Raw genomic sequence first — 72,089 nt, forward strand, 5'->3', positions numbered from 1 at the left:
TTCCTGCATGTGGTATTCGGAAGCTGAAATCGGACCGAGCGATTTAGAGTAAGGAATTCAAACGGTCTGATTAGTAAAACTCGGAGGGTCCGATTTGATTTAAAAAAAAAAAACTAAAAACGGAGGGTCCGTTTTCATTTAAAGGAAAAAAAAAACAAAAATGGTAAACGCATGGTCCGTTTTCAGTTTTATAAAAAAATAAAAAATAAAAAACATAAACAGAGGGTCCGATTTCATTTAAAATTAAAAAAACAAAAGCAAAAACTAATTGGACGGTCCGTTTTGTGGTCAACAAATTTTTTAACAAAGAACTCGGATGGTCCGATTTTTCTCTGTCCCACACCTGTATCTAACACCTGTATACACCATAACCAAACACAACTCACACACTCTTCCAATATAAAAAAATTAGCCTCAAAACATCAATGCCGTTTTCTTATTTCCAATTTTAAAAAAATTACTCCATGCAAAACGATTCTATCGTTTTGTAAAAAATATATTTTTTATATTTTAAATGGAAACGGCATTACCGTTTTATATTTAACAAATTTAAAAATGATTTTTACATTCAAAATATAGGTGACGTTTTGTGTCTTTTAAAAGGTAAAAAATTATTCCATACAAAAATAAAATTCACATACACTAAAATATTAGGACACATTATATAATTTGTTCTAATATAAAAAAAATCAGTCTTGGATGTTGCGTTTTTTACTGACTGAAACACGTCAATAATTTTGTCGCTTTTTTTGTTGGAGAGAAATTATAGAATACGCGCCGCGTGTGCCTCTAGTCTTCTTGTTCACAATTGATGCATGTTTCTCCTCTCTCATGTGCATGTTTGACGTCTCTGCTCTAGTAAAAATTTGGCCGGAAAAAAAAATTCAAATATTAAATTGAAATTCTCTGAAAAACAATAGAAAATTTCAAAAAATAAATAACGGGCTAATGAAAAATTGGCTGAAGAAGTCAGTATGTAAAGACGGAGTAGCAAAGGAAGGGTTGGAGCATAAGAATAGGGAGTTTGTTTTGAGAAGAAGAAATACGGAGTGTGAGAGAGTTTTTTTTAATTAAATTTAAATAATATCCCGTCGACCATGTAATAAATGCGATATAATGATTGAAGTAGAACAACATATTATTATAGGTTTTTTAACATTATTATTAGCATTATTCTAAATATAATTTAGAATTATTATTGAATTTTTTATGTAATTATCGTAATATGTAAAGAAATCAAACAATAAATAATAACAACAAATAAAATATGTTAGATAGTTTTTAAATATTTTATAATAATAATAAAAAACAACAATGCTTTATGCTTAAAAAGTTGTTATTCAATTTTTTAAAAAAATTATTATTTCATTTAAATGTGCAACTTACATATGATACAAATAGGTTGATTGATATATTAACTTTGTTTGAGTCCGTTGCTCTCGTTTTTTTAAAAAATTATTTATATGGATTAACATCTGACAAGTTTGTTTCATATATGTATTGGGAAGATATAGTGCTTGTTATTGATTAACACCAATTTTTATACCAATTTTCGTTGTGTATTTTCACTTTTATACTATTTATCTGAAAAGAACATTTTGTATTTAAATATATTTGCTATATATTAAATATATTATTAATATATATTTAACATATTAAATATTTCAAATATATTAATATTAAATATTCTAAATAGGTATTTAATATATTAAACATTATAAATATATTAACTATATATATTTAATAAATTGGCAAGAGAATTATTTTTATATAAGTGACACCACTACAAGAAATTATCCGAATAGCAACCAATTTCGGTCGCTAAACTTTAGCAACCGATTCGTTAACAAGGCCATCAAATCCTCTCTAAAGAGTATTGATCGCTAAATCGATCGCTAAAAAAATGGTCGCTAAATAGCGACCAACCTTTTAGTTGCTAAATCGGTCGCTAATTTGCGACCAATCTTTCGGTCTCTAATTAGCGACCGTTATTTCGGTCGCTAAGTGGGGACCTGTATTTTAGCAACTAATATTTTATTTGCTAAATCGGTTGCTAATTAGCAACCAATCATTTTAGTCTATCATAATTTTTTAATTATCATTTTTACATTCATGCTATCAAATATTGAAAAACCATCAACAAAAAACCTGCACTTAAACACATAAAAGTAAACAACGCTTAAACAATAACCAAAATATCATAACACACTTAAACAATAATCAAAATAACTCATCAATTTAATATTATAGACAACAATAATAAGTAACACTCTTATATTACTAATTACATCATTTAAAGTCTATTAACTAACTAGTATCACAACTACTAATCACTCTTCAAACGTACATTTACCATCTTCATTCTCTCCTATATTTGTTTCTTTACCTTCTAGTTGAGGAATCGAAATTTTAAAATTAAACTTTTTCATCATTTCTATATTGTTTCAAAAAAAAATAATTAATTCTGTTACAAACTTCTTTGCAAGTCTCCAATTCAAGAAATTTCAAGATAGTAACTGATTACCCGACGACAGGCCAATCGAACACCAGCATCTTCATCATGAAGATGCAAAACCAAACGAGGGAGAGCAGCATGTACCTTGAAAAGACCATCAATGGCAATGAATAAGCGGTCTGACATATTGGAAAGATAATTATATGACATCATTTCAGGGGGAAATTACACAACCAAAATCTTCAAATGACGAGGCATATAAAGTCAAAATATGTGAAACTTTCTTTCTTCTTATTTTATCCCAAAAAGATTTGACACATGGTGACGTTATATTTGTAAGAGACGCTTGTACTTATTAAAGAATGTCCAAAACCATAAGGAGTCAAATACTGTCATAAAGGTCTTGAAGGCCAAAAATCCAAAAGGAGTCAAATACTGTCATAGATTTGAGCAAACCTTCTAATAGAAGTAGAAAGTAAACGACGGTTTATTTGTCAAGATGAAGGAGAAAAGTGTTGCCATTGCTAGGGCTTCAATGTGTGTAAGAAAAGGATTGTTGTTTGACAATGGTATGGCCACTTGGTAAACTTTTTACCTATAATTTAAGTGAACAAACTGCAGTTATCTCTATGCTATAAGTTCCTTTTTTATTTTCTCTCTTTTCTTTTCCCTTTTTTTTTTTTTTGGGTTAATATCACTATGCTAAGTTAATCACAGATCATGGAGAGTGCAATATCCTAGTTGTCACCAAATACTTCGTGGAAATAAAGAAACATAACAGAATGGGAAATCACATCAAAGCCAGAAAAACCAGACAGAACAAGATCTTATTATGAAAGGTAAATGCCATTTGCTGTTCCACACCTACAATACCCATTCCTGAAACTATAGATATACTAATTCTCTATTGAACATGTGGAACTAGATTTAACTGAGTCAGGGAAAGAAAAGAATAAAACACAATACAACAAGAGTTAGAAATATACCTGCTCAACAAAGGCATCCTTTAGTGTCCCAATTCCATAGCTGCTAAGAGCTCCAAATGCCGCAAAAGAATTTGCTCGCATCTTGACGTTCATGCTTGCCTATTTTTAATAATTTCTTAACCAAGTTAGTTAAAGCTGTCTAGAAGTGGCTATTATTTCCTAAACATGAATTAATTAACAGTGTTATAAGTTTTTCCTTTTATAGAAGAAGAATTAGATTAAAGGATAACAAAAAATACTGGAGAAGATATTGAAAAGTATCTCTTGTGGAAATGAATGAAATTCTGTTATGTTCTCAACAACTTTATATGTAACTCTAAGTATCTCAACAACACTTAGAAACCGATTTAGCGACCAACTTCTTAGCGACCAACCACCATTAAGCTTGTTTTTATATTGGTCGCAAAATTGGTCACAAAATCGGTCGCTAAATTAAAAAAAGCAACCGATTTAACCACCAACATATCCTAAAAGCTTTTTTTTATTTTGGTTGCTAATTTGGTCGCTAAATTAAAAAAAATAGCAACCAGTTTTAGCAACCGACTAAATTGGCTTTGTCATTAATAGCTAAATCGGTTACTAATTTTTATTTTAGCAACTAATTTAGTGACCAATAATGGGTGATCACTAAATCGGTCGCTAATTAAAATTTAGCAACCAATTTTTTTTAAATCCTAGAAAAGTTTGATTGGTCGCAAAATCGGTTGCTATTTTAAAACTTTCTTGTAGTGCACGTTTAAAATATTCAAAGTGTTTTTAATATTTATAATTATATTAGTTTTAGAATAGTTATAAATTTGTAAAGTTATAAAATCCTTACAATACTCTTATTCCTCTTTTTTCCAAACCAAATTCTAACACTAATTTCCTAAATTACCAACACACATACTTCCAATCAGAGGAGAGAATAAAAGAAAAAAAAGGATCGAGAAATAGATAAAAAAAAGAAGAGAAGAGGAAGAAAGGGAAGGAAGTGCTGGCGGAGGGAGGACCGCCACTGCCATTGCAGAAAAGAAAGCCAGAGGGGGGAGAGAGAGTGGCACGAGAAGAAGAGAGAGAGAGACGAATAATGAGCGCATCCGACGACTAAAAGAGAAGAGGAAGAGGAAAGAGTCGACGTCGATGATGATGTTTCCTTCCATCATCATCGCTATCTCCTTTATTTGGTATTTCGTTCAACCCCCACAATCGGTCGTCAACCCCTCCATAACCACTGTATTTCAACTATCAACTTGGCACTTCAAGTTTGGTTTCTTCGGTTATATGGGACTAATTTGTGAGTAGGCTTTACGTCTATAATTATTTGACTTTACATCTATAACTATCTTGATATATGTTGCTTTGAATTTATGACTATACTTATAAAGTTACTAGCAAAGGATTTTAATTTGACCTTAATAATCGATTTATTAAAACTAAATATTTATTCTTTTGAAATTTAGATTTTCAATTTGCGCATGAGACTATATGTTTTTACGAGACTACTTATTTTTGAAACAAATTATTGATACTTACTATCCCGAAATTGTGAAATATGTTGGCATTCTTTATGATTTAAAAAGTATGATTGAAAATGATTTGTACGAAAAAGTATTGTTTGATTTGATTTGAGATTTTGTATATTTAAAAGATTAATTAGTTTGTTATATTTTCAATAATATGTTTTGAATTGGTTTAAGAGACTCGTATTAGAAATCGTAGTTAACGGCGGTTATGACGTTAACTTAGATACATCTGACTCAGATCTCAGCTAGCAGGGCATTGCTAACCTAACGTGTAGGTCACACGTTAGATCTGTTATTCTGTTAGAACACACAAGAGGAAAGGGCTACTCATAGAGGTGGAGCCGCCTAAGTGTGGACTTTTGATTTCATTTCTGTATGAGAACTCCCTTATTGATTTACTTATTCATATAAATTATTATTTTCTAACTAAAATTATTTTTCTGATAATGTTTATATGGTCTTATATAGATTATAGATGTATTGTTTAGTCACTGAGTTGCAAAACTAATTCCGTTTTTCTAAATATTTTCCAGGAACAGATATGTGAACCTTTTTATTCAAGAGTAAATATTTTTTATTTCTGTAGATTTAGCCATAGTTGGCAAAGGAGAAAAATCTACACCATGCCCCTTGTATGGCTCTAAAAGAACATACTCAAGTATATTTTCTTTTTGCTAAAAAATTATAAAAGGAGAATACTTTGGAATATTTTGACAATTTGGCCAAGGAGAACAACTAGGAACCTACTGCATTTTAGGGTTATAACAAGAATAAATTGGCTTTGAAAGAATAGGTATATTTTTTGGAATATATACACTACCTCCATCTTGTGCATGATTTATGTTCCATAACTAGGACTCATAGTACGTGAGCTTAAAAGGTCTAGGCCTCATCCACTTATTTTTTTACTTGAGAAAGCAGTAGGCTGATTCTGCATATTTTTTACATTATGGACTCATTGTTTGAAATTTTGGGTGGGAAGAATCCTTGTCTTTTGGAAAAATCTATCAAGTTTTTCATCAATTATGACTACAGTTTTCATCTTCTAGTTGATGGGTTGTATCCCAACATTGTTGACACACTTGTTCAAAGAAGTCTGACCGCCCAATTTTTATTTTTCCTCAGCTATCTTTTGTTTTAGCTCATTAGTTTTATTCTCTTTTTCAACAAACTTCTTTTTCAACTTTGTCTTTTTTTTCTCTTCAACTTTGTACTTTTCAAATTCTTTTGTAGTTTTCTTGTCAAAAACAGCACTGCACTTTGGACACATAGTGATGGTGCTGTCAAATTCTTTAATTCTTAGTAAAAAATCTAACAGATCCTTACCAGGACGAGGATAAACTGGCTTCTTGTCTTGCTAAAAAATTCTCAGGTCTTTGTTTTCATCTTGAGCACTGGTGCACGAAATTGTGATCATCAACAATAGCGCCAATAGACTTGGTGCTCTCAAACGTGAATCACACTTTATCACAACTCCGCACAACTAACCAGCAAGTGCACTAGGTCGTCCAAGTAATACCTTACGTGAGTAAGGGTCGATCCCACAGAGATTGTCGGCTTGAAGCAAGCTATGGTCACCTTGTAAATCTCAGTCAGGCGGATTCAAATGGGTTATGGAGTTTTCATAATTAAAAGATAAATAAAACATAAAGTAAAGATAGAGATACTTATGTAATTCATTGGTGAGAATTTCATATAAGCGTATGAAGTTGCTTCATTCTTCTTGAATCTCTACTTTCCTACTATCTTCATCCAATCCTTCATACCCCTTTTCCATGGCAAGTTGTATGTTCGGGTTTCACCGGCATCAATGGCTACCTCCCGTCCTCAGTGAAAATGGTCCAAATGCGCTGTCATCGCATGGCTAATCATCTGTAGGTTCTCGATCATGTTAGAATAGAATCCAGTGATTCTTTTGCGTCTGTCACTACGCCCAACACTCGCGAGTTTGAAGCTCGTCATAGTCATCCCATCTCAGATCCTACTCGGAATACCACAGACCAGGTTTAGACTTTCCGGATCTTAGGAATGGCCGCCAATAATTCTAGCTTATACCACGAAAACTCCGATCTTTCGGAATGGAGGCTAAGAGATACGCGCTCGATCTAAGGTAGAACGGAAGTGGTTGTCAGGCACGCGTTCATAGGTGAGAATGATGATGAGTGTCACAGATCATCACATTCATCATGTTGAAGTGCAGCGAATATCTTAGAATAAGAATAAGCTAAATTGAATAGAAGAATAATAGTAATTACATTAATACTCGAGGAACAGCAGAGCTCCACACCTTAATCTATGGTGTGTAGAAACTCCACCGTTGAAAATACATAAGAACAAGGTTCAGGCATGGCTGTGAGGCCAGCTTCCCCAAAACGTGATCAAGAGATCAAAAGATGAAAATACAAGGTCCTATTTATAATGAAACTAGCTACTAGGGTTTCCAGAAATAGGTGAATGATGCAGAAATCCACTTCCGGGCCCACTTGGTGTGTACTTGGGCTGAGCATTGAGCTTTACACGTGTAGAGGCTTCTCTTGGAGTTAAACGCCAGCTTTGGTGCTAGTTTAGGCGTTTTAACTCCAGCTTTTATGCCAGTTCTGGCGTTTTGACTTCAGAATAGGGTAGAGAATGGGTGTTTGAACGTCAGTTTGCGTCGTCAAAACTCGAGCAAAGTATGGACTATTATATATTGTTGGAAAGCTATGGATGTCTACTTTCCAACGCAATTGAGAGCGCGCCATTTAAAGTTTTGTAGCTCCAGAAAATCCACTTTGAATGCAGGGAGATCAGAATCCAACAGTATCAGCATTCTTTTGTCAGCCTCTGAATCAGATTTTTGCTCAGATCCCTCAATTTCAGCCAGAAAATACCTGAAATCACAGAAAAACACACAAACTCATAGTAAAATCTAGAAATGTGAATTTTGCATAAAACCATGGTTCTGAAAACCGAACCGGACCGGCCGGTTCAACCGGAATAACCGGGAACCGGTCACCTAGCCGGTCCGGGTAAGGCCAGAAACCGTTTGGCAAAAAACCGGTAAAAAACCGATCGAACCGGCGGTTAACCGGTAAACCGACTGAACCGTCCGTTTTTTTACGGTTTTTCGGTTTGAAACCCCTTTCAAAATAGCGCCGTTTTTGGCCTTAAAAAAAAAAAGCCTAAATCATCTACCCGAAGCCCAGATCCCCTCCCCTCCCACCAAAAGTCCAACACTCCCACTCATCTCCTCTCATCTCTTTCTCAAAGAATCAAAATTGAAAGAACAGATGGAAACCCTAATAGACTAGCCGCCGCACCCACCGCAACCACCCAGCCCCACAACCCCGCGGAACCCACAGACACTGGATCTCCTCTGCTCGAGCGTGCTTTCTCTCTGTTCGCCGGTGTCGCACCGTGGAAGCTCCGTCGCCGTCGCAGGAGCTGTGTCGCCATCGTAGGAAGCTCCGTCACCGTCCTAGGAAGCTGTGTCGCCGTTGTAGGAAGTTCCCTCGCCGTCGCGTGGAAGCTCTGTGGCCGTCACCGTCTCCCTTGTTCAAGCGCTCTCTCTCTGTGTGTGTTCGCCGGTGTGGCCGTCTCCTTTGTCGTCGCCGTCACTCCCCTTCCTCCTCGCTGCCGGGAAGCAGTAAGCACTCTGACTCTCTGAGTGTTGATGCAGGTCCCAATCTTCATATTTGCAAATCCTTCACTCGAAAGCTTTTATGAAAATTTTAAGACAAATATGATTACATTTGGCATCAAAATTTTCATTATTTCTAAAATTGTGAATGAGTACATAGTCTCTTATTTTATGAAACTGGAATAATCCTGTTAATTGTTGATTTATGATTCTAGAATGATTTTCTAAAATGATGATGATGTTGTTACTGATATGTTGTTGGCTTCTTGTTGATTTTTCGATGATTACTGATTAGTGATGATTAGTGGCTTTGTTTAATTCTGAATTGGAGTTGGATTTAGTTGAGTTACTGGATTTAATTCTGAGTTGCTGAGTTGATAATATTGATTTTGTTGATGTTTTCTTATTCTGAAATGTTGATTTTCTGAAATGAGGATGATGATGTTGCTGATTTTTTGATGATTACTAATTAGTGATAATTAGTTCCTGTGGGTAGTTGAATTTTGTTAATATTTTTTTGGTGTAGAACATTAGGTGCAATTTTGAATTTTATTAGGTTAGAAAAGATCAAATTTAAATATTTGAAACTATATATTAAATTTTTAATTAATATTTAATTAAATCGGTTGGACCCCGGTCGAACCAGTGAACCAGTGAACCAGTTATTTTACCGGTTCATTGACCGGTTCGGTTCTCGCAACCTTGATAAAAACTAATAAAAATATCCCAAAAAGTAGCTAAATCCTACTAAAAATTACTAAAAATAATACCAAAAAGCGTATAAATTATCCGCTCATCAAGCACCAGCTATTGTGACATCAATTTCTACCATGTTGACTAATAAATTGAATGACTCAACATAATTTGAATCAGCAGCAAATGGTTCAGTGTCCACCTTCATAGTAGCTTTATCCTCAAACTTCAACCTTCCCTCCTCAATGGCTTTTTGTATCAAATCCCTGAAAAGGACGCAATTATTAGTGGTGTATGAAAATACTTGATGAAACTTATAAAATTTTTTATTTTTTATTTCATCAGATGAAGGCATCTTTTTTTCTTCGGGTAAAATAAGCTTCTTATCTTTTAATAAAACCTCAAATATTTTATCTGCTTTAGAAATATCAAAAGAGTAGGTCTTATTTTCAACTTTGAAATATGAAAAAAAAAATCTTTTTCTTTAACAGGTTTTAAAGATTTACACACATAAGGAGGACCTTCACGTAATTCAACAATATAAGCCTCTCTCTCATCTGAATCACTACTATTGGAAAAATAATCAACATATGCAACTTTTTTAGTAGCTTTTTTTTAAATTTTCTTTTTCTTTCTTAATTTGTTCTATTTATCTTACTCTCTCAACTAACTGAAAAAGATCTAAAGTATGTTGATTAACAAGTTTTTGTCTAACTCCAAATTCTAGCCCATTAGTAGCTATTTTGATAATTTCAATTTCTGTGATCGGAGTAAAACACTTATTTCTCATGTTTCTAAACCGTGTCAAATAAGTGTCAATGGATTCTCTCTCTGCATGTCTGACAGAGAATAAATCCGTAAGATTAACTTTCAATTCACCTCGAAAAAATTGATCATGAAAATTTCTTTCTAACTGCGTCCAAGAATGAATAGAATTTGGTCTCAAGTTGGAGAACCATGTAAATACATTTTTTGTTAAAGAAGAAGGAAAATATCTCATCTTGAGATATTTATTAGAAGTTGCTTCGCAAATTTCAACAATATATCGAGCAATATGCTCTACTGTAGACTCATTTTTTTCTCCAGAAAATTTGTTAGGGATTTTAAAATTTTTCAACCTATTGGAAGCTCTACTTGTTAGACACATTCAGGAAAAGCAGACACGAAATATGGCCTATTTAAACAACCAACATTAAATCCCAAACGGTTTAAAACTTGTTCAACGTTCCTAGCTAGATTATAATGCCCCTAAGTTGTTTTGCCTAAGTTTTTCTAACATATATCATAATCATTTTGACCATATCTCGGCATATGAACGTCATAATTAGGAATTGCTCTACCGTTTTGGTTGACATTATCAAATCCTATTAACTTTCCTATTTAATTGTTTAATTCTAGTATTTGTGTTTTCTAAAAGAGGATTTAAAACTGTCACCATTTAATGAGTTAACATGTTTACCAGATTATGGTGGCTTTCATACATCTATTGCCTAATATTTATTAAAGATCCAACAGTTTGACTAGGTTGATTAATAGGCATTGCTATTGACATGTCAGAAAATACAGGTCTAAAATTTTATACCCTAGTGACAGTGGATGTAGTAGAATTAAATGCACTGTTATTTCTTGTACTAATAGCATGTGAAAAATTTTGTTGTGATATTTGTGAACCTGACGTCCCAGAAATAGGTACATTTGACATACCATATGGATTCTGGTAAAGAAGATTTTGAAAAGTTGAGTAGAAAAGCACCAGCAATCCTTATGTCACCATGAGGGGACATACTCTGGTGGCAAGCCATAGGGCAGTCACCTCATAGTATTTATGTGAGTTGCATTGAACCCTGGATGGGCACGGCCAAGGCCAACGCTATCATGCCTCACTGACAGTAAGGTAAACTCTGCATTTAAAATCACAAGAGAATTCTCGTACTCATTTCCTCTAGTCTCATCGTTAGAAGTAGAAGAAGATGCTGCAGATGTATTTGACATGTCAAGTGACGCTGATTTCTTAGTCTCTGGACACACGATCTTACCACTACGCAACCACATACAAATTCAAAATTCCTTATTTTTTCTTTTGACAAACTACAATCTATTAACAAAGTTCCACCGAGCGTGTCTATTTATTTTTACTCAAATTTTGTTAATATTTTAAAGAAAATGTGAGTATCTCAATGTCACAATTGTAACGTCAATAAAAATTAAAATGAATGAAAATAACAAATAAATAAAGAAACATAAGGTGCCAGAGGCAAAAGTAAATTGCAAAAATTAAAGCAAATAAAAAATTAAAGAGAAAATGAAAAAAAAACATAAGCATATAAAAGAGGAACATGAAAAAGTAAAGGAATTTTATTAATAAAAACTGGAAGAAAGTAAATTTCAAGTGTTTAAATTCAGAGAAATTACTTAAAACTTTTAATTTTACTCTGTAATATCAAGGGGATGAAAGCGTTTTGGGTTTTTAAGTATTTTTTAAAAGAACTAAACTTCCTACAATGTGTTCCTAAAACTCTATTTATAGACTAACCTAATGTCAACTGACAGTTACTTTTTGTACATTACTTTCGAAAAATTTGAATTGGATATGTAACTAGGGATGGCAAAGCGGGCCGGCCCGACCCAACATGTTCCGTCTTAGCCCGCCCCATAAATGGGGCGGGTCGGCCCGCCCCACCAACTAAGATGGGTTCAAAATGCTAGCCCGTCCCACTTTATGGCGGATTGGCGGGTAGGCGGGCTAGCCCGCTTGACTTTAAAAAGAAAAATTAATTAAAATTAACTAAAAAATAATAATTAAAAAATTAAATACAAATAAGAAATAGTCAAATTATAATATAATTTTTTTCACAATCTTTTTTTTAACTTCAATAAAATTGTTCAAAATAATATTTGTCAATAGAACCATCTTTATTTTAAAAAATGAGTCACATAATTTGAATAAATATACGAAATTGTAAAATAAAATGAATAAAGTTAATAACTAAAAAAAGAATAAAACCAATACAAACAAAAAAAAGTGTTTGAAAATTTTATAATTGTTAATTTTATAATAGCAATAACTCTTTTATTTAATAAAAAAATAAAAATTTTGGCCCGACAGACCGGCCTGCTTCGTCCCGCTAAAATCCGCCAATTTGAGGATGCGGGTTTGACGAATTTCTTTATTTTGGTGGGTTTCAAATCCTAGCCCGACCCGTCTTTTTAGCGGGTCTCGACAAGTTTAACCCGTTTTGCCACCCCTATTTAAAACTGTTCCTGCATTTCTTTAGAAATTTGATGTCATTCAAAATTCAAAATAAATATCCAAACTATTAAATAACCTAATTTAAAATATAAGTGTTATATATAAAAAATCTTCATGTAACTAATTATTTTTTTAATTTTCTTAAAAATAATATTTTTGTCTAATCATTATAAAAAATTAATAAAAATTTAGGGCAAGTTACTTAAATAAATAGATTTGAGAAAACCTTTACTCAAATGTGCAAAACTGGATCTGGTTACCCGTATGTGCAAAAACTCATTTCTATGTAAACCGTGGCAACCCACCACGGTTTCAAATTGTGCATAAACCGTGGTGAGTCAGGGCGGATATGAGTGAGAAAGCTTACACATAAACCTTAGTAATATTAATTATCTAAAATATAGTTGGTACGAGTATATATTTATCAAAAATAATTTTAGATGAAATTATTTGGTAGTATAATGTATAATGAGACTCGGAAGTGATTTAACTATTTAAGCAAGTATAAATCAGCTACTTCTTAGTTCTCACCATAGCTACTTTTGGCAGGGTGTTTTTTTTTCAATTTTTAACATACTAACAAAAACACTTCTCACAATTATAAATACCAAAAAAACTTCTTGCAGATAACAAAAAAAAAAATTAAAATATAAATAAATTTTTTCATAAATTGCAAAAAGCCTAAATTTCATATTTTCTAATTTTAAAAGATTATACCAAATTTAAATTCATATCTATAAATTTGTAGTCTCATATTTTATCCTATAAATATATATTATTTTTGAAGTTATTTATATGTACTATTGTATTTCTTTGTTTCATTTATCAAACCTTAGGGCACAATAAAATTGAAGATATAAGATATCCTATTTGTTAGATTTTATTGTATACTCCTTTACAGACACAATTTTTTTGTATTATATTCATTAGATTCTGTTTACTATAAATCCACACTGAATTCTTATAAAAATTTATTGCTAAAAAACACCTTCTTATCATCAATTGGCAAATCCAATTGGTAAGTTATTCTTTGCACACAGTACTATAACAGTACTGTACTCACTACATAACATATAAAAGGTATATTTTTCCGTTATCACCTTTTAATAAATATGCTAAGAGGTTCATTCAATTTAAACTAATATTATTTAAATTAGCTAAATGGTATAAATTGGTGACTTTTATATACAAAATAATACTATAATGCAAAGATATATTCTATCTATTATCTCCTAATACTAGTAATACAGTGAGCGGATTACATCACAAAAGAAAAGAGTTAATGCATTTAATGTGTAATGCCATTTCTTCATAAACCGTGGTGACTCACCACGGTTTATGCACGCCAGCCCTCCTTAGTAAACCGTGGTGACCTACCACGATTTACACTCAAGCTTTCTCACTCATAATCCGCCCTGACTCACCACGGTTTATGCACATTTTGAAACCGTGGTGGGTTGTCACGGTTTACATAGAAATGAGATTTTGCACATACGGGTAACAAGATCCAGTTTTGCACATTTGAGTAAAAATTTTCTCAAATTTATTTATTTAAGTAACTTACCCAAAAATTTATATAATTATTTAATTATAACTAAATTAACGAATGGTTGGGTTCTAATAAAGTAATAACTGTATCGTTAATTATCAAGTAGGTGTATTTATGATATGCCTGACATAGGGTGAAATCACGCAAGGCCGATGACCCCACATTTTGACCATAATCCACGTGACTTTGACGCTCTGATCCGTTCTATGCGCTTCTCGCTCTCTCTCGCTTTCTCTCTATTGGTTCATTCTCCAGTTCCCTCTTTCTCTCTCTAATTTGCAAACCCTGAGAAAGCGAAGTGTGCATTCTGATGTGATGCTACGCAGCGACTACGGAGCACAAAAAACCGCAATGGTGGTGGGATCGGTGCTATGCGGTGTGGCCGTGACCATTCTCCGATTCGTGTGCCTTTGATCACCGCCTTTGGTTTCCGTTTTGATTTTCTCGAGATTCCAATGGCCCCGTTTCATTTTGCGGATTGAGAATTTGTTTTCTTTTTTTTTTTTTTGCTCCGAATTGGGATTGAAGTGTGTTTGGAGATTGTGATTGTGATTATGTCTGAATTGGTGGCCCGCACGGGGCGGCATCAACAGCGGTACGAGAACGGTTATCGCCTTGTTGCTGGGTACATTATGTTTCTCTATCACTCCTCAATTACATTATTTTATTTCTGTATTTTTTTTTCTTTTACTACTGTTATGTTTTGGATTTTATTTTATTTATTCTTTTGGTGATTGTTGCTGAGGGTGACAAAAGAAATGTCATTTTCAACCAGAACTATGAGTATGCATATAAATAGTGCCTTTTCTTTTGGTGATTGTGGTGGTTATGGTTGAAGATTTTTTTTTTTTTATTCAAATTATGATTAGTCATTCCAAATCATGGAATTGGGTTTCAAATAGAAATGAATTCTTTTCTTAAAGGAAATAGAATTCTTTTCTCATTTAAATGGTTTCCAAACAAGCTCTAAAAGTTGAAATTATGGCTTGGTGGTTGTTCTTCCAATTTGTTGATGGAGAAGCTATAAAAGGTGTTCTTTGGTGCATTGACATCCTGTTGCATGTACTTTAAGTTGATTCATAATCTCATTATGAGAGGTTTATGATATATGACTTCTTGTGGGTGCAAAATCTCGTTTATATCAAAATAACAGTTGCTCAATATAAAATCATTATCAGATTGTTGATGAAAACCTATACGAACTATTAGAATGAATCTGAAACTTGTAAAACTCTATTACTATGGGGATGTCTGTAGACTAAATTATTAGCCTCTAAACTGAAGCAGCTTTTATTACGTCAGCCATCTCAGATATGAATTGCTTGACATTTGATACTTCTTCTCACTTTCTATTCTATATATATATAGTTAGTATATTCTTAATGATCTGATCCAGAGATGTAATTTGGGTTGCAGATGTGTCCCCTTTAGGTACAAAAGTTCTGATGATTGTGGGAACTCTAACTCTGGGAGGAATGTTGAAGTTCTTCTGATTAATTCACCAAGTGGACCAGGTCTTTTGTTTCCAAAGGTATAATGTTTAAGTAAAATTGTTACTTTTTTGTATATACCGTTTTTCAAATTTTTTTGTCAGGCATTTACTCTTATGGCATTCATAGTGACACATTTGATGTTATTGGGAATTTTCTAAACTTATTTTATAATGATTTGAATATAAGAAATCATAAATGATTGCAATTTTCTGGATTTTATTGTATCTATCTAAGTATCTTAGTTGTTTTCATGATATTAAGTTATTCTTTAAGTAAGAAAAATCCATTTTCTTATTAGTCAAAACCAGAAAATCATAGTGCCCTAGACGTCCTTAGTGTAGATGGGTCAGCTTTTGCTTCATCTATTTATTTCTGTTCTTACTGCAACAACTTTTAGGCATTGAGATGGTTGGTACAATTACTTTCTGCAGTAACAAATCCGCAATAAGTCATTAAATATTCATACTGAAACTATTAATGTTCTGCAAGATCAATGCAGCTGGTCTCCCAATTTTATTCAGGTATTTGTTGTGTTGCAATATTTTTATTGGCTGTTCTTGTGCCTCGAGTACTAATCTTGGTAGCTTTTGGGGAAAAAGACGAAACAAACTCTTATGTTACATCTCGATATTTTCCCGTACTTTTTTATGTGTTAATACAGCTCTCTAATGAGCGTGAAGGGTCTACGTTGATCTTATGATGTAGGACATTATAATTTAATGAAAGTTGATAAGTTGAATTGGAGCGTGTTTATATTTATATGCATGATGGTACCCTCTACCCTGTGCCATAGTGAAACTAAATTCCAAAATACTATTTGTTAATTGTCCATATTGACTTCTGGAATGGTAAAACTCACAAGACCAGTTTCTATTCCAATTTTTACCCATCATTTATTTATAGTTTGCTTTAAATTTAGCAAATTTTCTTTGTTTTTAACAAGATGGTAAATCAGTGGCTATTTCAATACCACCGTTGTGGATGCAGTATCGAATAGCTTTACACCTTTAAAGCTATGCCAGAAATTCGTTATCATTCTAGGCCAGTGTAAAGCTTTTGAGTTACCTTACTGATGAGACACTTATTTTACCTCACAGAATTGACTGTTATGTCTATGGTTGATTTAAAATTATTTCTTCTTGTCAGTTCTGCTTTGTTTATGTTATCATGATTGAGACGTCTATCAATTCTTTTTTGAATTGGTCCTGACTAGATATGTCATTTTCTAATTAGTGTGATCTTGCTTTGTCCATTAAAGGGAGGTTGGGAGAATGACGAAACTGTTGAAGAGGCGGCAACAAGAGAAGCTATTGAGGAAGCGGGTGTTCGTGGAGACATAATGGTGAAAATCTTTTCCACATATGAATCTATATGAATTTATTTAAGTTTAGTTTCTTCTATAGAATGATTTTAATTTTATTTAGTTTATATCTTGATGTTTTGATGGTTCTACAATGGGAGTTTAAGTCGCTCATGTGAGAATATACTGTAATCTTCTAGTAGTATTTAGATTTTGTTGACAATGGCTCTAAAAGTAAAATCTGGTGAATTTGGCCCTTAAACAGTTTGAAGTATTATGACACAACTGTTTCAATATGCCTGTACTTAATTATGATTTGAGCATAATTTAGTGGTATTAATTGATTTTGATATATTTTGCAGATATCGGTAGCTTCTATTTGTTTTGACATGCTCTTGATTCTTTGATACCTTTATTGTTTTTCTATGTTTCTTGTAATTATGTCCCTTGAAAATCCTTAGTCTTTCGAAGTTGCTTATTTAAACTATTAAACAACGTCTATTGATACTTTTACTTTGTATTTTTATCTTGCCATTTGGGTGAATACCTGAAAAACAATGGTTGAAATATTTGGCTACTGGGTTTCAGGATTTTCTTGGGTACTATGAGTTTAGGAGTAAAACCCACCAAGACGAGTTCAGTCCAGAGGGTTTATGTAAAGCAGCAATGTTTGCATTGCTTGTCAAGGAGGAACTTGAGCTATGGCCTGAGCAAAGTACGAGAAACCGGAGTTGGCTGGCTGTATCGGAGGCACTCGGAAGCCTCCGGCATGCATGGATGAGGGATGCTCTTGATTGCTTCTGTAAATGGCATGAGGATAAGTTGGTGAATGGAACAGGATTTATCTGATCTAGACCGATTTGCTGAGGGGTAACATTACTTTAGGAAAGATATATCTCATCAGAATTACATAGTTATTGTTTCTAAGTTTGGGAATTGGTCTCTGATTTTTTTCAATTCAGAGTAATTCATTAACATTGAATTTTAGCTGAGGCACTCGTTCAAGTTGTTCTAATTCTTTATATGTTCATGTTCTCCATCATAGAATCACAGTTGTTAAAAATCCTAACTCTACTCTAAAAGTTTAAGATCCGTACCGTATAAAAATGATTTAAATTGCATATATAAACTCACTCTGTAAAAACCGCAGGTAACTAATATTATAGAATCTGGTTCTGCCAAAGTTATATTGTCACTTTAGAAGAAAAAAATACATTACTCACCCTTAAATTAAGATAGTGGGTTCACAAATAATAAATATTACAAATTTAAAGGTAATTAAAGTATCATTTACTACTTTACTAGCATTGTCTCGTCAGAGAATTTTTTTCCAATATTATATAGGTATGCTTTTGTGTGTTTACCGAGTTTATAATTTTGCACATGAACTTGACCTCCGCCCCAATGCATACATGTTTGAGTTTCTGGTTGAGATGTAACTTTTAGTTAGTCATGCAGAAATCTTTGTTATAAGATTAGCTATTTTTAAACCAATGATATTATAACATCAACAGTACACATAAAGTTGAAAGCATAGTATGATGTGGTCGTTTTTATTTTTTAATCATTTTAGAGCATACGCCCAAGAAATGAAGTTGAAAAACAGACATTTGACTAAAATATATTTCCAGTTATAATGAAGCAAATAAAAGATAAAATATGAAATTAAAGAACTGAATAAATTTGGACATAAAAAAGTTTAAAGATAAAAATAAATTCAATAAAGAAATTTGAGAAACCAATTTCAAATTAAAAAAGTAAACTCATGATTTTACAACGACTACAAAATTCAATAAAGAAATTTGAGAAACCAATTACAAATTAACCAAGTTTGTGCCAAATTAGTTTTTTTCTTGAGTTTACTCATATCCAAGGCTACAAAATTCTAGTTTTCTATCTTTAAGTTACAAGTAGTTGGTATTACAAACACTTTGCAAACAGTGATCGACCAGAAAGTTTTTGTGAAGGGGTAAAATTGTAAAAATATACACAAATAAATTAGAATCTATTGTACCAAAAACAATTATATATAATTATATGTATCAAATCTCTATCAAATTCTTGACTTGGCAAAAAAAAAAAAATTAACTGAATTTGTATAAATAGTGGTTAGTTATCTATCTTTTTAGAGGCGTATGCAAAAATTTTAAACAAGCTTTAGTTTGATCATTGTCCTATCCTGGTGCATTGTAAAGATCGTACTCATCCTAAAGGGAATTGACCTTTTTGATTTGTTGCTTGGGCTACTCATCCCGAATATAAGGATACTGTAAATCAGTCATGGTGGTCTGGTAATAGAGGGATTCATGGCAAGTTTTCGGAAGTGTAGAAGAATTTTTTAGAGTTTAATTCGAAAGTGTTTGGTAACATTTTTGTTAGGAAATGTGAATTAGAGCACCAGATTAATTATTTGTAGAAGCGTTTGGAAGTGGTGGATATCATTTATTTGCGTTAGAAAATGTAACAGTTGATTGATAATTATAATAATACTTTAGTGCAAGAAGAGCTCGTATGGTTCCAAAAATCTAGAGAATAGTGGGTAAGGTTCGGAGATAGGAATACAAGATTCTTTTATGTTCAAACTCTTGTGCGAATAAGGCATAATAAGATTCATGGCATTTTTCTCAAGGATGGGGTGTGGAAGACTGATCCGGAGGTTTTGAGTCAGGAAGCAGAGTCTTTCTACAAAAGCTTATTGTGTCATCTGGATGATGTTGATTTGGGTTGTCTTGGTAATTTGCTTTTTCCTTCTCTGCATGAGGAAGCTTACGATGATCTTACAGCACTAGTTACTATGGAGGAAATAAGGACAACTGTTTTTCACATGAATTCTTTTAAAGCTTTGGGTCTTGATGGGTTCCAAACTTTCTTCTTCAACGAATATTGGGGAGATCATTGGTCTTAATGTTTGGGATATGGTTAAGTAGGCATTCTCTGATGTTGCTCTTGATCCAAGGATAATGGAGACTTTATTGGTTCTTATCCAAAGATTGAAACGTCGGTATCCATGAAAGACTTCAGGCTAATTAGTCTCTACAACGTGGTTTAAAAAATTATCATGAAGGTCCATATTAATAGGCTACGTCTTCATCTTGTGGAGATTGTTGGCCCGCTTCAAAGTGGGTTTATTCTGAGACGAGGATGTAATAACCCAACTTCTAGCATGCCATGACCAATGCTAGCCATCAGGCGCTACTTCACGACTTTTCTTAGAAACTCTAGATCTTATATTAAATATATGCATATGACTCATATGAGCCTATAGCGCTAGTCGAGATCGCGTGTCATATATATATATAATGGAATAGGTAATAATTAGACAGATAATATCTACATGAAGCATAGAAAACACATAAAACGTAGTATTATCATACATATATGTCCAAAGGATCATTTACTACATCATAGTTCACATGGGGTTACGTCGTTGCTTATTCATAAAAATATTTACAGACTCCATATTTATACTAACAGCCCTCGACTTTCAAGAGTCACTCTAATCTAGGACCCGTTCTAACTTGTTTTCATAGATATTTACAAAAGTATCTAACCCTCTAAAAAGTCTATACAGAGCGAGGGCAAAGACTACTATAACTACTGCTGGTCACCGATCTCTGGTAGCTGAAGAAACACGGAAGTGCTATGTGGAAGTAAAAGAAGTCACTTTGACCCACCGATAATGCTACTGCTACTTGTCCATCTTAAGGTTGAAAACTCAAAGAAGATTTTGCCAGTTTGTATCTGCATAACGAAAAAAATAAGGGATGAGAACCTAAGGTTCCCAGTAGGGTACTACTCGAAAAAACCTAATAGGTTCCGCAGCCTAAGTCTAAGACTTCGCGCAGTTATGTAGGTACGTCACACAAACAGGTATAAGCACGAGTGTATAGCAGAATAGTAACCAAGTACGAAATACAAGAAGCAGAGACAAAACATAATCACAGGAACAAGTATGCAATCACAAACATAGAGAATGCAGCAACCAAATATGATGCATGTCTGGTCCTATGTAGGCCATGAGCTCATGCGTCGGTTGACTACCCGCAACCCGATGTTACCTAGGAACTAGTCCTAGATATCGTTACCCGATTGCGTCCGTCCGTGCATACGCGCCGATGTGGTTAAGAATACCACCAGTCCGTAGCACAGGCAATCGTCGCAAAGCTTGACACCATAATATGTGCACAAAAAGGGAAACAAAATTTTAACCGTCAGTGGATAATACCTGCCTATAAACAACCTCTAGCACCTTAGGGTTTATAGTTCTTTTTCCACGGCACATCTCAAATAAAATTTATCTCTAAGGGACTTATCTGCCCTTCCTTTATAAAAACTTGTTTCCGGTCTTTTTCTTAAAATATCTCAGCCTTGTCATATTTTACCATTCTACCAACTTTAATTAAATTCTCTTTTTATCATTTTCTTTAGCTTTTTAATGGCGCATTTACCACTAATGTTATTACTTTACCATTATACTCACATATTTTTACTACAAGACCTTTTTACTTTCGTTAAGTTAATTAATCATCTTTTATTTTGTGTTTTTATGCCTAAAAATTTTATTTTTACAGCTAAATACTCTAGTTTTATCGTTTGACCTTGTTTAGCATCAAAATTTTACCAGGTTAATCCTAATAGCTTTCTAGGGCCAAATTACTCTTAATATTTTTATTAAATGCCAATTTTTATGACGAGGGACCAAGAAGAGCCTTAACGCTGCCGTTCGTTGCGCTCAGAGGCCACCGTTTCTTCTTCCGTGGTGCCTTATGCCCCCAGCCCCTTCGCCAATCTCCTTCCTTCAGAAAGCAGAACTGCCTTCAACCCTAGCCCCCACCACCGCCGCAAGGAGTGGGCCACAGCCGCTTCCCATCACACTCAAGGGCTTCTCTCTTCGTCTTTTCGGCGTTGTCTCAGTCTCTAAACCTTGTTCTCTCTCACCAATCGTAGGTGCGCAGCTTTTTTCTCGAAGACAATGACTTAATTTTTTTAATTTTCGTTCTTTGTTCTTATTTTTTTGCTCAGAACAATTTTTTTGGGGGGATTCTGCTAGTGCTAGTGTGCTACTCAGATTGAAATTTGCCTCATTGAATGATTAGTTATGTGCATTTGCTGTATTGTTTTCCGCTTTGGATTCAATAATTGATTTGAATGATTAGTTGATTTTAGTTTCTTGGTAAATGTTTGTTAAAATTGTGCTGAAAATTTTGTTAATAGCTTCATTTTTTTAATTTTCGTTCTAATAACTCTTTTATTTTAAAATTGAAAGAAGTGCAACCAATTGTATTAATTGGCTTTGTGTAATCTTTATCTTATTTAGTGCTTTTGGGTTAGATTCCTAAATTAAGAAGAATATATAAGCATGGTTTTGAAAATTGGACCGGATCGATCGGTCGAACTAGTCCAACCAGAACCGGTATTAAAAACGATCTGGTCCGATGTCTGAAACCGTAGTTAAAAACCATTCAAAAATTATTGAACCGGTTGAAAATTGGTCGGTTAGATTGGATCAGGGCCGGTTCTTTAAAACGACGCAGTTTTGCTTAATTTTGTTTTAAAAAAATCCCACCGCACGCGAGTCACGCCCCCCTTCCGCTCCCCCCAAACCAAACCCCCTCCTCGTGAGTCTCACTCAGCACAGCAAAGCCATTCTCTCTTTCTTTCTTTCATTCATAAGGAAAAGCCAAAAAAAACCCTGGCCATCACCACCGCCGCAAGCAGTGGCATATTGCCGTCGTCCGTCCGTCTGTCCATCCAGCTTCGTCTGCTCACCCGCGCTTCCGCCGCCCAAGTGATTGAATCCCTTTCTCTTCGCGGATTGAAGCTCTGCCCCCTTGCTTTTCTTCTGCCGCCGTCGTCTTCTGAACGATATGTCTGTTCGGTCTCCGCCCTTGGAAGCTGGCTTGTGACTCGTGACTCGTGAGTCGTCAGTGGTGAAATGGAGAAGGAATAACAGTGGTCGTCGTCTGGTCGCCGTCCTGCTAGCCGTCGCGCTCAACTGCTCAGATCGAAGGTCGGTGCTCACTGCTAGTGCTTGTTCTTTTTTTTTATGCTCTGTTCAGGAGTGAGAACGAAGGGTTTAGAATTCTGCTACTGTTAGTGCTATTGTTGAATGATTAACTCTGCTGCTGCTGTGATGTACTCTGTTAATCTTTGAAAAAATTTGTTAATTTTTGTTAAAATTATGTTGAAATTTTGTTAAAATTGTGATCAATCTGCTGTCTGCTGAAAATATTGCTAATCTTTGTTAAAATTAGGTTAAGGTGTGAGCTTTTATTTGTTCAATATAATCCGTCTAGTCTTTGTTAAAATGATGCTAAAACATGAGCTTTTATCTGAATGATTGAGTGAGTCTTCTCTGTTGCATTGAACTGGATTTATTTATTGAATTTTTTAGTTAAATTTTGCTAAGTTGTACGTTTTTTGAACTGATTAAAATGAATGATGGAATTTTTGTTGTTGAATTTTTGTGGTTGAATCTTGTTTCCATTAAAAAAAAAAAGAAACTAAAAGGAGAAGAAAGCTTCCACAAACTATAGAATATTAAGTATTAATTCCCACAAAAAAATAAGCTAATGTCATGAGTTATGCAAAATATATAGACTGTTAATAACCAGTAGCATAAACAAATTACATGAATTCCAAGTATTGAAGTTTATTAATGATCATGTTTCACAGCAATAGCATAAGCAAATGTCTATGCTTCCACAAATTATAAATGGTTAATATCTAGTTTCGTACAAATGTTTCTCTGTTTTAGATGTTGAGTATTGCTAATTCCCCAAATGTCAGTGCTCAACCCCTGCATATTTTGTCTATGTTCACTTATCTTTCCAATCATTTGGTTGCCAAAGAATCAAGGAGTTTTATTTGCTTTTTTAATGAGCTTCCAGTTAATAAAATTATTGAATGTGACCTCTATGATGTATTGCACATAAGATGCTTTTCCATTAAAATTTAGCCTTATATAAAGGTTATATATATTTGGTAACAATTGTAATTGGAAACTTTCAACAGGTACCTTTTCATGTTTTTAGAGTTTTGCATATTCTAATAAGCTTACTTGCATAAAGCACCTTATAATTTATTTATTATTTTATTCTAAAACAGTTTTTCTGGTTGAACCACAGTTAGATCGGTTGGACCAGTAAACCAATAAACCAATGATTAGAGCGGTTTGATGATTGGTCCAGTTCTCAGAACCTTGTATAAGGCTTTAGCCAAGTGTGATTTAAAGGAGTAACTTTCTAATAACAATTTAGGGTTTGTTTCCAAGAGTCATCATATTATTCCTCTGCACAATACTCATCTCTTCTATTTTTCTGCTGCATAACTTTCTTCGTTAGTGTTGCTGTCATTATCCTTTCCGGGATTACTAGTGCTATTGTGCTACTCAAATTGAAATTTGCCTCATGAAATGATTAACTATGTTCATGTGCTGTATTGTTAGGCTTTGGATTGAATAATTGATTTGAATGATTAATTGATTTTAGTTCACTTGGTTAATATTGGTTAAAATTGTGCTGAAATTTTTGTTAATTTTTATTAAAATTATGCTGAAAATTTGTTAAAAGTTTATTAGGGAAGAAGTAAATTATGCTAAAAATTTATTAAAATTATGATCAACCTTGACCAGCCTTAGTTCAATGAAGAAATATATGAATTGAATTAGCTCAATTCAATTAATCAGTCTTTTAATTTAATGAGTTTCTATTTAAATTGATGAGCTCAAAGATTTTTAATACATTTTATGATTTAAAACAATCAACTTGGTTATAATAATGCATATGTGGATAATAATTTGATTTATGCTTTTACATGTAATGTTTTAAATTTGGAAGATATTTTAAAGTTTATATTAGATTATAACTATGCTGTACGGTGTGTTTATAGGATATGGATGTTGGTGGTTCAATTCGGTCAGAGAAACTTTCCCGCGGCTCATCATTATCCTTACAAGTCAATAACAACAACGTCCTCTAAGTATTACAACAACAACACCGCCATTTTCTTCAATCCAAACACCCCCATTTCTCTCTTGATCCATGCCATGCTTTGCCAATGTCAAAGTACTCAAAACTTGTCTACGAACATACCTGAAGCTGGGTTTCCCTTCAATGCAGACACTTCCTTCTTGCTCTTACTCTTCCACATGGAAACCCCACCTTCCCGGTGCCACACATGAACCCCAACCACCCCCTTCACCTTCTCCTCCAGTTTCAGTTGATATCTTCACATCAGGTACTAATAGGGGTTCTCGTAAATGGGGTTCTTACAGTCCAGGTGATTTGACTTTCTATTCCCTTATTGAGAATTATGCCTCTTCCTTTGATTTTGTGTCCTTGGAGAAGGTCTTAGACCAAATGAAGCGTGAAAAGAGAGTTTTTATTGAAAAGAATTTCATTGTTATGTTTAAAGCTTATGGGAAAGCCCATTTGCCTGAGAAAGCTGTGGACTTGTTTCGTAGAATGGAGGTTGAGTTTCAGTGTAAGAAAACTGTGAAGTCTTTGAATTCAGTTCTCAATGTGATTATTCAGGAGGGTTTATTCAATCGTGCATTGGAGTTTTATTCTGATGTTGACGCATCCACGAGTTTGAATATTCAACCTAATGTACTCACTTTTAACTTGATTATTAAGGCATTGTGTAAGCTTGGTTTGGTTGATAAAGCAATTGAATCGTTCAGGGAAATGCCACCTAGGGGTTGTGCTCCTGATACTTATACATATTCTACATTGATGGATGGGTTGTGCAAGGAGGGTAGGATTGATGAGGCCGTTTTGTTGTTAGATGAGATGCAGATTGAAGGTACCTTCCCTACCCCTGCAGTGTTTAATGTGTTAATCAATGCATTGTGTAAGAAAGGTGACTTGGAGCGCACCTCCAAGCTAGTCGATAATATGTTTCTTAAAGGTTGCGTCCCGAATGAGATGACATATAATGCCCTTGTTCATGGCCTCTGTCTCAAAGGTAAGTTGAATAAGGCAGTTGATCTATTGAATCAAATGGTGTCTAATAAATGTGTGCCTAATGATGTCACGTATGGAACACTCATTAATGGTTTTGTTAAGAATGGTAGAACTATTGATGGGGTTTGTGTGTTGTTATCTTTGGAAGAGAGAGGCCATCGTGGGAATGAGCATATTTACTCTTCCCTCATTAGCGGCTTGTTCAAGGAGGGAAAATCAGAAGAGGCAATGCGATTGTGGAAGGAAATGGTTGAGAAAGGATGTCAACCGAATACTATTGTCTATAGTGCTCTTATAGATGGTCTTTGTCGAGTAGGGAAGCCAGATGAAGCAAGGAAACTCCTAGTTGAAATGAAGAATAAAGGTTACCTGCCTAATTCTTTTACTTATAGCTCCTTAATGAAGGGTTTTTTTAACATAGGTGATAGCCATAACGCTATTCTTGTTTGGAAAGAGATGACTGCTAGTAATTCTAATCATAATGAGGTTTCTTACAGTATACTTATTAATGGCTTATGCAAGGATGGGAAGCTTGTGGAGGCCTTAATGGCGTGGAAGCAAATGCTGAGTAGAGGAATCAAACTAGATGTTATAGCTTACAGTTCAATGATTCATGGATTTTGTAACGCTCAGTTAGTAGAACAGGGCCTAAAGCTTTTTCACCAGATGCTTTGTCAGCCTGAAACACAACCTGATGTGGTTACCTACAACATACTTTTCCATGCTTTGTGCATGCAGAATAGCATTTCTCGCGCCATTGATGTTCTAAATATCATGCTAGATCAAGGTTGTGACCCTGATTATATTACTTGCGATATTTTCTTGCGAGCTTTAAGAGAAAGAGTGAACCCGCCTCAAGATGGGGCAGAGTTTTTGGATGAACTTGTAGTCCGCCTAATTAAGAGACAGAAAGTAGTAGGTGCTTCCAAAACAATAGAGGTGATGCTACAGAAGTTTTTACTTCCAAAAGGTTCTACTTGGGCCACAGTTGTAAAACATCTTTGCAAACCTAAAAAAGTTCGAGAAACCATTCGGGAATGTTGGAGCAAGCTGTGTCACTGATTTCTTGCATATGTTATTGAACTACAGTTTACTTGAAAAGGTTCTACTTGGGCCACAGTTGTAAAACATCTGCAGTGTGATTTTGTTTGTTATCATTGTAGGGTTGTCCAAGGTAACATAATATTTGACAACTTTTCTACCTTATGGGGCTAAAGGGAGCTATATCAAGTTGCTGCAGTTGTTTTTGTTGTATATAGGCGGTTTGAGAACATTGCAAACATAGCTGGTATAACAAAAGATCCATCAAGTGGCATATTCACAGGCATGGTTTTGTAATTGTGAATGAGATCACATGATGTTTATACCATTGTATAAGGGGAATTCCCTTTATAACCATTTTTGGTCTCTTGAAGTTGTAAAATAGAATTGGTTCCTCTCAATTTTTTTTTTCATTTGAGATTGAGTGTAAAGTGTGATTTCTCACCATAAGATTAGGAGAAAACATGAGAGAAAATATTGAAGGGTTAGATATTATATTTTACATCTTCAATTGAGAAAAAATTTGAGAGGATTTATTTTCTTGTAATATAATGAGCAGCATTTACAAGTTTGAACACAACATATCTATACTAACATGTATGCTACTATATTATATAAACGAGATCTGTCTCTTCTGTCTTTTGTTAACAATACTGAATTTGCTTATTTTATCCTCTTTATCCGTTTATTGTTCTTTTCAATTTGCCTTATCCATTAATCACGCTTGATACAAGGAAATGTAGAGTATAACCAAAAGAAAGATTATAGTGTATAAAAAATACAAAAAAGATAGTATAGTGTACAAGCATTTTACATTAATAGTTCGAATTCGACTCGTTAATAGCTCGATAAGCTGAGTTCGGGAGTTGATGAGATGAACTTGAGCCTGAAAGTGAGCTCATAAATTAAATGAGTCGAGCTTGAACTTAGATAAGCTTAGCTCATTAGCTCGTGAGCTGGTTCGATTATATATATAATTATTAATACACAAATTTTATATACATTTAGTTTATACTTTAAATTTAATATTATATATACATATAAAATAGTAATATATAATTTTATATATATTAATGTTCTTATTTAAAATTTAATAATTATTTTTTATATGATTTTGATGTAAGACATAAAATAAAATAAAATCATAATTAATAAATACACAATATATAAAATTAATATTTTTTAATATATATAAATATAATTTATTAATATAGAATTATAGATTATATTCATATTATTTAAGCCAGCTTGTGAGCTTGAGTCGGCTCATGAGCTTTCGGTGAGCCAAGCTTGAGTTTAAAAAATAGAGTCGATTGTTAATGAGTTGAGTTATGAGCCAAGTTCAATTTTCGTGAGCCGAGTTTAAGCTTGTTCTAGCTCGACTCAACTTGGCTCACTTCCAGCCCTAGGTCTAATGAAGAGTCGTACTTAAAAGGTATAATGTATATACTATATAGTTTAATCTAATGATTGTATTAGAAAACTAATTTCACGGCTTAAATTCATAATTTTGAATTAATATAAAAACAACCTAAACTGTTGTTCCATGGTTTCATGTCAAAAAGAAAAATAATAACAATAAGAATCGGTGACACATACATAGCATAACTCCTTAACCCAATAACCTACCCTTATCATAATCGAACCATATACTGATATACAAACCAGATTATTCAGTCATTAGTTTAGTCATCTGTTGTACATTGACTTTCTGTGGGTTAATTGTTTTAAGATCTCGTTTTCGGAACCTCTATTGTAACAATGTCTATGACCATAATGTTAAGCTCTGAACTTCTTTGAAACCTGCAAATGGACAAATATTTGTGGCAAAATGGTGAAAAGTGTTGTCTCAACCTTTTGAACTGTGAGAAATGTTGGTTCTTTGTGATGACAGATTATGACGTACTGGATATGTGAGCTTCGTATTTTATGATGTGTTAGTTAGTAACTTATGGTTAGGGGTTAGTGACCCACAGGAATCTTAGTATTTGCGAGTTCATATGTGAGATCATACAGCATAGTGCGTAATAAACTGTGGTGAATATAATTGAAAATTGAATATAGTTAATAGCAAAGATATTGATTCTGCTCAAAGGTCTCCCATCTTTGTTTTTTTTTCTACCATTAAGGAGGGCATAACATAGCAAAAAATATGGAGAAGATTAATAGCATTTGACCCATTGGAATAATATGCAAACTCACACCACATACAGTAAACCCTCCACTCATTTTCCCTTGATAAGCACAGATTTAGATCCTGTAGCTTTTGCACCAAATTGGAAGGAACCTGTTTCTTGAGAAGTTCATGTTCCACTTGAATTGTTTTTCCCCTTTTTGTCCAAGTCACCAGCAACAGGTTTGAGGTAATTATATTCACTTGAGGCAGTTGACAAATGTTCTCTTCCATTATAAACAGAATTGATGTTTCAAGTGCACTGATATCAACCACAAAGAAAGAGTCTATAACCATAAAATCACAAGAAAATGTAAGGATTATGCAATTCCATGTATAATAATAACGCCCAATCGACCAAGGGTCTTGATCCGGCATGTAAGAGGTACATAACTAGAATTTATTTTCCAAAACCTACATCATCCAGTACCACTTTTCTAACACCCAAGTGTGGGTTATTTTTCTTATTTAATCCCATGGACCATTCATTAGTCATTACAGTGTAACACAAGGGACTTCCATACATACTCTAACTTATAATCAACATTTTCAAATATTTTCAGTCTCCTAGTTCTCCACACTACCCATTTCACAATCAATCCATGCCTCAAAAAACGATTTTGTATCCTTAGGACTCGCCCAATAGAACTCCTGCCGAGCTAGTATTCCGTTCCAAAGAGATCTTACAGGTGATTTCGACATGTTGGGAGAAGAGAAAAAGAAACCCGTCAAGTGAGTAGATCATATGAGAGATAACTTAGTGGTTAGGAAGATTCAACCGATTGGAAAAAAATTAAGCATGAATGAGGCTGGGTTTAGACAGGATTCATGGCAACATGCAGTGGCTCATTTAACTCATGCGGCCAACCCCATCTATTGACATAAGGCTTTGTTGTTCAACTCTGGGGTTTCAATGTTCTAGGAAAGGAGAGCTGAGAAGAAAGAGAAAGTAAGGAAACCAGATATTTCACTTTACACATCTCACCAATAATCCCCACAAGAGCAAGTTCCATTTTTGAAATGATGGAACCTTCTTACATCTCTTAGAATGATCTCCCTGTCCACAAGCTTTGATATGAATTTAGTAGCAGCATGGCAGTCATTGCAAACTCTAAGGTTTTTAGCAACTCTAACGGTAGTTCCATGGGGGGTGTTTAGAAGGCCAAAAGCTATTGCAAGTCTCTCACTGTGCCCACAGAGCATGGTTTCTTTCTCTTCATCATCGACATTGTGAAGCACACATGAAGTGTCAGGTACATATCCCTCCTTCTTCATTCTTTCCGACAGTGTTTCAAGATATTCGTGGAGTTCCTTACTCTGTGGGTGTGAAGAATCACCAGCCAAAAAGTTATGAACCTCATCACCATGCTCAATCCAACTACAACCAGGTTCTTTTCTCACTCCCATTTCCTTCATTTTCTTCCTAACATCTATTGCTTGATCCCAAAGTCCAGCTGAAGAGTATATGTTAGACAACAGAACATAATGACTAGCTACATATGGCTCTAAGTCAAGTAGATGCTTGGCAGCAATTTCACCGATTTCTACATTCTGGTGGATTCGACATGCACCGAGCAAGCTACTCCAGGCATCAACTTTACTCATGTTGGATGGCATTCTGTTGATCAGTTTATATGCCTCTTCCACCTGACCAGAACGACCAAGCAAGTCTACAAGACAAGCATAATGGTCAGCCGTAGGTTCAATTCCATGGTTAACTTTCATTGTATGGTATAAACTAAGGCCTTCATCCACCATCCCTGAGTGACTACATGCTGCGAAAATGGAGATATAGGTCACCTCATTTGGGCTTACTCCTCCATTGTTGTCTTCCTCTGCCTCCATTCTTCTGAAAAGCTCCAAAGCTTCTTTCCCTTTACCATGCATTCCATAGGCCATGATAAGAGCATTCCAAGTAATAACATTCCTCATAGGCATTTGATCAAAGACTATTCTAGAGAGCTTCAAGCAACCACATTTTGCATACATGTCAACTAGCGCACTTCCCACTGCAACATCTGTTGCCAACAATTGTTTGATAGCATAAGCATGAATCTCCTTGCCTTTACCTAGAGCAGCCAAAGCTGCGCAACCGGGAAGCACTGTCATCAGTGTCACCGAGTTTGGCCTGAGCGGGAGGCTTCCATTATCCTCATAATCACCCAATATGTAACTCCTATTTTCTCCTTGACCACTTTGCATTTCGTGCAGAAGATTAAGCGCATCATCATGGAAACCACAGACAACGCAGCCAGTGATTATTGTGTTCCAAGACACTATATCTCTTTTATCTATACTGCTAAATATCCTCTTCGAAATTTCTAATTTTCCCATTCTGGAATACATGTCCATAAGTGCATTCTGCACATACTTATCCTTCTCATGTCCCCTTTTCACTATGTAGCCATGGATCCCTTCTTTATCCAAAAATCCTTTACAAGGCACACAAGCAGGCAAAACACTAGACAATGTGGTAGTATTTGGACAAAGTTCTGATACACTAGGCATCTCAATGAAGAGTTCTAACGCCTCTTTGTAGAACTCATTCCTCACATAACCAGAAATCATAGCATTCCACACAGCCAAAGTCCTCCTCAACACCCCATCAAAAACTCTCCTACCCGTTTCAGCTTGCTTGCAGTTGCAATACATGTCAACCAAGGCACAAGCAACGAATGAATTCCCAATCAAATCCGCGCTCCTCACTGCATAACAATGCAACTCCTTCCCAACCCACAACATCTCCAATTGAGAGCAAGCAGGGAGAATACTAGCCAAGGTAACCGCATCAGGCCTAACACCATTACATACCATAAGCCTTAAATATGACAAAGCTTTTAAAAATCTATCATTCTGAGACAGTGCACTTATAATTGTGTTAAAAGATACCACGTCCTTATCATCAAACACATCAAACAAAGCTTTAGCATCATCAACCCTTCCCAATTTGGCATACATTGTCACCAAAGCATTATTAGTGAACGTTCCCAAACCATGATTCCTCAAACCATAAGCATGCACTTGCTTTCCAAACCACAAACCATCATCAATGTTGGAGCACGCATGAGCAATGCTTACGAGCGTGAATGACGTGGGATCCACGAAATCTGACATCATTGAGCGGAAGAGTTGTAGGGACAGTTCCCAGAGCTCAAACCGGCACGCCGTGGCAATCATCGAGTTCCACGAGATATCGTCCCTGTCAGAGATTTTGTCGAACACCTGGCGGGAATCGTGGATGTCGCCGCATTTTCCGTACATATTGACGAGGGAGTTGGCCACGGGCACGGCGCCGGCGTAACCGAATTTAACTACATGGGCGTGAACCTGTTTTCCAAGATCCAGGTCGCCGACGGCGGCGACGGACTTGAGGACGGAAGGGAAGGCGAAGTTGTCGGGAGAAGCGCCGGCAGCGATCATGGCTGTGTAGGTGGAGATGGCTTCGTGGAACGATGAGGATTGAGCCTGGGAGCGGAGGAGATCCGTCCATGATGGAGAAGAATGGGGTTCAGAGACAGTGGCGGCTGTAGTGGTGGTTGTTGGGGTGGCGGATGGCGGAGGAGGGTGGATGGTTGGGATGGCAGGGGAGTTAGGGAGAGATGGATAAGAGAGGGAGTGGGTCAGAGTAAGACAAGTAGACATCTGGACTGGATTTGGTGGTAAAATTATTCAATTCAAACACAGCCCAATTTATTTTTTATTTATATTATTTTTGGAGTCTGAATTATCACTTTAGTATTAATCTCTATTAAAGGCCGTCAATTTTATAATTTGAATTGGTTGAGTGAATTAATTAGATTTCTAAATAGAGTTTATATTTATAACGGTAGATTAAAGGATATTGTGAACTAAAAAACAAGTAGTCAATTTATTTAAGAGTAAAGTGATAATTAAATTTTTGAAGATATTGATTTTAGATTAATTAGTCTTTTAGAAAAAATATATCAATTAGATCATCTAAAATAGCAAATAGTGGATATGTATGTCATTTTATTAATGAATAATGCGAAATGAAATGAAATTGTCCATATATCTTTTTTTTATAGTGATGCATGTTTTGTTATTGTCACATGAGCAAGAAAACAATACAATTTTGAACAGTGAAATATTTATTATCTTTTAAATTTTTATATATTCTTTATTAACGGCTCTCTATTTATCACAAATTCTATTAAAACAAGTGAAGTTTCACTCCAAAAGTTATCTATATAACTATTTTTTATAGATAGACACGTTAGAGTAATTAACAGTACATATAAGCATCACTGTTAAGTTTTAGTTAATGAATTAATAGAAGAACATTATATGTCCACCGTTTGCTATCTTGGAAGACCAAATTAGTATTTTTTTTCTGTAGGGACTAATTAGTCCGAAGTTGAAATCTTCAAGGACCTAATTGTCACTTTACTCTTTATTTAATTTTAATTAGGAAGAAGGAATCCTGAAAGTTTACACGCTGGACACGACTACACTTGAATCATTTAATGAGTCACGCGTGCACAATATTTATACACTCCGGCAGACACATTCACCCTTCCAGCCATCGGCGTGTGCCCTCATCATTAGTTTGAGTGGACAAGCGGGTGTCTTTACTCCTTGCTGGCAACGTTAGTTTGAGTGAGGTATCTCTTTGGTGCTAACTCAGAATAAACAATTTATTTTAATGATTAAATTATTAAACAAAATTAATTAGAAACCCTCCATCTGTTTTATCATTTTAGAAAGAAGATGATTTGTGTTGAAACCCTAATGGATAATTAAAAACATGGGTTCATTACAGGAAAAATTGAGCTCGTTATCCTTAAATTGTGGCAGTACTGTTGGTGGCAGATCTTCGTTATTGAGGAACAAAAAGAATAAAAAGAAATTTGACTACAACAATGGTAAGTATTTGCATAGGATTGAAGCTGTGGTACTAAAGTTTGGAACAGACTGGAATCCAAACAAATTGTTTCTATAATGTCCTTTGTGGGAGCTAGGTTTTAAAATTGCATTGCTTTTTCTTACTGGCATTAGGGTTTCATCCATTTCTTTCCTTCTTCACTCCTTCCGATTGTTGTGTCAAATTTTCAGAGTGCTGAACATCAATATGAATATTTTGTTTGACTAGACGAAGTTGAAGGAAAAATAAAAAAATATGGAGACAGAGGTTGTATCTGAAGAAAGGCCATGGAAATAATCATACCAAAAAGATTATTGAACTTACAGAAGGTGCAACAAAAGTAAAAGAATATGTGCAAAAATAGCATAAGACAGTTAATCAGATTAATGGTAAAATAAAGTGTATTAAGAATATAATTATAGGCATTTATTTGGGGTTAAAATTTTGTGCATTATGAATTTTTATGATATATGCTCAGAAATGAGGATCAGGTGTAATCATTTTAAAACTTGCATTGAATAAATGAAAAAAGAAGCTCTATTTTCTTGTAAATTTCATATTGTAATTTGTGTAACATTAACTATTGACAACACAAAAAAGTGTAAACCTGTGTAATGCAAATTAGAGACAAAACAAGCAATTGTCAACTTTAATCATACACTTTTTCCTTTTTTGGTGTCTGGTACTATATATAAAATATGAATCTATGAGAAGGGGGGTTGAATTTATGACCTTCTTTTACTTTAATGAAATAACACTTTTAAATCAGACTTGCAATTTGAATTTGTTTGAATTCAATAGCGAAAAATTTATGAGACAATTTCATTTTGTCTCATGAATATCAGAAAATAGAACAGAGCAGGGAAGAGAAAAGCTGACACCATCATGTATCTTAGTTCGGTTGCCTTGTGCAATGCAACCTACGTCCAGTTTCCACCACAACAGTGGTGAAATTTCCACTATAGTTAAAGTATTATATACACCAATTCTACAGGATTGACACAATCCTTTCACACTCAAGTTCTATCCTAACTTGACTTGGTTATGCTAATACCTAACTCTTCACATTTAGTACTAACCCAACTAAGAAAGGGGTACCTCACAGGTACAAGATACAAGACACATACTCACCTAAAAAAATCTGAAATAACTCTAGGCTTTTCACTCATGTGTATCTCTCTGCCTTTTTCCTCTCTTAGGCTCTTTCAATGACTCTTTCATTCAGCCTTTTACCTCAAGAAATTACAGAAAGATAAACATTAAAAAGTAAATTATAATCTGTAAAACATGAAGAAAATTGATGCTTCAACAACCTCTGATGCTATGTGTTGAACCGGGTTGAACAAACACTAATCAAGTTCTTCATCTTGGCGGAATGCTTCTTTCTCTAGATAGCACTGTCCAAAATGTTGAACCCTCTCAGGAAGCTCTCAATGAAACCTTAATTCTGGTTCTTTTCTCCTTAGCTTCTGAATGATCGAAACTCTTCTTTTGTATCTCCTTGCATGTTGCAGAGTTACTCTTCCTAGGTCAACTTCTTGAGCTGTGTGCTTCACCAACTCACCACGTCACCTTTTTCAGTTAATCCTCAAATTAGAATCTTTGGTTCTGACCTCCTCTTGTTGACCGAAAGCCACAGAATCAGCAAAAATAACCATTTTCAATGGTAAGTCCAGATCTTGGCTATTGAAACACAAATTGGTCCCAACACATAATTTCAATCGTAGATGCACAGTAGTGAAGAACAGAAATTATCTTTCCCATGTATCTCATTTTGCACTGGTAGAGAGTTGGGAAGAGGAGAAGAAAGCAATATGCATGCAATAGGAAATGTGTTACCTTTGACCTTTGTCTTAGCTTGATTTGGTTTGATTTTGCTGATATGACCTCAACCTTTCTTGCCTAACCTTCTCTTTCTTTCTTCTTCTGTGAATAGCTTAGGAACTAAGCATTCTCTCACTTCTGTGAGTTCTGACTGAGACAGGAAAAAGTGAACGTTGCTTTGGAATCAAGATGGAGGGATTGGCTTGCTGAAATCAAATCGGGCTTGAGTTGGTTCTAATCAAGTTCAGCCCGTTTGCATTCTTTTTATCATATTTGGGCTTCTATTGATTTGTGGCCCATTAAGATAGATTTAGCTTGCTTTGTATTGGGCTACTGCAACAATGTATTTTAGCCTGCAACATTAATCATAAATAATCAACACTAATTATTTATTTTGTCTAATAAAATAATATTTGTCATCATTAATTAATTTAGTTAATTTCTTAACTCAACAAAAATCTTTGGCAGTTCATGCTATCCTAACCTGAGGCCCTATAATGAAAACAAATTTAGCTATAGGTCTTATCAATGTGTGTTTTTAGGCTATGCTTAGAACTATAAAGGATATAAGTGCTTATCCCTAAATGGTGAAGTGTGTATTTCAAGAAATGTGCTAGTTGATGAGAATATGTTTCCACACCCTTTGTTATTCTCTGGGGATTTTGAGTCTCTATTGCATCCTATTACTGCTTCAACTAATGACTTTGTTCCTAGACCAGTACCTTTAAGGCCTCCTGATCCTGTTTTGCAATATAACTCCACTCATTCCTTGTAATCTGAAGATCCTGTCACCAATGTCTCCCCTGCTGTTCCCAATCAGATCCTACCAATACTGCTATGTTCACTACACCAACTATACAACCTGACTCTACCCCCAAAAATACTCATCACATGGTCACCAGGTCCAAGGCAGGTATTCGTCAACTTAAAGCAACGTTTTCTTGCCTGAACTCTCAAGTCATTGATGCTGCATTGCCTCAGAATACTCAAGGTTGTCAAACTCGCGAGTCTAGGTAAACTCGTGGAGCTGACCTAGACTCGACTCGTAGACTCGTACGAGTTTACCTGTTATGCATTTTTTACAAATATATATATATATATATATATATATATATATATATATATATTTACTCAGATATAGACATCCAAACTTAACAATTTCAACATCAAAACACATAATAAATTAACATAATACTACAATTACAAGTTACAACAAGTACTCTAAATCACACATTTAAATCCTTCACAAGTATGTATCTAGTTCAACATAAAACACACAATCACTGAATCACACAAGCAAAGCCTCATATAACAGCCAAAAAACAAAAAAAAATATCAAAGCAATAATTAAATGTTCTAATAAACTCTAAAACTGAAATCCTGCAATATCTTCATCTTCTATAGCATCAACGACATCATCTTCACCATATTCACTTTTTTACTATTGCCTTGAACATCAATCCCATGTTTTCATCCTATATCACTTCTATTTCCAGTTGCATTTTTTCTCCTAGAAACAGCAGGTGTAGGTCTAGGAATACTAGGAAGCGAAGACCCTATCCTTGAGCCAACATTCTTAGACATTTTGTATTTTTATCCCTAAAAATCAACAACCCAGATAACAAATTCATATTCAGATTATCCACTAACTAAATTCAGATTTTAGATTCAGATTCATATTATTCATAATTAACACTAACAAATTCAGATTATTCATAACTAACACTAATATTTCAGACTTCAAAATTTCAGTCAGATATTCAGATTCATTAACAAAGAAAAAACACTAACTAAGTAACTAACAGTTTAAACCAGACAACCAGTAAACCACACATTTTAGTTTTTTTGATACATTACTAACTAACTTATTAAAGCATGAAGCAGTATCAGTTTAATTTTCTTTCCATCATATCAAATCTCATTAACCAATTCTGTGTATGATATTATAGTTTAAACTAAACTAAAAAAATTTTAAAAAGTTAATATCAGAAGTTCAGAACCAAAATTCTAGAATTCATACCATGATACCGAAATTGTTAATATTTGAATTTGTTTAAAAAAATTACCTTCGAGAACAGGCCAGGGGCAGAATTGAAGCAGATCGGCAGTACAGAACAGGGGTGACGAACAGGGGAGGCAAACGCAGTCAATCAGAAGTAGAAGTGGAAGGGACAACGGCCGACGAACGCAGAACAGGGGTGGTGTACAGCGTGCCGTGAATCATCGAGTTCTCCGAGGTGGGTGGTGGGTTGGTGTCGGCGATGTCTGCACGAGGAACCTACACCAGTTCAGGACATCAGGACATGAACGATGGGGGGTGGTGGGCTGGACGGCAGGGAGGCGGTGTCGGCGATGTACCACGACTGACGACTCCACGAGGAAAACTGGTTAGTGGTTACTAGTTAGGCGAGGCGACAGGCGAGGGATGAGGGATCCGTCCGGCCTCAGGCCTCTGGCGTGGTGGTGCAGACAACGGTACCGATGGATCGTGGCGATTCGGCGAACGTTGGAGAAGAAGAAGAAAGTGAGGGCTTGGCAGAGAGTGAGCCAGTGAGGGCTTGGCAGAGAGTGAGCCAGTGAGGGCTTGGAGTGCGCCGTTCGAATTAGGGTTACTGGGTGGGTTAGTGGTTAGCTGTAGCTTTTCTTTTTTTTTTTTTGGGCCCAAAACGATGCCGTTTTGGCAAAAATGGGCACCCAATTCAAACTCGCTGACTCGCTATCAAACTCGTGAGTTTGAGCAATCCTGTCCGAGTCTAGCCGAGTCTACCCAAAAACGAGTTTGTGTCTGAGTCAACTCGATTTCACTACCTAAACTCGTAAACTCGTACGAGTTTACGAGTTAAGTCGCGAGTTTGACAACCATGAGAATACTAAATCTGCCTTGAGTATTTCTCATTGGTTTCAAGCAATTCAAGATGAATATCAAGCATTGATTCGAAACAATACATGGACACTTGTGTCTCCACCAAGGGATGCTAAAGTAGGCTGTCATTGGGTGTTTACTGTCAAAAGGATGTCAAATGGATAGATTCAGAAGTATAAAGCACGTTTGGTGGCCCAAAAATTTTATCAAAATGAAGGTTTTGATTTTGAACAGGTATTTAGTCCAGTAATTAGGCCAGCCACTGTTCGGTTAGTTCTTAACATTGTGTTATCTAGAGATTAGGTTATATGACAATTTGATTTCAATAATGCTTTTCTCAATGGAGATTTGCATCAAAAAATCTATATGACACAACCCTTGTATTTTAAAATAGATGTTGAATACAAGATTTGTAGACTTAATAAACCTCTTTATGGTCTGAAATAGGCTCCAAGGGAATGGTTTTTAAAATTGAGTACCACTCTACAAGTTTTTGGTTTTTCTAATTCAATGTCTGATATGTCATTATTTATCTGCACCACTTTTAATTCTGTTATATATATTTTTTATTATGTTGATGATATCATTATCACTGGAAATAATATTGAAATTTATTATATGATTAAGAGACTGCACAACATATTTTCTTTGAAGGATTTAGGGAATTTAAACTATTTTTTAGGCATAGAAGTGGTGAGGACTGCAGATAAATTGTACTTGTCTCAAACTAAGTATGTTACTGATCTTCTTTCAAAAGTGAGAATGCAGTGTGTTAGTCCTATACCAACTCCCATGTTATCCTCTTTGCAGCTCACAAGCAAGGATTTTGAGGATCCCAAGCTGTATAAATCTGTGGTTGGATCACTTCACAATGCCACTATTACTAGACCTGATTTGTTTTTTGCTGTTTGTAAAGTGAGCCAATATATGCGTGCTCCTAAACTAGCTCATTTGAAAGCAGTAAAAAGGATTTTCAGTATTTGTAGGGTACAAAGGATCAAGGCCTGGTTTTTCATAAATGCCAAGATTTCAGGCTCTATGATTTTTTTGATGTTGACTGGGCATCAGATCTTGAGAATCGGAGATCTGTCTCTGACTTCTGTGTGGTTTTGGGTACTAATATTCTATCATGGTCTTACAGAAAATAAAGTACAATTAGTAGATCTTCTACTGAAACAGAATTCAAGAGTCTAACTGATTGTGAAGCTGAGATTGTTTGGTTCAAAAATTTGTTGGTTGAGTTGCCGATTGGATTAGCAACATCTCCTGTAATGTTCTGTGATAATCTCAATACGGTTCTTCTAACTGCAAATTCTGTTCTTCATGAAAAGATCAAGCACTTTCAAATTGATATACAATTTGTCTAAGACTTAATTAGGCAGACACAGCTGTATGTTGTTCATATTTCAAAAAATGATTAGGTTGTAGATGTCTTGACAAAGCCTCTGTCACCAAGTTCAGGTGCAAACTGAAAGTTGTTCAGGGACCTACTCTCAATTTAAAGGACGCTATTAATGATAACACTCAATTAGTTGGTTAGTTAGTTAGAATTTTGGTCAGTTTTAATGTTTAGATTACAATATGTTATTTTCTAGTATATATATATATATATATATATATATATATAGTGCTTATATAGTGCTGGACAATATGTGTAAGGTTAGATTATCTTTACTCTTCAGTAATATAGAATTATCATATGATTCTTTAAGTCTTTTTTCTGTTATTCGCTATTCTATTTTTTTTTTGTTACTTACTTTCAAGAAACTAATGTTTCAATAATTTCCTTAATTATAAATTGGCTATTTGAGATATTTAAATTAATGTTTTAAATATTCTGTTCATTTATTTATAATTTCTTTTGTATTAAATCAAGCAAGATTTTAATACATATAAATACTAAGTTAGAAATAAGTCACATCAGCTCGTGAATTAGTTTAAGTTCAACTCATTTATAACTTAATAAATTTAAACTTATGAGTCGAACTTAAATTTGAATAATCTATACTCATATATTAATTATTATAATTACTTATATTAATAACATAATATAAATTTCACACTTTTAATTTAAAATAATGATATATGGTTTTACACACACAATTTTTACATATAATTATGATAGAGAATACAAAATTATAGTTGATAAATAGAAAATAATTAATAATTTTTTTATATATAAATTATAAATTATTTTTATATTATGAGTCCACTCATAAATTTTTAGTGAGTCGAATTTAAGATTCACAAATAGACTCTACTATTAGTTAATGGAGTTTAAATTTAGTCTATCTCAACTGAGCTTAGTTCACTCTAATCATATATGACCTTATTTTGCATAAATAATAGTATCATATTTTTTTCCCTCTCAGTAAATTACTCATTGTTAAACCTAACAAGTAAATTTTTGTAATGATCCCTAAGATTCACACGTCGAGATCTAAATTCTCCTACCATATTCTCTTAGATATCTAAATTTTCTTACTATATTCTCTCAGATAAAACTCTAGGCACTATAGTAATTTCCGTGTCATTTTCAATGCTCAACCAGCTATTTAAATGTTAATGTAGCCATTTTTTATTACGTACAATTCTAATGACTAAATAAAGTGAATTCATTTCAATTTTGGATCCAATTTAGAACAGGTTCCGATTCGCGACGTCAAGGAATTGGAGCTCGATATCGTTAAGAATTTACAAAAGCGGTGTGTGAGAAGCGTTTGTCTTTAGTTCCTGAAGCTTTCCCTTCGAATCTCCAGGAACGGCTCAATCAGTTCATGGATAACAAGTATGCATTTCAAATTTTGTTGAATGAATATAACTTTTGGGTTCATATCAGATAACTGTTGAATTGAGAATGTAGTGTAGAACTGTAGATGAATGTTAGTTAACGATTATGAACTTGTAAATTGAAGGAAAAACACAGGAATGTTGGTTAACGATTATGAACTGTAGAAGAAGATGTAGAAGAAGCGCTCTGCACAATGGATTAGGGTTATGAATTGGGGGAGAGACCAAATTGGAATGAATACACCACTTAGCCATTGGAACTATCCAACGTGATAAAAAATGGCGACATTAGTACTCTGACAGCTGAATCAGCACCGAAAATGATCACTATGGTCTGAAAGACCACTCTAAAAAAATTTGGATTTCGATGACCATTCCTGGTAATTGCGTAAATCTCAAGAACGATGATGTGAATTTACCCCAACCCCAATACATGGGAGGTGAGTGTACTTCATGCAAATGAGGAATATCTTATCTGTGCATAGAACAATATCAGAAGTTCACAACAAGTGGTACAAAAAGTAGACAGCCTCCTTGGACTAAGGAGTATGTATACAAGTCTTTGAAGTGAGGCGTGATTAATCAGTAATCATTATATTTGAGTAATCCTTTAACAATAATATGATAATTATAGTCTATCTTCATTAGTTTCAAGTACCAATTAACAATGTACTCGCGCTTTAAATCAGCTCTATTTTTTCAGAAAAATTGTATAAAGATAGACACACTTAATATGCATAAGTTCACCTCTGAAGATCCTTGTATAATATAATCAATTAATATCGAACTACAGTTTTATGTAATGAGTAGCCTGTAGTGCAAAGACACAACAGAAGAATAAAAGAACAATCTAAAAGTTGATACTCATAGGACAAACTTTCTCGTTAGAAACATATAATGTACAATATAGCATGATATTGCTCATATAAAAATCAATGGAATCACAGCAATACAACACTCGAACAAATAAACAACTATTTTTTGTACACTAATTCCCCAAACCTGAGTCTTAATCCACCATAAGAACAAAATGAATCATGCAATTGCAACGCATTCCTATGATCCCATCCATGGTTTTAAATTGCAGATAACTAGAACAAGTTCTAACATCAGCCCCATTTTCGAACAATTATCAAGCAATTGCTCTCACATTAAAAAGTCGGAATCACATTGCAATTGCAGCCGCAATTTAAAACCATTGGCTTCCTGTACCCAAAACTCAAGAAGAATGTCGATAGAAGAAACTAGAATGAATCAAACTGCGAACCTCCACCCGAACTCAAAACGCTGTTGCTACTGTTATCATCATTAACATCATCATCACCAAACAAAACCTTCAACAACTTCGCTTTGTTCTTCCCCTTGGCGCTTCCATTATCCTCGACATCATCGATCCCATCAGCCGCAATATCCGCAAGCGCCTCCCTGACCTCTGCCACAACGCTCTCGCCACCGAATCGCGCCAAATTCAGCAACGCCGAGACGGCATTCTCCTTGCTACGCATACTGGCGCCGGTAGACAGGTCGAGGAGATCAGCGAGAACCCCAACCCCCGCGACCTTCCGGAAGGCGTCACCGCTCTCTTCGCACCCGGCTACTTGCGCGATCACCGCGGTGGTGTCCTCGACGATCCCCACGCGCCCGTCCTTCACCACAAGGGCGAAAAGCGCGGGGATCACTCCAAGATGCACCATCGTGGCGCGGTTCGGAGGGTACAGCGCAATGCCGAACAGTGCCTTCAGCGCGTCTTTGATGGTTCTCGGAGGGGACGACACGTGGCACCGGAGGATGTCCACAAGCGCGTATACGATGTCGCGCTTGGCGCCGACGGAGGGGCGGTAGTCGTCGGTGGCGGCGAGGAGGCTGTGGATTGTGGCTGCGGCGGATTGGACGGCGGAGGCGGAGGAGGAGGAGCTGTGGTGGGAGATCACGTGCGCTATGGCGTCGAGGACACCGCGCGTGGAAACCAACGGTTCCTTTGCGGAGATGGAAAGGTTTAAGAGCGTGGCGGCAGCGTTTTCTTGGGAAGGATGAGAGGAAGAGTAGAGAGTTTCAGCGAGGAAAGGGATGGCGCCAGCTTCGGCAATTATGGGGCGGGTTTCCGGGTCGAGCTTCGACATCTGACGAAGCTCGATGAGCGCGTCGATTCGGGTTCGTTCGGATACGGAGCTTAGCTTCGATACAAGGGACGCGACGGTTCGGCGCTTTTCATCCATTTTGTTTTCTTGTGAGTAGTGTTAGTTAGGTTTGGTGGTAGGTTTGGTTAGAGGAATTGTGATCAGCTTTGCTTTAAGGTGGAAATGAAGTTGGAGTTGAGGATTGACATTAGTTTGTGCAGATTTTTCCTTTTTCCATCCCTGCGGAGATTGAATCGTCCTTTTTGTGTGTAGAAGGAAAGAGGAAAGAAAGAGAGGAAAAACGGTGGGCTATTCGGTTGGGTGTGGGAGTTGGTAGGAAAAAGGATTGAGTGAGTGCGAAGAGGAAGATAGCGTGGCCGTCTTTTCGGAAGAGAAAAAACAGCGGGAGCAGGCAGCAACCTATTATCTTTACTACCCCGTAAATTGACATTAATTATCCCTTCACAATTTTCGACCGCCAAAATTTATTATTTTGACTAATAATTAGCGTTTGTTTTAGTTTTATTAAGTTTGTAAAAATTTTTTTTAACGTATTTGATAAATTTTTAATAATAAAAATAAAAATATTAAAAATAAAAATAATTATTTTAAAATTATAATTTATATTTTTAAAATAATTTTTTTAAATTATATTTTTTATATAATAAATAAATAAATAAATTTTTATATTATTAAATTTAAATATAATTGATAAAAAAAAGGTATAAAATATTCAAAAAATTTATTTTTATTTTTTATAAAAAATTTTTTAAAAAATAACTCAATTTTTTTAATTTATCCGAATAAATTTTTAATTGATAATATTTAATAGTATAAATTAAAATTATATTATTAAATTAATAATTAAAAATAATAATAAATTATATTAATATACAAATTTTTCTGTAATTTTCGAATAGCATTGTCATCATCTATAACATCTATTTATCTATCTGCTTAATATACTAAAAGTCTAAAATTAGATTTTCTTTTTAATTAATAAAAATAAAGTGTCAATTTCCCGTGAATTCTTTTTTTCTCCCAAATAAAAGTATTATTCTCTCTTCTAAATTTATTTTAGAAAATATCTTTATTTTTTTAAAAAATATCTTTATTATAATTATATTATAATTATATTACAATTAGCATTTAATGAAACAATGTATGATTATACTAATTTAAAAAATATTTTATTATAATTATATAAAATTAATATTTAATACATTATCAAATAATAAAAATGAAGTGTCAATTTCTCATAAATTTATTTTTTTTCTAAAATAAAAGCATTATTCTCTCTTTTAAATTCATTAGAAAAATATCTTTATTATAATTATATTACAATATTATAATTATATTACAATTAGCATTTAATGAATAATACATGATTATACTAATTTAAAAAATATTTTTATTATAATTATATAAAATCAATATTTAATCACTACAGCGAAACCTAATTCCAGCGGCTATTTTAGAGGAGCGGTCAATTAGAACCGCCATTGCTGCTACCCTAATTTCACATACTAGCGGTTGAGAGCAACCCGCCTCTGAAGAACAAACCCAGCGGCGGCCATCATTTTCACTCCACGGCGGTTTATGAAATTTGCGTCATTCTATGCTTAAACCGTCTAATTCCTCTTTCGTTCGCACTTCTCGCTAGCTCCACTACCCACTATCCGCCATTACCTCAGTTCTTCATTCTTCCAAAACCTAGCTCGGCGCCCAGAACCCCAATTCCAATGAACAAACCTCTTCGTGCAGAACGAAAATCTGCAATGAATCATGGCTTAGCAAAACCATACGCATTTGTTCCTGTCCCTAGTAAGCTAATTGTGTTTTTCTTTGTTATTTTTTGATTCAATTTTATCCTTCTTCTAGTTAATAATCACTGATAAACCATTATCTTATTATCTAGTTATTTCTCCTTCTTGTTCATCACTCTGAGAATGCACGAATTTTTTTTCTAGAAGTACAAATTTTTGCAATTTAAGGTTACTCTGTCTCTTTTTCTACTATTAAGAATTTAGGGATTTATTGGATATAAATTGTAAAGAGGAATTCGTACTTTTTTTTTTTTGGTATTAGGAGAAATTCGTACTTATTAGTTAATAATGTGTTAATTAAAAGACAATCTAGCTTGAAACTAATAACAGAAAATTGTCCGATGAAGTAGTACACTTGAAGAAGCTCTTTATGTGATTTGATTTATATTCAATTTGTGTAATTTCATTGATGAATTCATCATTGGGATCGGAGTTGCATATTTGATTATATTTTTTGTTTAAATTAATTCTCAATTGAGGTCTAAATTATGAAGTAAAATGAGCAACTACAAGAAGAAAGGAAGGTGTGTTTGTTTATTTGTGAGCAAAATAAAAATTCTACAGAGAACAATAATAATGACAAACAAAAAAAGAAGCAAAATTCGAGATACAAAACACAAGAAAAAATAGACCCAAAACTGATTGCAGGTAGAATCTGACTACAAAGGAATAATAAAACTTCAAAGAAACCACCACACATGCGTATCAGAGAGGTATTTGAAAAGATCTCGATTGAAAAGATTGTTCTACTCGTCAAAGACTGCTGCTGATATGCGATTGAATTTCCATTTATTGAATTGATAGGAAACTGCAAACAAGAGAGTTTTTACTAGAGTTGAAATGTATCCAATTAGTCATAAGAAGAAGATGGATCTTTTGTTAATGATGAGACTAGTGAAAAAAGTGTTAGTACTTTCACTTTATTTTGGCTTTGCTTGTTAATGATGATGGAGATTATTCTAATGATGATGCATTTCTCATATATTTATCGTAGGAACAATTAACTTTGCTTCAAGCTAATGAGAGTTATACTAATGATGCATATATTAAGTTATTTGGAAAAGAACATCCAGGTCATGTTAGAGGTGTAGGATTTGGTGTTTGTCCATCCGTCATGAAATCTTCTAATAGTTAAGGAGAGATATCTTCTTTATGCAATCATGACTTTGATATAGCTAAAGCTCGCTCTATGAAAAGTAGAATTACAAGAGAATAATGTAACAATTTCTTTATTACAAGCTCAAGTGACATATTTTATTAATCATTGTATGGGTGAAAAAGTGCCACATAACTTTCTTACAGCTACGAATAATGGGGTAAATATTATATATAGCTTTTTTTTTTGAATCTTTCATTGTGCATGATTTAGTTATGTTGTTCATTTTCTTAATTTGTGCAAATGGCTTATGCCTTTTTATGTTAGACTTAAATTATTTAATGGTATTTATTTTTATTCTAACATATTTTTATTTATTTTTAATCCTAGTTGCAGACTCTCCAATAGAGACAATGCCACCTTCTACTATTCCATGAACTAATTGTAGAATTTTATGATTGAATTGACTGAAGACTTTTATTATCAAAGTAACTATTTATTTTAGGCTTTTAACTTAGTTAAATATTAATAGCAATTTTTTTTTTCTAATTCAATTTTAGAATTGCGTTATTTGAATTTACTTTGATATGTAAAACGCTGATTGTGTTGGATTTATGATTATGTAAGACTTATTAAATATATATTATATTTTGAAATGCAATGTTCATATTATTTTGGTCAATTTTTCTATTTTACTTTGAGTTGTAAATTTTAATATTTATAGTAGTTATTTTTTTATTAAGATCGAAGCATTAGGAAATAGTTTATATATGAATTTGTTTATTTTAAAAAAAAACATATTGCAATTTTTGTGGCGATTCATGTTAGAAGTTCCTATCGAGCTTTTAGCGGCGATTCAAAATCGCCGTGAATGTCCGACGATAACTAAAATTTTGAATTTTGTGGGCCATACACCTACTCTGCCTGGAACACACGCATAGTGACGGTTTTAAACCGCCGCAATTCGCCAAGTGACTCCGGCGGCGATTTTTTCAGCGGTTCTTCAAAACCGCCACCGTTGCTCTGCTGATGGTTGACCTGGCCGCGTTTTGCTCCTCGCTGGGAGCTAATTCTAGAGGCGGTTATAACCGCCACAACCCCCCCCCCAAAATAACCGCTGTCGCTGCGCTGTTTTGTTGCAGTAAATGTATTATTAAACTAATTATCAATTGGAAATATTTTTAATCATTTTAATTATATTGATACAATTTAAATTTTTATTTATTATGTAATAATTTTATTAGTGACAAATTATTACGTTAATGGTGACCCATTTATATTGATATCAATTGATAATAATAATAATAATAATAATAATAATAATAATAATAATAATAATAATAATAATAATAATAATAGTTAAAAGCTAAAATAATTGTCAAATATTGTCTACCTAACTTCAATTAGTTAACAAATTTAAATTTAATTTTAGTTGCTATGTTTATTTTCTACATAATTATGTAACTGGCCAATCATTATATGTCAAATTAATATTTAATATATAATAATATTAATTGTCAATAATTTTTATATAATTATACATCACATCAGAATTTAATACATATATAATTATGTTAATTATCAATAATTTTAATTTTCAATCATTGTAATATAATTTTAAATTAATCGTAATTTTTGACAAGTTAATGTTGATATTTACCTTAAAAAAATTAAAAAAAAACTATGATTCTAATCATGAAAAAAAATATATGATATGATAATGACTTATTCCATCACGGCAAATATATGAGGTATAACGTAATAATAACTAATTTATATAATTATTTTTGTTCTAATAAAGGGTATATAGTATTTTTTTTATTAGTTCGTGAGTTTAGATTTGAGAGTCAAACTTGTTTTTTTTTTATTTATTATTCTTCCTTGACTAATTCATAAAATAAGAATATATCTTCGTTTTTCATCGAAATTGATCCTTTTAAGGTACAATTTATAATTTTTTATATACTCATTCTATTATATTATTCTTTTGATAATTTAATGATTGTTCTTACTCCAACTTATTCTTTTCGTCTAATGTTCCAGTGTGATTATCTTTTGCCACAATCGTTTATAATGCATCACATCCAAATACCATCTCAAGTTGTATTTACTGATTCGAATTCTAATTACATGGATGTAAACGTCCAACGAAAGCGTAATAAATTCTATTTTATCGAAGGATGGTTGGATCTACTCACATATTATGACCAACCTAATGGAATATGGATAAAGTTAGTTTCTTAGGAGGAGCTTGATTTTTTATTGAGGAATTGTTTTCACGGAACTTTGTAAACCAAGTTCAAGTTCCATCCCCTTCATGCTTTCTACGTCTACCCGAAATTTTTTGAAGTGGAGCACATAATGAGATTGATGAGTTTTCTCAATTGAAGTTCAGTTTTGGTAAATTTGAGTCAAACTCGAAGATACAATTTCAACGATTGGTAATATATTCAAATTTTCTTATTTTAACCTTTTCGTAATTAAAATAATTTTATAACATATTGTGATTTTTCTTTTCAGAAATTACCGACCTTCTTTTGCAGCAATGCCATTGAGGGGAATAAAGGTCAATTTAGTTTCTCGGTGTGGTAATTCTATACATTATCGCATTGCATGGATAGCGGATGATGAAACTTATTTAACAAGGGGTTGATATGAACTTGCACGAAATCTAAATGTTTGAACTTATGATGTTGTTTTAGTTGAGTGTTGTTACGAGAATGACTCTAATCTAACGTGTCTAAAGATTATAATAGATTAAATATTATTTAAATAATTTAGTTTTAATATTGGTATTTGATTAAATTAGTTTTAGACTAATTTAAATTTAAATTGTTAACTTAATTTATATATTACAACTATTCTTCTTTAATATGTTATTTTTAAATTTTTGAATATGAAGTTTCTTTCTTTTTACGATTTTTAAGTTATTTTTATTTCTATTTTTATTTGTTCTCAGTATAATTAAAGAAAAAAAATTAAGTTAAAAAAATTGTAAATAATAAATATTATTTTTGATATGATAATTATTTTAATTAATTATGTAAAATTATTGTAAACAAATAATAAAATAATTAATGATTGAGTATGAATAAATCAACAATAATATTTATTAAAAGTTTTACACGTCCAATAATATTTTTAGTTGTGTTTAAATTTTGATAATAAGTTTAACTAGCTACTATTCTATCAATAGTATTACCTATCATAGATTATGTGATGAAAAAGTTTGGAAAATAAAGACAAGAATTATAAGTTTCATCCAAATTTGACAAGAGTAAGAGGATTTTTATATATAAAAATGGTTCTAATAGATGGTAAGGTTAGTTGATTATTTTTCATGATTCTTTCAAGTGATATTAGGTCCAATTTATAAATATTTTTAATAGCTTTATAAGTGCTAACAACTTTTATATTTAATTTGTTTTACATTGTGATAAAATTCATTATTCAATCAAAAGTTATTTAGCAAAAATGTTTGAGAATGAACTGCTCAAGAGAAGGGTCTATATCTTCTCAAATTTTGTGATTGAGGAATCAAACGAAATTTATCTTCCAACTGCACACGTGTGTAAAATAATTTTTAAAAAAACGTCACGTATAGTAAATACGGTCAATGATCATAAAGTTTCTGACAATCATTTCAATTTTCTTACTCAAGTTGATATATTAAAACAAACAAATAAATAATCTAACTTATTTTATACGTAATTAATTTGTATTAACTTATTTTAATTTGTATTAGCACATGGTATATTAAATAAATATTTTAAAATTAACTATAACATATGATAATAAAAATTAAACTAAATAGATATTATAAATACAAACACATGCACAATCCATTTAACCCAATTCCAAAGACAATCACAATAAAGAACTTTCTAATTCACTCATTTAACTACCTCACCTATTTTCATAAATCTACCTAGTAATTCTCGTCTTCCTCCCTATTATTGGGGTCTAATTGTTATCTGTTACAACCAAATCCACAAACAATCCTAAACCCACATAAGTGAACAAACTTAACGACTACTCAACGACATAAACAAATCCGTCGTGCCGTCACGTGCTCGCTATTGCCGCCTACTCGTCGCACTGTCCGTATTCACCATTAGAGTAGATTAATAAAAACGATTAATAACTACATTAAAGTTGATACACTTAATACCAAATTAAAAAAAACAAACAATATATAATATATAATATATATTTTTTTTATTAATCAAATAATTATAATTCAAATTAATTTTAATAAAATAATTTAAAATTATAATTTTAAATTTATCACACCACGAATTATTACACTTATTTTAGGACATAAAGGAGACTGACTACTCAAATTTGCTAGCGACATCTAACATGATATATGTAGAAAAATGTATATCAATTTTGAAGAAGAAAATCTCTCTTCTCTATGAAAAATTTTCTAAAAACGGTTGTCAAAACTGCCGCTTAATGATTTATTGGTCAAAAGATCATTGAATTCTTTTTTTTATTATTATTCAATGGATTGAAATTGAATAACCTCAAATTTTAAACATTATACACTTACACATGTTATACTCACACAAAACTTAAAAGCTTTATCCACCACTTAATGTAGCTAAATTTTAAACCCAAGTACACTTGTTACAAGGCATAGTTGATAACCATTAAACCAAGGCTTGCGTGCAAAAGATCATTGAATTCAAAGATCAACATATATAACAATGGAGCAATGGGCTAAATTAGTCTTCAAAACTTTTAAAAATAAATATTTGAATGTAAGATTAATTTTTAAAATTTTATTTCAACACATAAATTAGTTCTTAATTTATTTTTTTGGTAGAATAATAATCCAAATTAGTTTCTAAAAATTTTAAAAGCAAATATTTTAGTTTTCTAAAAAAAATAATATACAAATCAATTCTCAATATTTTTTCTATCTCGTCCATTTTACTTTATATATCAATCTTTATTATTAATTTAGTTTTGTACATATAAATAATGATACGAACATATTGATATATTTTTTTGTTAAAAACGAATAAGGTGAATAATAATATTTTAAAATTTAAATTAAAATATTTTCTTTTAATGCAAACATACTTTTTTAAATAAGACATTTTTTTATTATATTAAATACAAAAAATATCAAATAATTTTATTTTTATTTTTTTAAAATAATATCTAATAATTTTTTTATTATTATTATTATTGAACGTGTATATATATATATATATATATATATATATACTTTTTATAGGTTTTTATAAAAAAAAAATTTATACCATAAATATATATAAGAATTTAAGAAATAAAATTATTATTATTATTGGCCAAAAGATTATGATATAGTATTATTGTGTAATTAATTATTATTATTATTATTATTATTATTATTATTATTATTATTATTATTATTTCTAAAAAAACTATGTTTGAGAAAAAAAATTAAAATTGACCTGTGTATTAATTTTTTAAAATTAAAATATTTATTTTAAAATTTTTAAGGACTAATTTAAATAATTATTCTATTAAAAAATAAATTAAAAATTAATTTATCTGTTAAAATAAAATTTTTAAAATATTTTATGTATTAATTTATTTAAAAAATTAAAATATATATTTTTAAAATTTTGAAAGCTGATTTAGGTAATTATCCATAATCATTTTAACATAATAAAGAAAAGTATTTTTATAATCTTAAGACGACTTCTAAAATTCTTATATGCGCGTGTGTGTTTATTATTTTTAATTGTTTATGTAAATTAACTAGTTAATAACAGTTATTCATGTAATATTTTTTTTTCACCCGGGAAGAGAAAACAATCGTTTCCACTCTCTACGTAGAATACGGAAGAAGGACCCTGAGAGAAAGGTTGGAGGCGTTGACACGTCTGAGTCTCTGAAATGATGTTAGAAGAGTCAATTTTCATTTCACACAGCGTTGACTGCCGAAGTTGAAAGACAACTAAATCTTATCTTCTACAACATTTCGGATATCGGCATGGATTCCTTTCATACAGAGTTTCTTCTTTATTTGGGATTTGGGATACGTGTTGAATGAAGCCATTATATATTTATATTTAGTGCTCTTCAAGATCCTTAAAGACACTGCTACCAAATTCATTCTTCATACCCAACTATAACAATATAATGTAACCTAAATTGGTCGAGTGGTTATCTTATTTATTTTTTTGTTTAAGCAAATTTAGAAAGTTTAAATTTATATGATAATTTATTGACCACCAATAAATTCTTTAATAAAACAGCAATCAGATGACGTTCATTCTTCTTGGTAATTTGATGCCTGCCCTCTTCACAAGTTCAGCAGAAGCCTCTTTTGCTTTCAAAATTACCTCTTCCTGTCATGTGCAACAAAAAGTCAAATTGCTTTGCTTATAAAAACTTAACATCACGTTGAGGAATCAATGTTTCCTTCCTGAAAATGAGAGTGCAAAGGAAGATGCTTCAGCGGACATACCTCGTCGACATTCATAATCTTCTTGTCCTTCATTATCCATAATCCATTGCACATGACAGAAACCACGTTTTCTGTCCGCATGCAATACACTATGTTGGAAACCCTGCATATTTCTTGAACCTCAAGTTAAAAGAAAATTTGGGAAGGCATGATGGGAGATTATAACATGAGCCTAGTTAGTTGTTACTAAGAATAATATAAATATAGTAATGTTAATGTTTAGCATTGTATTGTAATTGTGTTGAATGAAATTGAAAGTTCCTTCTCTTTAGTTGCGTTTCTTTTCTAATGCATCTTTATGTTTAGCAATCAAGTAACCGCTTATTCGTACCAGTCATGAACAGGAACCATAGGCCAAGACCAAGGATTGACAACAACAATGTCAGCCTGCCAAATAGCAAGTACAAACACCGTCAGCTTGTGTTAATAGCAGTATGAAAAACAATGTTCTATATGCAATATACTGTTATTAACAGAGTTCTTACTTCATAGACAGACAATAAATATATTTGAAAAAAGAACAAATTGATCTCTCACTTTTTGGTCTGCAGACATTTAAGTTTTTGAGAATTTAAAAATACATAAGTCTCTAACCTCTTCAAAATTTGGACATATCAATCCTTGAGTCTAATTTGTCCAATTTTAAAAACTTTCTCACGTGTGCATCCGTATCAACCAAGTCAATACAACAGGAGTCACATTTGATTTTTCCGTTGAGTCTAATAGGCCCAAGTGAACATGAGGGATCGATATGTCCAAGTTTTGAAAAGGTCAATGACTTAAATGTATTTTCAAATTCTCGAGAACTTAAATGTCTGTGGATCAAAAGGTTAAGGATTTATTTGTCCTTTTCTCTCTTTATCGAGCTTAGAAAATGAAATATCTAAATTATCAACAAATATTAAGCCTTTCAATACAATACAATATGATCTATCCTGCTTTGTACACCATGCATGTAAAGCCTGATTTCCCACAGAATGAGATACTCTGTCTATTCTTGTACTCAATCCTAGTTCCTAGATGAATAAGTATTCATAAAAGAAAACTAAAAATAATTACAATAAGAAAAGAAACACAAATAATCTAAACCGGTACCAACCTTCTTTCCAACCGCAAGAGAACCTATTTCATCATCCCATAAGACCGACTTTGCGCCGTTGGCCGTTGCCATCCTAAGAATAGTTTCAGCAGGCAATGCTGTTGGATCTGTATTCCCATTAGTATAAACTTCCCGCCCTTTGTTAATAAGAGAAGCCAGGTACATTTCATCAACAATGCTCATGCGGTTATTTGATGGAGCTCCATCAGTCCCTAAAGAGACACAAATGCCAGCACCAAGCATCTCCCTTACAGGTGCAAATCCAAGCATGCGCATTGCAGAAGCAGGACAATGAGACACTTTAACCCCTGCTCTTGAAAAAAGAGATATCTGAAAATGTAATGCAATAATAATTACTGACAATAACTCATAATTGATTTATATTTCGAATAAAGAACTACAAACTTCAAAGTACTTTTTATATTTTGCACTTTACAGGTTAGTTTCTGCCTTTTCCTAAGCCTATTTTGTTTATGTTGGTAAAACTTTGAAAATTCACTAACACATACAGGATGTAGTTCTCACTCCTTTCCCCTGCACCTCTAGAGTTTTCTATTCCACAGCAATGCACTAGAACTCAGAAAAGAAGCGAAGCATAATGTGAATAAAAATCATACTCTATATATTCCAAAATATTTGTCACTATGGAATTTCTGTAAATTCAAAATTCGATGTAGCTGGATACATTTTAGAGATTGAAAATTTTTTTTCTCATAATTAGTTGCACCTAGAGAAAAATAGAAAATATAAAAAAGGAAGGGAATGGGAAACATGCTATCACACTTGTCATGCAGGGATTCTTTTTCCCACAAAACATGTAGTTAGATCCACTAATCCACAAAGGTCATGTGTGTATAATAATCTTCCTGTAAGTGAGGGTGTCGCTATTTGTGTGCATAACACCCTTGCCATTTATTATCAATATGACATGGAGAAACTTCATAATCAAAACAACTTCTAAGCTGTGTGGAATCGTGGTGATAGTGTCAATATTTTACCTCATTATCATCAAGCCAAACCGAGTGAGCTGCTAATAGATTCTTTTGAAGAAAGTCAATCTTTTCCAAGTAAGTAACAGTTCCATGATTTACTTTGTGAACATCCATCACTAGCTGGTTCTCATATGGTATCTCTGCAACATGCTAACAATTGCCAATTGAACTAAGTGTGATTCATATATCAATATACACGTTTCATTAAGATGCAACATATTAAAAAATAAGGGAGTCTTATTTTAGAATTGGAAAATATATAAAAGGCATCAAGGTCAAAAAGTATGTAACAAGTATATATAATTATACTTTAAGATGAAGTCATTCAAGTTAACATTCCAAAGTCATTTGGTTTAAGAATATTTTAGTGCAGCCATTGCATGATACAAATACATAGAGAGATGCAAGAGATAAGCACCATATGTATTCCTGTTCCCAGTTGTGCTGCGGCATCTCTTGTCTCGAGAAGTAACTGTTGGGAGCTGTTCATGATTTGCCTAATTCCAAACCAGACTCGGATGCGCCCATCTGCTGTATTGTGGTACTTGTTGTAATTGTCCTTTTGAGACTGCAATGGAGAAATTGAACCAAATACCATTTCAGAACACAAAGAAAAGTTAACAAAAGGAACTAAAATAGTACATCATCTGTCCAGAAGTAAGATCATTTTTTAGTTTTGGATGTTTACATACACAAATTATGTCTACATGCATTTAAAAATGAGAGTTATTTCTGCAAAGAGTGAGTAAGAATTTTTAACAAGAAAAAGAATCAATTAAGGGAGACCTGAAGGCAATCATGAGTAGTCCGAGCAGCCCAAGAGGAAGGCAAGCCATTGCCAGAGTCCATGATTGACTCGGCAAGACAAGCACGCATACCAAGCAAGCTGATTGCTCTGGCCATTCCAGAAATATGTTGGCCACCAGCTTCAGCAAAACAAGTAACCTGAGGTTTTCATAAGAGAAAAAGAAAAGCACTTTTAAACAAAAATCCAGATAGCTTTCACTACAAGAAATATGAGCACACAAAAAACAAAAAGAGAAAGTAGTTTTTACAAGTGATTCCAAGTGCATCTAAACTCACTTACGCCGGAGTGAATGAGTTCGATCCCACAAAGCAAGGTGGAAATGTAAGAGTCATGTTCAGTCATGTTGGATTCATAAGGCCAAATGCGGTCATGCAACCAAGTCATTAAGTCCACGTCATCAGCTATGCCTCTTCCCAGTTGCTGGGAAGTATGAACGTGGGTGTTGATGAATCCTATATCAATTTTACTTTTTTCATGCATTACCGACACATCCAATCATACATTACAAAAGATCAACAGATGACGCTTGTTTGAATCAACTTTAACAAAAAAAATTAAGTAATTATTTTAAAAGATTTTTAAAAAAGCAAAAATAATATGATTTTAAAATAACTAAAAAAATTAAAAGTAATTTTTAAAAAAGTAAAAACAAAAGTAAAAGTATTTTTTTGATAATTTTATATAATTATGTCATTTTGATAATTAAGTTTAATAAAATTAGTCCAATAGTTTAAGTATTAATAGCCAAAAATTTAAGTTGAAGAGAAAAGAAGAGAAAAGAAGTAAAAAAATAACTTAATTACAAAAAAAATTATTCACTTAATATTTATTTTTTTATTAATTATTTTTAATACAACAATATAAAAATATTTTTTTATTTATTTACAATGTGAAAACATTTTTTTAAATAAAAATATTTTTTTTAAAAAAAAATGAGAATTATAACTTAAAAAGAAAATTATTTTTCTAGTACTTTAAAAAAAATGTCATACACACTAAACTAAAATTATTTAAAAAAATTATACTAGAAAGAAATTAAACGGACCAGGGAGGAGGATATGGCCGGTGAGATCTACGAGGTGGTGCGCAAGATGCGAAAATTGAGCAAGAATCTCCGAAGAGTGGCCGATGGCCTTGATGGTATCGTGTTCGATGACGAGGCCGCCGTCCTTGAAAACTCGATTCCGATCGTCCATGGTTATGATCACTGCGCCGTGCAGTACAGTCATCAACATCTTCTCTTCCTCTTTCTCCTTCTTCTTCTCTCCTGGCTCCATCCTCCACTTCAATTGAATTGAATTCTTATGTCTTGACAATTTTACCCGAACTCTAACGGTATTCAACAAAGCTTAAAAAATTTTCAGTCTCTGAACCTGCTCACCACTCAGTCCTTAACAAGTCAACATATCTGAACAGGTGTTAAAACTTTCTTTGTAAGAACAAAATTTTCATTCATAAAAAAGCAAGACGCTCGCAAATAACATAAAGATTTAGGTCCATTTAGATTTACTTTTGAAAAAATTTATTTTTTTATATGACAGGTAAAATTTAAAGGGTTCAAACAAAATTTGATGTTATAAGATTGAGTTCTTTTTTTACTTTAAAAAATTCTCTATGTCATATTCTGATGAGCAGGATTTTTGGAGATAAGAGGCAAACTCAAAGCATACTTAATGACACTAGATAAAAAAAGAAGGAAATAATACTAAGTTTTTAGAAAAAGAAAAGAGATTTAGAATATTTTATGAGATAAGAAAGGATGAATATATTACAATGTTTGATATTTACAATCTAGAAGAATCCCTCTTTTTATAGTGGTCTCTTGTTGACAGCCATATCTTATAGAATCTAAACAAGCCTATTATACAATGCCAACTGGAAGATAAGGATAAACTTTATCTCTTCCTAGCTTAAGCTAGATAAGTGACCGTTATCATTTTATTTTAATGCGCTTAATAATTATACATAGTGAGAATTCTTGCCTTAATAGATTGTAAGGATCCCATCCCCGTCTGAGAAGGATGATGTGTCATCACAGGCCAAGTTAATAGCTTTAAAATTCATATTTGGTCCTGAAAGTAGGTAAGTGGATCTTTAATGTTCTCCTCATTAGAATCTTAAACATCTTGTAGATATGGGTCATATAGGTTTGAATATAGGCATTTAATGTTATTGGGTATCCCTGCATCAATTCTAGTTGGGTTAGGTGATAAGGCATATATTCTAGCACATAGCTATTCAGAATTCAGATCATTATCAAGACACTGTAAGAAATACCGTTAAAATCGACGGCAGAAGAGATCGCTATTAAGCTTGTCTCTTTTTCAAATCGCTAATAATTCATTAAAATCGACAATCTTTCCATCTATAATATAAGTTTAAGAATTTTACCCGCTTAATAAAATTGATAGTTTTATGGTCGATATTATTATACAAAATTGCGTTTCCGTCGATATTTGATTCATTAAAATCGACAAAAGAGCCGACAATTTAATTATTAAAACACCGACAAGTTCGTCGCCCATATTTTATTTTCTTTTGTCTATTTTAAATTTAAAAAGCGACAACTTTACCGTCGATTTTAATAGCCACATTTTTTAATTATTTTTTCTATTTAAAAAAGTAAACAATTAATACAAATAAACTTTTAAATATAGAAATAAAATTTATACAAAATATTATATAATAAGACAAATAAATTTTTAAATATAATTTATACTAAATATTAGATAATAAATTTACAAACTTATCAAAATAATAAATAATCCTCCAACATAAACACTCAAGATAAGATAAATACCTAAACTTATCAAATTCGGCATTACTAATATTGGTTACAAGAAGGATCATTTGGGATATCTTCAACGTATGACCATTCTATTTACAATCTAGTTGACAGATATTGAAAACTCTATTCTCTCCCGAAAACCATAAATCCTTCTTAACGAAAATAATATCAAACTGAAATAATCTGCCACATCCAATTATTTGATCTTCGGTAAATGTACTCAGTTACACAACATAAAAGATAGTAAACAAAAAAATTTGAAGCTTACCCTGAAGTTAAAGGACCATTCTTCCCACATAACAAAACAGCCTTTTTATTGTGGTTTGCAACTTTAGCTTGAATACCAAGTCTCGTCAAATGGTATCTAATAGGTTTTCCATCAACCACTATAACTTTAAGCCCTCTAAAACTAGAAGGAAGATCTTACACGTGCAGCTTCTTCACACCTGTTTTTGAATTTTCATTGTGGGCTTTTTTTGTTAAATGAATGTTGACAAATATATGTCATCGTTCAAGTGAACTGCAAGAAATTTATACTTGTCAGCCACTACCTTGCAAAGAAATTAATACAACATGCATATTAATAATGCAAATAAATACACTTACTTTAACTGAGTTGCCAACAAGATTTGTTATTATTTGTCTGAATCTTTCAGGATCTCCTATAACAATGTATGGAACTTTATCAGAAACAAACACTGCCAATTATAATTCCCAAAACAATTTAAAAGTCAAAATTGGAAGAATAGCAACCATGTGGAAAATAAAATAGGCTAAAAAATTTGGATATGGAAGTAGAATGAGTGTTATACCTTAATGTGATAATCTTTGGTATTTTTTAAAATTATGGAGGTACACAAATCGGATTCACCGATTTGTTTTGAAAAAATAAAAAAAAATTGGAGTACACAAATCGGACTGTCCGATTTGTGTACTCCAAATTTTTTTAAATTTTTCAACACAAATCAGACGGTACGATTTCTGTACCTCTTGAAAATCAGACGGTCCAATCTGTACTCTGTACATTAAATCATCCCACATTTTAAAAAAATACCACACTAAATTACAATTTAAAAAAACACCATTGTTAATCCAATATTAAAAATAAAAAATGAACGAAATAAGATCATTAGTTAAATAAAAGGAATCAAAATTATCAATTTCTGATGAATCAAAACAATCTTAGGCCTTACCTCTAAACCTTTATGACTAGACTTCTCAGAAAAAAGTGAAAAGACGTCATCAAGAATGTAACAGACATCATCAAATATACAAAAAGTACTTAGTTGAACCCTCTTTGAAAATCTGCATAGGTTGCTTGTCGAGCAATGCAAACAACTCTCTTCCGGCACAGAAGTCAGTAATCAAACATACATGGGTCGAAGTCCGTAAAGATAAAGAAAATAGTAGAACCATTAGTCAACATCCTATAATATTACACTCTAGTCATATTTGTCATACATGTATAATGTCCTATACATGGTTGTGCATATTTATCAGATCAGCTTCTGCAATTGAAGGTTAGTAAATATTACATTCTGGTTATTATTACTAATGTGGTAAATAAAATCTTCTTTAATAGTTGCATATTTTACATCCTTAAAATTTTAACAATTCACTTGATAGTTTTAGTCTAATTTTGCTTAAATAACTAGTCTTAAGGGGAAGGGTCAGGTTTGGATAAGATTGTAGGATATGCTGTTTTTTTTCTGTAAGATTTGAGAGCACATATTGTTGTGTTGATTCAAACCATAGTTATCAGAACCGAACCGGTAATCGAACCGGTGAAGTTACTGGGTCACTGGGTTACTGGTTCAACCGGTGGGTCACTGGTTCAACCGGTTAACCCGGTATAATTAAATAATTATGTAAAATTTAATTATTTTTTCTTTATTATAAGTACTTTTATTTTGTTTTTATAAAAATAGTTATCATTTCAAATTTTAATACTTTATTAATTAATTTATTTATTGTATTATTATATTATTATAAATAAAACTTAGATATAGTTAATTTTTTGAAGTTGATATTTAAAAATAGTTAGATGATTGATAAGTTTAACTAATATCATCTAATGATTTTCAACTATCTTCATACGAAGACAACTGCAGTGAGTCTTTACTTATTATTATATACTACAATTATTTATTAAAAAATAATATTAATAGATATAATCATGAAATAAAAATAATTGTGATTAATAATTTTTTTGTTTATATATATATAAATTTATAGTTAAATAAAATATAATTGATTTAAAAATGAGGACTTTAAAATTAAAATTAATTGAATATAAGTATAATAAAAACTTACTATATGTATTATAATTTGGATATATGTTAGCAAGAAGCAAACCAGCTTGGTGGCATGGGCATCCTACTTGCAACCTTCATGTGCCAAGCTCGAACCCCATTGTAGCCATTTTAAAAAATTTTCCAAAAAACACAAAGCTTTGACACTTGGCACGCTGGAGCATGAGGAGAGCATGGTGTTCTTGCAGAGCCCAGGTGCGTCGTAGCTTCGCCTTCGGTTGGGACCGAGCGGTTCGGCCCGAGCCGGTTTTCATCGGTTTTGGCCGGTTCGTTTCGAATTTAACCGATTCATTCCGGTTCTTGGCCTTGAACGGTCCTATCCTTAGACCGGACCGGTATAGGGTCCGGTTTACCGATCGAACCGGCCGGTCCGGTCCGATTCTGCTAACTATGATTCAAACTGTAAAGTTCATTGACCAACCTCGATTACAAAACAAATTATACTTTGTTACATTATCCAAATTCACAACTATTTTGAAACTAAAGGAGTAACATTTACCAATCCAACAATCAAAGATTCATTTATAAGAGAAGTAGAGTATATGCAAATATAGAACTCTATGAGAGATCATCAATAGTAGATTACCAATTTATTAAAATAACTGGATCCAAAGCAATAAAAATAATATACATTACTATTAAAAGATATATTAATTTAAATTTTTAAAAAATAAAAGTACATATTAATTATTTGTATACAAAAAAAATTAAAAATTACATATAATAAAATAGAACGAAAGATATTTTTTGAAATATTTTTCTATTACTGTTTCTATCTAAATTAGTAAATTGGTCAATTGACTTTAGAAATTTATATGCAACATAATTACATATAATAAAATAGAACAAAAGATAAATAAATAAGGATCACTAAATTAAGAATAAAATAAAATATATAAATTCATGAAGAGAATAAAAAATTATATTAATACCAAAATTATAATTGCTTAAATTAAAATTTGCAATTGAAAATATCAAAAAGAGAAACAATAAAATTGAAAGATACATAGAGTCATAGAGAGTTATATTAAAAAATAAAAAATTTAAAATTTACCTTTTAATGAAGAGAAGATTACCACCACTAAAAAAGGAATAGAAAAAAAATGTTGAAAATATGAAACTAAGAAGAGGGTTTAAGAGAATAAAGAAGTGGTAATAGCTGGAATTTAAAAATAGAAGAAGACTAAATTTAATTAGGTTAACTAATAGTCAAAATAATAGAAAGATAAAGTAGATTTGAGGCTTTACATAATTAGACTTAATTTATTTGTAGTGAAATTATTTAAAATTTAAAATAAGACATATTATATATATATATATATATATATATATATATATATATATATATATTAAAAGAAAATTAAAATAAGAGTGGGGCAAGTTACCTTATCACACTAGGTAGGTTCGTCCCTGGCTGAGGAGGTTGCTTTGCTGCTCCATTAGAAGCATTGGCTGTCATTGTCAAAATCTCTCAAGTTCAAATCCTGAACCAATTTTTAAACGGTCAACACATATTATGAGCTTTTGCACACATTAATTAGTTGAAAATATCAAAACTTCATGAACCAAATCAAATTGAAACCAAGTAAATGGATCGGGAGATAGTGATAGACACTTAAGTAGAAAGAGAGAAAGAGAGAGAAAAAGAGAGAATGGACCTGACTTAAGTAGAGAAAGAGAGAGATCAATCCACAACCCCAAATCATAAGCCTGGGCACAAAGATCTATGATTAGAACACCATTTTATAGTAAGAAGAGTATATTCAGAAATTGAGCTTTCTCCTACAACCAAACACTAAACCACAAACTAGTGTAATCACATTGTAAAACTAATGTGTCAAACTAATTAAGCTGAAGTAATGTGATGAATTGATTATGCTAATTAGATTTTAGTAATATTGATGCGATTGTTATTAACAAACGCAAATTCAGAATTTCATTATGAAGATAGTAGATACAAAAATTACAAAAATGAATATAATAATCAGAGAGACAGAGAGAAACTCACAAGAAGTTGCAACAGCGATGGGCTCTGGCGATCGGATCACCAGCGACGGGACCGACAAAGACGTTGCAACAACGAGTTTGTGAAAGAAGATGAACTTACATACAGATTCACAAATTACAATGAGAGAGAGAAAGGGAGAGAGAGAGAGAGAGAGAGAGAGAGAGAGGAACTTACAGGAAGAGGATGGCGCGATGGCGGGCTCGGCGGTGGAGGCGAAGAACTTTGCTCTCCAGTGGAGGACGGCGGGTTTTCTCATGCGTTGGAGAAAAAGAAGCTTTGCTTATTTGCTCTCTGCCTCTCTCCGTGATGGTGACTCCATCTTTGGTTTCTACTCTCAGGCGTTGGAGAAGAAGAAGCAGCCTTACTCTGAATTCATCACTAGCATCTGTTTGTAGTATCCTTTTTTTGTGCTAGAAATCTTTAAAGAAGGGGGATCTTGTGTTATTTTCTTCAGATGTTTGACAGTTGTGGTTTGTTCAAGTTCTCATAGTGAGGGGTTTCTTTTTCAAGAGTTTTGACAGTTGGCTATTGTGTCTGGTCACATTTGGGGTAAAGTCTCTAATTTAGTTTACAATTCCTAAGAATTGTTGAACCTATTTGACGGTCATGTTTTCATCAGGAAAATGGATCAATTCTTTAGCAATATGATTTCTGGTTGGAAAAACCCGTCTTGAAAAACCATCCCGAGGAACTCAATTTTTGTTTGGGCAATAAAACTCTTTTTTGATGATAGCATGATTGCCTGATCTTATATGATTTGACTGAATTGGGTTAGGAGTGTTTTATGGGCCTCATTGTTTTTTGAGAACAGTAGGATATCATCAATGTAAATGAGTGTGGAATGTAAAATGGGCTCAAAGATCTTGATCATTATTTTTTGGAAGAGAGATGGGACCACTTTGAGTCCAAATAGCATTACTATCCACTGATGTTGGGCTTTAGGAATACAAAAGGATGTCTTATATCTTCAGGATGGAATCCAATTTGTCAAAATCTAATTTTTAGATCAAACTTGCTGAATATTTTTGCTTCACTTAACCTTTGTGTGATAACTGGAATTCTCGGTCGAGGAAATTTATCGTCTTGCAAAAAGAGATTGAGCGGCTTGTAATCAATTACAAGCCTCTTTTTTCCTTTGTTTTGCTCAGCTCTTTTCTCAATATAAAAAGCTTGACATGCCCAATTATAATTGGTTGGCTCAATGAGTCCTTAGACTAGAAGAGATGCACATTTAGCTCTTACTAATTTGAGATCTTCAGGATTCATCTCGGAGTGGGTAGCCTTAGTTGGGTTAATGCCCTCATTCCTTTTGAAAGGAAGATAAACATAGAAATCTGGATTCTTCCACAAAAGTGTAAGATGGTTGAATTGATCATGACTGTCGCAATAAGCATTGAGGAGTTGTTGCTGGATCTCCTTATATTCTTCTAGTGCTTCATGGATCTCAAGGATGCTTTGTATCCTTGTGTAGAGTAAGAACTGTCTCTTATAACTCAACCTAGTGGGCTTGATTTGTAGTCTATGAGTTCGATAAAAAGCAGTAAATTCAAATAGAAAATCCTTTTCTGGGAGATAACTTTTCAATACTCTGAGTTAAGTAGTCTAGCCTGCAAATATTTCCAATCTAATAATTTTTCTGAAAATTAGATCAATGGTGAAGACTTTTTTATTAGCTGCTGAAAACTTCTTATAGAAAGGTTCCCACATTTCTGCATGTAAGACATGTGATTTTAGAATGGTGGCACATGATCTAGTATCCATAAGTGCAAAAACTTTCAGTGATTTGTCATATTTAGAAGTCTTGATCTTTAAATAGAAATGGAGTGGAGCAGCTGATGCGGTGATTTAACAACCACAGACTAACCGGCAAGTGCACCGGGTCGTACCAAGTAATACCTCAGGTGAGTGAGGATCGATTCCACGAAGATTGATGGATCAAGCAACAATAGTTGGTTAAACCACTTAGTTAGGCAAGCAGAAAAGAGTGTTTTGGTATTCAAAGAGCATTAAACAATAATTAAGAATTTCAGAATGCAAGCAGTAAAGAAGTTGTGAAATATATATGGTGAAATAGTTAAGGTTTCAGAGATATCTATTTTCTAGATTGATTTTTCTTATTAATTTATTTTAATCATGTAAGATTTAATTCATGGCAAACTATATGTGACTAGACCCTAATTCCTTAGACCTTTCTAGTCTCTTCTAAAATTCATTAACTACCAATTTCTTGGTCAATTAATTCCAATTAGAAGCTGCATGATCAAATTTCAGTTTGTATGCCACAAAAATTCTAATTATCCAAAAATAAGGAGATTATATGTCACATATCCTGTTAAATCCAAATAATTAAAATTTTTGAGAAATTATTTTGAAGCTGTTGTTCAAGTAAAGAGCTTTTTCAAGTTATACAAGAACACAATTAGAACATGGGTTATACTTCCGTTCCACCCAAATTCATAAAATAAAGAGCGAAAACAATTCTTGAATTATAAATTAAAACAGGAATTAAAAGACAAAAACAATAGAATCAATCCATACAAATAGACAGAGGTCCTAACCTTAACAATGGAGGTTTAGTTACTCATGACTCAGAGAAGAAAATAAGGATTCAGGTAAATTGTCTGAGATCGAATGAAAAGTTAACTAATTCCAACCCCCTTTTATACCTAATCCTCATAAATTTAAAATCTATCTTCTAAAACTAAAATAATATCTTTTCCTAAAAATAATATTTGAATTTAAATTAGAATTAATTAACAAGTCTTCAGTTGATGGGTGGGGACCACTCGTTTTGTCCATTCTGCAGCTTTTAATCTGTGTTTTCTGGGCTGAAAAATAAGTCAAAACAGCCTAGAAATTGCCTCCAATATTTTTCTGCGTTTTCTGCACGTAGCGTATGTCACGCGTACGCGTCAGTCACGCGTACGCGTCGTTGGTCTTCTTCGCGTGTCATGCGCACGCGTCAGTCATGAGTACGCGTTGCTGAGCAAATCTTCAAATCACGCGTACGCGTCAGTCACGTGCACGCGTCGCCATGGAAAGCTCCAAATCACGCGCACGCGTCAGTCACACGTACGCGTCGCTCCTCGCTGCCATCTCTTTTTGTTCTTGTGCTGCAGAAACTCCATCAAATCCAGCCGAATGCTACCTAAAATAAACAAAATTGCAAAAGACTCAAAGTAGCATCCATATTGGCTAAAAGATAATTAATTCTTTATTAAACTTCAACAAATTAGATACAAATTCACTAGGAAAATATAGGAAAGATGCTCACGCATCAGCAGTACCATTAATCTGCTTCATTTTGAAGGACCCAAGATATCCAAATTCTTCTTTCAGAATTTTTGGTCATTTAGGAATCCTTGTAATAATGGAAGATATTGTAAAGACTGATCTTTCTGGTGAAAAATCATCTTCTGAACTGCTTTCTTCCGGATCAGAGTTTTGAAAAACATATTGGGTATTACTATCTTTGTCCTCTCGCTCTTCAAGTATTGATTCAAGATCTTCTTTATCTTTTATGGAGACTGCATCCATTAAAGACTGAAGCATCTTGATTTCCTTCTTTGTCTTGTTGGGGCATGATTTAGCAAAATGACTTTGTTTTCCGCAAATGAAGCATTTGTTTGGCTTCTTGCTATGGATGTTTTTTCTTTTGAAATAGCGAAATGGTCTTTGCTTTTTTCTGCCTTTTTTGAATGTCTTCTGTTGAAATGTCTTGGATTGCTGCTGCCAATGTATTTTCTTTTTTAGCTTGCACTCACAAATGCAGTGTTCTTTATATTTGATCTTTAGATAGAATTTACTGCATGCTCTTTTGAGTTTGCTTGAATTTTCAGTGAGCATTTTGAACATTTGTTATTGTTCACACAGCTTATTCAAGGCAACTAGAGCCATTGGTATATTTCTCCGATGGTGGTGGTAACTACTTTTTGAAGAGTCATCATCATCCGCTGTAGTTTTCGCTGGAGTTCATCTGGTAAGGATGACCTGAAGACTTGTTAGAGGGGTAGATTACTATTTCTTCCAGGAGGATAATATTTAGCAGTCATTTTCTTGTAATGCTTTTCTAAGTCCTTCCTGTTGAGTGAGCAGTACTTCATTAAAAAATACTCTTGGAAGTTTTTTTTCTGGATAATTGTGATATCTCCTAAAAACTCTTGGTGTAGTATTCCTAAAAACCGAGGAAAAGTACTATTGTTGAGTTGAAGTCTTTCATACTTAAAAAGGTTGTTAACCCATTCACGAAGATTGCCAATCATTCGATTTATGAAGCCTGCAAGAACTTGTCTGTTTGAAAGATATGGATTAGCCATGTTGATTTCAATCCAAGCACCAAATTCATTCAGCCTTTCTCTGTATCTTAAAGGTGGAATATCATTAAAGGTGAACTATTTGTTAAAAGTTTTTACTTCAAAAAATTCTGTTTATAAAGAATTTACTGAAGTTGTTGGTTCATCTTTTTTAGAGATTATTTCTTCCTCTTCTTCTTCTTCTATTGGATTGACCATAACTATTCTTAAAAAGTCTGCCACATAATTTTTTTTGGACCAGTCATTTAAATATTTTTTGTTTTTGTCTTTTTTAAAAGTAATGTATTAATAGTTTTAAAAAAATAATTAATTTTTTTAATAAAAATAATTTTTTAAAAGATATATTTAAATTTATTTAAAACTTAATAAAAGTAGTTTGTTTTTTTATAAAAAAATACTTTTTCACGCAAATAAGTCAATTCAATTCCACATTTATATCTAATAAAAGGCCAATTATATCATGTGGAGCATAGATTATCTTCTACATGTGTAGAACAGTAGAATGATGCTGGCACTATTAAAACAGTAGAAAGGACAACTTGTGTTGCTCAGCTTTCATCACCTGAGTGAATTGAGATTAACAATGAATAATGATCATAATGACACTAAATGAGATTAAAGCTAATGATGGACTATTCTTGGATATTGGGCTTAGTCATTCATGAATTTTAGATGTTTTTGTAAGAAAGCTTTGAAGACAATAAAATGAGAATTTTTTAGAATTTTATTGTGTGGGCTTAGTAATCAATTTAAAATTTTTGAAAGGAAGTTTCAACTATGGATAAAAAATTTTTGCTATGAAGGTGCCTTATAGAAGCATTTTGAGATTCAAGAAATTGACCAATAAAATAAATGTTTCCTGTTCACCAAAAAATTGAACGTTTCCTCAATTATTATCATGAACTCTTCTGGAAAATTGACCTACTAATAATTTTTATTATCATGAACTCTTTGTTGAAGAAATTTAAAACTAAAACCATTTTAAAAATTTCAATATGACAAGTGTAATTTTTTTCTTTTAACTAAGAAATATGTAAATAACACAAATATTTGTTAGTTATTTTATAAGATTTATTAGTATGCAATAAAATTTTTACAATATCAAACAATTGATATTAAAATATTAAATTTAATAACAAAATATAAAAGACTTAAATAATCAAAACAATTAGAAAAAATTATTATGCACTATACTGTATCAAAATAATAAAAAAATAAGAATTAAATATATTATTTTAAAATTTAAAAGAAATACAAAAAATTTAATTGTGCAAAAAAGTCCTATTATTATAATAATAAAATAAATATTTTTAATATTATACTAAAGTAAGTAAATACAATATATTATTATTGGTCTTGTAAAAATATTATTATAATTATTATTTAATATTTTGATAATATAAACAGTGAAAAAATATAAATGTATTTTCTAATCAAATTAAATTAATTACTATATTTTTATATATTAATAAATTTTAGATATATATATATATATATATATATATATATATATATATAATTATATTAGATTATATATGTGTGAGCGTTCACACGTACATATGCGTGTATGCACATATGTGTAAAATTTTTGTCTCATTAATTAAAATTGGGGAAGACTAGTGTACAGATGTAAATTGAGAAAAGCGTACAGAGAATTTGTTTTTTGTGGCTGGAAGTGGACACGTGTGACGTTTAATTTATAACGGAGAAGGCTTTGAGGGTGTGAGATTTGATGTAAGCTCAGAAGGCTTACTAGTGGTGAGCCGAGTCGAAGAGGTATGGAATGAGGACTGGATTTGATGGTGGGTCATTGTGGCTGTGGGCTTTGAAAAAAACACTTGCGGGTCAATTTCCAAAAAAAATATTTCTGAGTTACGGGGGGAAAAGGAAAAAGTTGGCAGCACTAGGATCGCAACGAAAGCCCTACCCACTTTGGCCGTAGCAAACGGGGCTCTCGCGTCTCCTTCCGTGAATCTCGTTGCCGGCGTCAGTTGCGTAGGTCTGGGCGCCGTAGCACGGACGCAGCGGAGGTCTGAGGTGGTGTTGCAGCCGTGGTGTCCAGCGGGGGACGTGGGTGCGTGTGATCTGAGGCCGAGGGGTAGGACGACTTCCTTGCGCGAGGTCCCGACGCTGAAGGATGCAGTGAGCCGTACGTGCCGTCTGATGCGGAGATCCGGCCGCCGTTCCACGGAAAAGAAGGCTGTGGAAGGTCCAAGGAAACAAAACTCTGCCGCTGAAACAACGCATTTCCTGTCAGATCTCAGTTTTTATCTGAAGATTGTCACTTCTCCCCCGATTTGGGTTCTCGCGGTTGGTGGACACTGATACAGTTCAAAGTCAGGTGTGTTGTATTTTCATTCCTTTATTTGAATTTATTTGTAAATTTGTGCATAATGTGATAGGTTTTACTGCTGTGGGTTTTGTACTTTAATTGTAGCCTAAGGATATAGATGGGGCCATGTTCGCATGGAGAGAACACCGAAAAGGGAATTAGGAGTTTAAATTTTGTGATTTAGATTCGAAATGTATTAGGCTAGGGACAGATATCTGCGCCGTGGATTATCAATTTTTTATTGAAACAAATGATAGTATAGGTTCATACATAAGTAGAATGTCTATCGTTGTGATGTGTTGATGTTAGATGAATCCGGCTCACCAATCAGGATCGGAAAATAGTTGAAGGTGTCTGATTTTCGTCTACTGGACCAATAGTCCAATAGGGGTTAGACATGGATATTGTTCCAGGCATGTGATTGGGGATTGGGAAACATCCTATGGAATCAAATGAAGCTTTGCTCCTTTCCGGAGTAAGCCGAACATCCTACTTGCTACACGATTATGACTACTCTGGCAGGGGACCTGCAGAAAGCTCCCACGCCAATGCAATTCTTTCAATTTAGGATTTTTAACTTAAATAAATTTTATAGAACCCAAATTCACTGATATCCAATGAGATCTACAACATGATAACCCTTTTCCTATTATTATATAAATCGTCCTAGTCTGTGTAGGATTAAATAAAACGTAAACCATTTCAGGCTGGAACTGGGAAGGGAAACAAAGGGTAAATGGTGCCAGGGTCCCTAGAGTTAAAAGGAGAACGTAAATCGTTCGAGGCTAACATGTTGTTGGCTTAAACCTCATTGCTCTGCCACGATTTACACACAAAGGAGACCCTACATACCCTGGCGCGATTCACGTGTTACTGACTTACTGGGTTGGGAAGATTTATGCTTGTAATGTTGTTGAGTTGATTGCATGGCAAACTTAACTACCTTAGTATGTTAGATCATATAGTGTGTTGGATCATATAGTATATGCTTAATATGCAATATAGAATAATTTTGAAAGAAGACCTTGTTCCACGGTGGGTTTAATGAGTTAGGGTATATGTAGTTTAGGGTAAGACGTAAGAAATTAGGCATCTTAGCAGCTTCGTTAACACTCTTACTATAGAGTGATGGTTGTATAATAGGGTATTTTAACTTATAATATTTTAATTTTAATTATATTTATTCAAATTTTAACTTAAGATATAAAAATATACTTTTTATAATTTCAATGATTGATTTTACTGAGAAGATTAAATTAAATTAAAAGAAATACTGATAAATTATAATAAAAGAGCACTAAAGTTTAATAGATAAATTTAAGTTTTTTCTTTTAAAAAATGTCAGAGGGTGTTAAAAATGTAATTTTGCATAAGTTAAATTTATGTGGACTTGAGTAACATAAATTAAAGTTTTTACAGAATGACAAACAAAATTTTATAAAAATATGTATGAACAAAATTGATTAAAAAAATCATATCAACAATGAATACTAGAAATTTCATAGAAACTTAAATTTATGTTATTCAAAGCATTATGAATTTATTTTATTTTAAATTATATTTTTTAACACCTTTTGACATAATTTTTAAAAAAATAACCTTAAATGTATACATTAAAACTTAGTACTCTTTTTATTATAGGTTGCTAGTATGCCTTTTTTTTTAATATAATTTAATCTTAATAATGAAATTATAAGTTTTTTTTTAAGTTAATATTTAACCGGATTTAATTTAAATTAAATATTAAAAGTAAAAGTAGCCTATTATACATAAATTGTGCCAGGGTGAGAAGGGTCCATTTGTGTGTAAATCGTGGCAGCCCAATGAGGTTTAGCCCGACAACATGTTAAACCTATCAGTCCGGACGATTTACGTTTTCCTTTTAACTCTAGGGACCCTGGCACGATTTACCCTTTCTTTCCCTTACCAGATCATGCATTAATCGTTCCAGGCTGAAATGGTGTACGTTTTATTTAATCCCACACAGTCTAGGACGAATTATATAATCATAGGAAGAGGGTAATGACGTTGCATATCTCATTTCAGGGGAACCCATTAAATTTGGGTTCTACAAAATTTATTTAAGTAAGAAACCCTTCAATTTATGTCTATCATACGTCTTCACTGATGGGATTTTGGAGGTGTCCCTTTTATTTCTATTGCTGCCACCATCCCTTTATTGTTCGTAGCCCCTAAGGGAACCCGTAGCTGTTGTAGGTGCAAGCTGTTAAATGCATCAACATTTTCATTAAGATGTCCTTGGCTGTTTATAGTTAGATAGTGGTATTGTTATACGGAAGAGGTTCTGAAATTCTCTGCAGCTAATGGATTTTTCTGTCACACTGATTCATAACTCAGCAATAAATATTATTGAATTTTCCTAAATACTTTCAGAATATGAAGTCATCTAAAAACCCAAACTTGTGTGTATGTTGAAACAGAATATCCTGTGTTGTAACTTTGAGACGAGTTATGCCATTGGCAATGTTCTTAAAATTTAGCAGTCGAGAAACTATGTAACCCTTGCGGATTGGTGTTAG

The 72,089-nt window shown here is 33.0% G+C and overlaps 5 protein-coding genes across 6 annotated transcripts; 2 read left to right on the plus strand and 3 right to left on the minus strand.

Moving 5' to 3' along the window:
* The first annotated feature begins 14,182 nt into the window (after window positions 1-14,182).
* Window positions 14,183-17,876, plus strand: LOC130946579 (nudix hydrolase 16, mitochondrial). The gene is made up of 4 exons (XM_057875370.1): window positions 14,183-14,682; window positions 15,474-15,588; window positions 16,809-16,892; window positions 17,439-17,876. Exons 1-4 carry the CDS (start codon window positions 14,612-14,614, stop codon window positions 17,697-17,699), a joined length of 531 nt encoding a protein of 176 aa, XP_057731353.1. The 5' UTR covers window positions 14,183-14,611; the 3' UTR covers window positions 17,700-17,876.
* A 4,601-nt stretch (window positions 17,877-22,477) lies between these two features.
* On the plus strand, window positions 22,478-27,476 carry LOC130943370 (pentatricopeptide repeat-containing protein At4g20090). Of its 2 annotated transcripts, XM_057871213.1 has the most exons (3): window positions 22,478-22,860; window positions 24,741-25,817; window positions 25,965-27,476. In XM_057871213.1, exons 2-3 carry the CDS (start codon window positions 24,893-24,895, stop codon window positions 26,876-26,878), a joined length of 1,839 nt encoding a protein of 612 aa, XP_057727196.1. In that variant the 5' UTR covers window positions 22,478-22,860; window positions 24,741-24,892; the 3' UTR covers window positions 26,879-27,476. The 2 variants fall into 2 exon arrangements, with proteins under 2 accessions (XP_057727196.1, XP_057727195.1); XM_057871212.1 differs by having other exon boundaries at window positions 24,741-27,476.
* Window positions 27,477-29,064: 1,588 nt separating this feature from the next.
* LOC130946068 (pentatricopeptide repeat-containing protein At3g57430, chloroplastic-like) lies at window positions 29,065-32,672 on the minus strand. The gene has a single exon (XM_057874749.1). It carries the CDS (start codon window positions 32,670-32,672, stop codon window positions 30,012-30,014), a length of 2,661 nt encoding a protein of 886 aa, XP_057730732.1. The 3' UTR covers window positions 29,065-30,011.
* A 9,574-nt stretch (window positions 32,673-42,246) lies between these two features.
* Window positions 42,247-43,895, minus strand: LOC130946961 (U-box domain-containing protein 1). The gene has a single exon (XM_057875869.1). The coding sequence runs from the start codon at window positions 43,603-43,605 to the stop codon at window positions 42,634-42,636; it is 972 nt and encodes a 323-aa protein (XP_057731852.1). The 5' UTR covers window positions 43,606-43,895; the 3' UTR covers window positions 42,247-42,633.
* Window positions 43,896-52,518: 8,623 nt separating this feature from the next.
* LOC130946436 (uncharacterized) lies at window positions 52,519-57,530 on the minus strand. The gene is made up of 9 exons (XM_057875186.1): window positions 56,842-57,530; window positions 56,076-56,248; window positions 55,775-55,933; window positions 55,407-55,556; window positions 54,995-55,138; window positions 53,997-54,326; window positions 53,229-53,284; window positions 52,898-53,000; window positions 52,519-52,778 (listed from the first exon to the last, which is right to left on the minus strand). The coding sequence occupies exons 1-9, from the start codon at window positions 57,071-57,073 to the stop codon at window positions 52,689-52,691; spliced, it is 1,437 nt and encodes a 478-aa protein (XP_057731169.1). The 5' UTR covers window positions 57,074-57,530; the 3' UTR covers window positions 52,519-52,688.
* Between the last annotated feature and the right edge of the window lie 14,559 nt (window positions 57,531-72,089).

Source organism: Arachis stenosperma, chromosome 8, assembly GCF_014773155.1.
Source record: "Arachis stenosperma cultivar V10309 chromosome 8, arast.V10309.gnm1.PFL2, whole genome shotgun sequence".
NCBI classification, from domain to species: domain Eukaryota; kingdom Viridiplantae; phylum Streptophyta; class Magnoliopsida; order Fabales; family Fabaceae; genus Arachis; species Arachis stenosperma.

Excerpts from the sequence above, each read along its gene's own strand:
- LOC130946579 (XM_057875370.1), top strand. The coding sequence starts at position 14,612 with ATGTCTGAATTGGTGGCCCGCACGGGGCGGCATCAACAGCGGTACGAG. Across the intron at positions 15,589-16,808 it reads CAGGTCTTTTGTTTCCAAAG|GGAGGTTGGGAGAATGACGA; the intron begins GTATAATGTTTA and ends TGTCCATTAAAG. Across the intron at positions 16,893-17,438 it reads GTGTTCGTGGAGACATAATG|GATTTTCTTGGGTACTATGA; the intron begins GTGAAAATCTTT and ends ACTGGGTTTCAG.
- LOC130943370 (XM_057871212.1), top strand. The coding sequence starts at position 24,893 with ATGCCATGCTTTGCCAATGTCAAAGTACTCAAAACTTGTCTACGAACA.
- LOC130946068 (XM_057874749.1), bottom strand. The coding sequence starts at position 32,672 with ATGTCTACTTGTCTTACTCTGACCCACTCCCTCTCTTATCCATCTCTC.
- LOC130946961 (XM_057875869.1), bottom strand. The coding sequence starts at position 43,605 with ATGGATGAAAAGCGCCGAACCGTCGCGTCCCTTGTATCGAAGCTAAGC.
- LOC130946436 (XM_057875186.1), bottom strand. The coding sequence starts at position 57,073 with ATGGAGCCAGGAGAGAAGAAGAAGGAGAAAGAGGAAGAGAAGATGTTG. Across the intron at positions 55,557-55,774 it reads CTACTCATGATTGCCTTCAG|TCTCAAAAGGACAATTACAA; the intron begins GTCTCCCTTAAT and ends TCTCCATTGCAG. Across the intron at positions 53,285-53,996 it reads CTCTTGCGGTTGGAAAGAAG|GCTGACATTGTTGTTGTCAA; the intron begins GTTGGTACCGGT and ends GCTATTTGGCAG.